General features: G+C 44.4%; 1 protein-coding gene across 6 annotated transcripts; it reads left to right on the forward strand.

The window, feature by feature from the left end:
- On the forward strand, window positions 17,508-33,391 carry MSL3 (male-specific lethal 3 homolog (Drosophila)). Of its 6 annotated transcripts, none has more exons than XM_013985884.2 (14): window positions 17,508-17,741; window positions 18,592-18,727; window positions 19,009-19,091; window positions 19,463-19,558; window positions 19,901-20,001; window positions 20,675-20,760; window positions 21,602-21,724; window positions 22,282-22,442; window positions 23,244-23,402; window positions 25,218-25,480; window positions 26,120-26,229; window positions 28,961-29,060; window positions 29,644-29,728; window positions 32,584-33,384. In XM_013985884.2, exons 1-14 carry the CDS (start codon window positions 17,569-17,571, stop codon window positions 32,681-32,683), a joined length of 1,776 nt encoding a protein of 591 aa, XP_013841338.1. In that variant the 5' UTR covers window positions 17,508-17,568; the 3' UTR covers window positions 32,684-33,384.

A 72,089-nucleotide genomic window follows, 5' to 3' on the forward strand; every position in this document is an offset into this window, starting at 1 on the left:
AAAAATTCAAGTATAGTTGATTTACAATGTTGTTAATTTCTGCAGTACAGCAAAGTAACCTAGTAATATTCTTTTTCTTGTATCATCTTCCATCATGCTCAATAACAAGAGATTGGATATAGTTCCCTGTACTATACAATAGAACCTCATTGCTTATCCATTCTAAATGTCATAGTTTGCATCTGCTAACCCCAAACTCCCTGTCCATGCTACTCTCTTCCCCCGTCACTTGGCAACCACATGTCTATTCTCTACGTCTGTGAGTCTGTTTCTGTTCTGTAGATTGGTTCATTTGTGCCATATTTTAGATTCTACATACAAGTGATATCATATGGTATTTTTCTTTTTCGTTCTGACTTCACTTAGTATGAGACTCTCTACTTGCATCCATGCTGCTGCAAATGGCACGATTTAATAATTCTTTCTATGGCTGAGAAATATTCCATTGTATATATGTACTACATCTTCTTCATCCACTCGTCTGCCGATGGAGATTTAGGTTGTTTCCATGTCCTGGCTACTGTGAATAGTGATGTTATGAACATACAGGTATATGTATCTTTTTGAATTGTGGTTTTGTCTGGGTATCTGCCGGGGAGTGGGATTCCTGGGCCATATAGTAGTTCTATATTTAGTTTTCTGTGGAACCTCCATACTGGTTTTCACAGTGGTTGTACCAAGTTACATTCCCACTAACAGTGTAGGAGGACTCCCTTTACTCCACACCCTCTCCAGCATTTGTTATTTGTAGACTTATTAATGATGGCCATTCGACCAGTGTGAGGTGGTACCTCACTGTAGTTTTGATTTGCATTTCTCTAATAATTAGTGATTATTTGAGCATTAGATCTTACTTATTTTATATGTAGTGGTTTATACCTCTTAATCTCCAACCCTTATTCTTGCCCTTCTCCCCACTGGTAACCACTAGTTTGTTCTCTATGAATCTACTTCTATTTTGTTATATTCATTTGTTTTACTTTTTAGATTCTACGTGTAAGTGACAACATACAGCATTTGTCTTTCTCTGTCTTATTTCACTTAGCCTAGTACCCTCCAGGTCCATCCATGATGGCACGAATGGCGATTTCTTCATCCTTTTTATGGCTGAATAATATTCCATTACACGTTTTTAATTTAAATTGGGATCAAGGAGTTCCCGTCGTGGCGCAGCGGTTAACGAATCCGACTAGGAACCATGAGGTTGCGGGTTCGGTCCCTGCCCTTGCTCAGTGGGTTAACGATCTGGCATTGCCATGAGCTGTGGTGTAGGTTGCAGATGCGGCTCTGATCCTGCGCTGCTGTGGCTCTGGCGTAGGCGGGTGGCTGCAGCTCCGATTAGACTCCTAGCCTGGGAACCTCCATATGCCACGAGAGCGGCCCAAGAAATAGCAAATAAATAAATAAATAAATAAATAAATAAATTGGGATCAAGATGACTTTTGAAGACTAAAGACCCACTGATGCATTTTTTTCATTCAACAAGCAATTCTGGAGCAATTGCAATGTACCAAGAACACTAGGCTCTGAGAACTTTGAAGGCTGAACATCCACTAATTAATTAGTTAACTTAACAAGCATTTTTGGAGAAATTACGATGTACCTGGAAGTGTGGAAGTCCCTGGAGATACAGAGGTATTCTCTAGGAGGTCCCACTGAATAGGAAGTGACAGGCATAAAGAGATCCTTATCCTACAGCACGGGAAGCTCACTGACAGACATGCACATGATGAGACACAGAGGGGCAGCTGGTATCTGGGAAGACTGCACAAGAGGTGATGCCTGAATTAAAGGTTAAAAAATAAATAGAGTTGATTCGGCAAAAGAGGTGTAGAGGCAGAAACACTGCATCATAAGTAAAGGGCCCAGAGGAGCAAACAGAAGAGCATCATTCATCCATTCAACAAATACTGAGTGTTTCCTATGTCACAGACATTGTAACAGGAACAAGGTACAAATAAGTAAAATAGATGTAATTTCTGGTCTCCTGAGAAACTCTGACATGAAGGTTAAGAAGCATGTAAAAAAAGATATATAGAACCTTGTGTCTAAATATTCATTCAACTCCAAAAACGTTCTTATAACATAGTCTGTGTCATTCTATTACTAAAAGTCAATAATGTGTGTATAAATGGCTATCATTGCATAGAAAGTTTCACATTTTTGAATAAGATGTCTCAAATTAATTTATTGTTTGATTGTTCTTACAGTTTGTAAATGAAACTGCATTATAAATGGTGGTTAGATTTACCTTCTAGTCCCCAAAGCCTATCCAACACATAATACACACGATGTAAAGTATTAAGAGTCCTATTTCAAGTATACTGAAACATTATTATATCACGTGTATAGAAAAAAACAGAAAGAACTAAGGCTCTGGAAATATAATGTAAAAGAAGTCATAGACCTGAGTCTTGAAGAAGTTACAGTTTGATAGAAGAGACAACTCAACTAGTATACAAATGAATGGATAATGATAATCTGAGATGAGTGCTCAGAAAAAAATGAAAGGACCATAGAGCTACAATGGAGCACACGGCCCTATCCCTGAGGTCTGGGAAGACCAAGCTGGCAACCAGACAAAAGGATGAAGGAAGAACATTCTGGATAGGATGTTAAAGGAACTGGGACAAGATCAGCATGGGTGGTGTAGGGTAAGAGAGAAGAGTAGCATGAGAAATGCCACGTCCAGACTACACAATGCCTTGTGAGCCATGTCATTTTTATCCAAGAGCATAGGAAAGTTCCTGAGAGATGGAAAGCAATGGCATATCATGGGAGATTTACATATTAAACAACCCATCCCATGTGCACTATGGAAAAAAAAAAGACTGTATAGAGTCCAGGTGGGATACAAGGCATCTAGTTAGGAGGACACTGTGCTGATTCAAGAGATGACAGTGGCTGAGACCAGGGTGGCAGCAGCACAGATGGAATAAGAGATAAATGCATTGGACAGCTATTTAGGTGCTAGAACTTGGTCAGGATTACTGAGAGGACTGAGAGAAAGGGGGTGTCAAGAATGACTCCAAATTTTAAGAGCTATTTAGGAAACAGAATCGACTGAACAATTAGATGAGGAAGGAAAGCGAATGGGTGTATTCAGCTCTATGACATGAATAATAAGATGGACGGTGAATTTGGGCCTGAGATTCACTAAGACACAGCAGGACGTTTAGGAAGAAAGGGGATGACTTCCTCTTGGACTTGTCGCATTTGAGATACGTTGGGTATTCCAGGGCAAGCAGGCAATTCAGAGACAGAAGTCTGGAGTCACGGTTTTACGGTTTACAATTGGCCCCAGCAGTGGGGTCAAGGTGACGCTCTGGGGAAGTGCCGTCATTAAGAACTAGGATTGATGTGATCAATTATACTTTAATAAAAAATAAATAATTTTTTAAAAAGAAAAGAAATAAAAGTGCAAAGAGACAAATAAAACAGAACTCGTGCTGCAAGTCTGAGCATCACTGGGATTAGAGTCCAGCTTCCTGTCAGTCACGTGTTTATATAGCCACAAAATAATTCTTGTCTGTGCAACTTCAGGTTTAATTATAGCCCTCCACAGTGATCAAGAATCTAATTCACTAGTTATTGCCTTCCTCCCAATGTAAACCAAGTATTCAGCAAAGAAAAGCAGAAGAATTATTTTCACATTTTAGCCTTTTTTGCATCCTTCTGCTCCTATGTGAGAATCAGTCTTTCACCATCCCAATTTCTAGCCTCCTACCACAACACACCAACATTTATGTAACAAGATGCACAAGTCAGGACTGTGTGTACCACTCTCAGCAAACTATATATATACAAAGCCAGAATGAGATTAGAATACGCAGTATAGCTAATATTTATTTTTCATTATTAAATATTAATTGGATGCCGATACAATGAAAAATTACATTTGGCACAAGGCTTATGGACTAAACACTTAATTTGTCAAACCCTGTTTAAAAAAATGTGTCTAAAATAATTTGGCTCCCTTCCCATGTTCGCTACACACAAAATAATGGCCTGATCAGCAGGTACTCAGCATGTTCACTCTTACAGTCCCTAGGACTCTCAGTTGCAAGTAAGAGCAACCCATTCAACAATTAAAGAAAAAAAATCACTGCCTTCGATTCAGGGAGCTACCCAGCTATTAGAGAAAAAACCTGCGGAATCTGAGAATTCACGGACCACCACCATCAGGGCCCTTTACACGCTGGGATTTCGACTTCTTTCTACGGCTCTTTATGAGTTCATTTCATACACTGTTATTAAAGATCATCCTCTCCATGAACTGGGCAAGATGTCACCCCAGCTCCAGGGTGACTGCTTCCTTTCCACTTAAGGAGCTCTGGCCCTGTGGCCTAGTATCAAGAATAGGGAATGATTCTCTTTGGCGCTGCACACTGCTGAGACGACTGCCTTTTTGTCCAATTACCTTGGTGGGGAGATGAGATAGTACATTGGGCCGACCCTGGGGCATGTGCCCAGCCTGTGGCCAAAAGAAGACATCTGCTCCCAGAATAAGGAGGAGCTCTGGAAGGTCCTGTGTGGTTGAGAGGGTTAAGGATCTGGCATGGCCACAGCTGTAGCATAGGTTGCACCTGCAGTGCAGGTTCAATCTCTGGCCTGGGAACTTTCACATGCTGCAAGTGTAGCCAAATGCGTGCGTGTGTGTGTGTGTGTAGCAAATCTTGGGAAGCTGATCAAATACAATCATTACCATGTAATCTACAGTGATGCCAAGAATCCAGTCTTCTTAGGTGGCATGAAAAAAGATGTGACAATACCTCAGAATCATCGTTGTCAATGAAAATTCTCATGGGGGAGTATTGTGCACATAGACAGAATAAGATTGGGGGCTGAATCCTGTGTGTTACTGAACATCCCTAAAAGTTTGAACGTTTTTAAAATGTCCTATTTGTAGTGAATTATTCGTCTCTGAAAAATAGAACAGGAAAATCATTTTAATTCATTTTGAGATTAAATTTGCCATTTTAGTTGAGATTTTACTACATGCAATACAAGCGTGATAAAGGATAATTTGGTGCTGTGCTTTTTTTCACGATCCACTGATCACACACTCATATGGTATTCTCTTTAGGAGATTCTGTCTTAAAAACAATGTCAGCGTGACATCTTATAAACTTTACTCGCTGACTGGTGGAAAGGAGAAGTATACCTATAGCCATGATTCCGGGGAAGACTGAAAGCTAGTGACAAATATTTACTGCAGCTCAATTCTCTTTAGCATTCCCTCTTCAAACTCTTTAAAACCAAATTACAGAGACCAAAGAGCCCGCTTTCGAATATGACAAAACCAAAGAAAAGTGTTTTCAGGATTCACTCACTTAAATGATCAAGAAACTACTCAACTGCACAATATGGTTACGAGCACCATTTACAGCCTGTGTGGATGTTCCCCAGTCAAGGTTCACCGATAATTCGCAATACGCAATTAACACAAGTAGTTTTATTGCTTATAATACGAAGTCATTCTATGTGAAATTAGCCAAGGATACACTCATTTTACTCAGAAACATCGTCTGCATCTTGAAGTAAAGCAAATTTGAGATAAATAAGGCCTTCAGTGCTCCCTTTGAAACTGTTACACAAAACTTCAATCAGGCTGTAATAGTTCAGAGGCCTTGGCATTATGAAGTCAAATTAGGAAAATCTGATTTGATACTTTAAACCTTGCATAAAATTATTTTCTGTAAATTTCACTAACTATAAGGAGACTCTTCTAATCTGACACTTGGAACTGATCTGCCTCTTAGTATCATGAAGACTGAAATGATTCTATGACCATAAGCTCAGGGTGCTTTTGTCATGCAAAGGATATTCTCTGTGCTGGCCCTAACTTGATATATCACAGGTGCAGGGAGCCTGGATTATGCGGCAGCATAAAGACATAGACATTTGAAACCACTTTAGCCTTTTGCACGCCTCTTTCAAAGCTTGCAAAACTCATGGGAGTTACCAAGTAAACTGAGAAGGCAGCAGGACATGGGAACAGGAAGCAGAGGAGAAGGTAGGTCTGTGGATGTGCCACCTTGGGCGAGTCCCGTAAGGTCACTGAGCCTTAGTTTTCTTGTTTTTAGGTGAAGATAATAGTACCTACCTTGGAGGATAGTTTATGGGACTAAAGCAAATGACACATACAGAGCCTGGCATGGAGCCACTTCATAAATCGCTGCTATTATTATCTGCTTCTGTTACAAGGAGGAAGCCTCAGCTTTGAACATCGAATCTTAACAAGGTTGAGAACCCAAAGTTAATTTTTTGGACTCGCGGCTAGGGCCAAATGTGATGTCAACAGTGGCTTTACTCCAACTTGCCAGTGGATGTAGAGAATCGCCAGCACCATCTTCCACAGCACTGACTGGCCCAAGGGAAGTGACGTCCAGAGAGAATGTCAAGCAGCCACGTCCCTCGGCTCGGGATTCGTTAGAATCCAACGGTAAGCTGGGTGCTGGCCCATTAATGTTTTTGGTCCCACAACAGGGAAGCCTGACAAGGACCGGCCTGCCTCACTTAACCCCTCAAAACATGAGGCTTAGCCTGTACAGTAAGAGATCGAATTCTTGGCTGCACACACACTGGAGGCCCATTGTCGAACTTTTGGCTCAATGGGTCTAAACTGTAGATTTAAAAAGCTCCTTGGGTGAGCAGAAATCCAAATTCTGTTTTGTGATACTATTTGGGGTTGCTATAGGAATAAGGTTTCCATGTCAATAAGTATCTTCATGCACCTTAATTTCAAATGGTTTCATAATATAGACGTGTAATTGTTTTCAGCTTTTTCGGCTTTGAATTCAAGCTAGACATCACATGTATCAATAGCCTTGTAACTGATAAAGTGACCTTGACTTAGGCTTAGCACCCAAGCTCAGCCTTACGGTTGTGTGGAGAGGAGTGGTTAGAGCATGATGGGCTCTGGTGTCGGCCTGAACTCACACCCCAGCCTTGGGCAGGTCAGTTAGCGACACGGGTCCCCGTTTCTACATCTGCTCGATAAGGATGATCCTCAGAAAGTGGTGGGGCTGATTCAATCCCAGTATGTCAAGCACTTAGCACAGTACCTACCACAGCATAAACACTCCATACACCTTAGCCACTGAGGAAAAAAGAAAAGCACATCTGACACCAGGAGCTGGTCAGGCCCTTCGCAAGTGGACCAGGCTATTCTCTGACTGACCTTAAACAGTGTCACAGAATGTCAGACAAGACCACTTTAGGGACTGTGGTCACTCAGTGACCCACTCTGTAATAATGCCTGAACACAGACAAAACGCAAATACTGTCCAGTCCACAGAGCACACAACGGTCCCTCTCCTGCCAAGTGAGGGACAGCTGCTGCTTTGCCAATTATGGCTTCAGCCTCAGCCTGGTCCCCTCCTAGGGAAGATGTACTCGAATACCCCATCACAGGACCCCATCTTCGTGACAGCATCCAATCAAGAACAAAACCCCACTTCCTTAACCCTTCCCCAAATCACTTAACAGGAACCCAAGTTCTCTAACAAGTCCTCTGTCGCTCCCACACTGAGGGCCCCCCCAGCTCTGCAAGGTGCACCTTCTTCCTGGCTGCAGCAAGCAATAAACCCAACTGGTCCCATTCCAGCCAAAAGAGTATGTTCCTGGTGGTTGTCGGCTGGCAGACATTGAGGGTTTTACTCTGGGGCCCTTTATTCGTAATGCAACAATGTCAAGAGCTGGATTTCACCTTGGAACTATATCCTCCTATCATCTGAAAAACTTGGCATGGGAGCCAAGAAACAAAGCAAGATCCCCACTTGACTTGAGAAGCACCAACATGGATTCAGAATTAAGAAGCACTGCAACTTTTTGTAAAAGAGTCACTGCAACTTTTTAGCACAATATTCCTTAACCACAAAACACATTCTTAGAATGTAGGTCTGCATATCATCTCAGATCAAAATAACAAAATAGAAAAGTATCTAGTTGAGAAGTCAAAATTTTAAGGCTATGCATCATTCTGATTCATAAATGGGCTGTTTGAGAAATTCATTTAAAATTTTGCTAACATAAGGAGTTCCTGTGTGGCGCACTGGAAATGAAGCCTAGTATCCATGAGGATTCGAGTTCGATCCCTGGCCTTGCTCAGGATCCCACCTTGCCATGAGCTGTGGTGTAGGTTGCAGACATGGCTCGGATCCTTGTTGCAGTGACTGCGTGTACGTTTACAGCTACAGCTCCAATTGGACTCCTAACTGGGAACCTCTATATTCTGCGGTTGCGGCCCTTAAAAAAAAAAAAAAAAAAAAGACAATTTTTTTCTAACGTAAGAGATTCCAATTGAAACTGTATCATAAATGGTTATTAGCTTTACCCTTTGTCCCCAAAGCCTATTTAACCCTGAATACATGTGACACACTATTTTTCTTTTTTATTTTATTTTTTTGTCTTTTCAGAGCCCAACCCGCAGCATATGGAGGTTGCCAGGCTAGGGGTCGAATCGGAGCTGTAGCCACCGGCCTACACCAGAGCCACAGCAACACCAGATCTGAGCCGCGTCTGCGACCTACATCACAGCTCATGGCAACGCCGGATCCTTAACCCACTGAGCAAGGCCAGGGATCGAACCTGCAATCTCATGGTTCCTAGTTGGATTCGTTAACCACTGAGCCACGAAGGGAACTCCATGACGCACTATTTCAAACTCACCATCACATATGTCCTCATGTCCAGGTTAAAAAAAAAAAAAATACATTGTCAGTGGGAGGTCCATCTCACCAATAACACCAAAATGAACAGTAAAGATCAAGCTAGGTGCCAAAAACTTACTTCTCTGCAACCGCAGAAGGGGTGTAATCAGGGCAGTTTTGGTTGCATCAGTATTTATTATACCGCATAACATGAAGCCGGATGTTAAGCGGCATGGTTGGTTAATTCAGTGTCAAGGACGCAACAATGTATCAAGGACCCAGGCAAGCGATCCTGCCCAACCTTTTTGCCCTCATCCTCACAGCATGGCGCATGATGGGCTCCGAGGTGCCAGGATGGCTGAGGCATTCACTCGCACAGCCACGCAGACAATAAAACCCAGTGAGCAACGCTACATCCAGCTCCTTCTGGCGGGGAGCAAAGGGGAGCTTCCTCTCTAGAAAGGCTCGCCCCTGCACCTTCCTTCACTGTGAAACATCCTCTCATTGGCCAGGGGTGTATCACATGTCTATGCTGGAAACCAATCACAGCAAGAGGAATGGTTCTCCGCCGGCCCCACAACAGTGCGGTCATCCGGGAACTTTGGAAACAATGTTTACACCGTAGGCAACAGTAGGTTTTAAAAGTTCCCCAGCTGTTACAAATGTATACTCGATGCCAACCAGGATGCATTAGCCTAATCAAGTCTCACCCCACCTGATCTCTGGTGGGAGGTTTGCTCTGAGAATTTGGGAAGGCAAACATCTGAACAAAACCGGGGCTCTGCTAACAACCAACAAGCGGGGCACAGCCAAAGACCACGTGTGAACAAGTAATAGATCTGCCATGTGGACATACCTTGCTGTAGCCAAGAGAAGCGATCTCTGCAGGTCGGTCACCCACTAGATGACCTATAATGAGAAATAGAAAAGATTTCCGTTATAAGAGATTTGATGGCTCTCTTCATCCTCTAATCCCCTGCAAAAACTGGAAAAGGAGGAAAACACGTTATAAACTCCAGCTCCAGGTCAGAATTAATTAACCAGGAGGCCATTAGATGGAGGCGGCTCTAATACCGCTGAGGCCTTTATAAGCGAACAAGTGGAAACCCAAGCCTGTAAATGCCTCAAGGTCACCAAGTTGAAACCTAAGGACAACTAATCCCCAAACAGCTACCTAGGCTTAAAACTACAGCCAATCAATAATTTCCTTAATTTGGTGATGACTTTTGTCAATAAAATTTCCCCCCTGCCCCCCAGCTCCGTTGGCAGAGCACCCATAACCACTTCTGGCCCAATTCTGATCTGTTTTTACTCGAAGAACCCCTATGAACGTTGAATATGCCTCAGTTTCTCTTTGAACAGTTCGGGTGTCAGAGCAGGGAGCCAAAGGAGCCCCCTGCCAGCCCCCAGGCGTCGGTACCTGAGGAGCCCCTGGACCGGCTGCTTGCTCGCTGCCGCTGCAGGTGACGGGCGACTCCCTCGCGGAGCCTGGGGTCCGGCTCCGGCTTCGGCGGGACGCGCTGTCGGACTCGTGAGCATTTCTGCTTCTGGGCCGGGCCTAGACACCGGCCCGAATCGGACGTGTTCCCACTTAGAAACAGACCCGAATCTGGGTCCCACTTGCTGACTGGACGAGGACCGGGACACACCGGGTCCCACTGAGGAAACCGAGGCAGGTCCGCTGAGGAACTGGGTCCGACTTAGAAACCGAACCGGGTCCAGGGAAGAACTGGGTCCGAGTGACAACGTGGACCTGGCCCCGGGACAAACGGGTTCCGACTTAGAACCTGAAGTGGGTCTGGGACGGGCTGGGTCTAGGTTAGACCCTGGACCGGGGCCGGGACCGGACGGGGTTTGCCTTCGAAACCAGAGCGGGTCCAGTGTGAGGCCTCGGGTGAGTGGAATTGTGTTTTAAGGTTATCCTTAGCAAAGATCGTCTTGAATTACAGTGGCCGAGAACTTGGAACCCTCTTAGCTAACCTTATCCAGTTACCAGGTGCCCCAGAGGAAAAGGGGTCTCAGCCAGGCACTCACCACTAAGGGAAGAGAGAAAGTTATCTTTCCTCCACTACAGCTGCCAGTGAACCGGGCGAGACCCACTGGGGCACCGCGCTCGCTCTGAATTCTGCAGACAGCATCCTGGGAAAACTGGCAGACACCTGGCAAAGGGTGGGATTTCCTTCCAAGGTCAGCTCTCCCAGATCTGTGGAGCCTGGGTGAGGGAGGAAGGTCAATTTTCTCATTGTTCTTTCCTTTCCAAATCCACAATGGCAGGAAAACACATTGGTGATGGGTCCTTTCCCTCCCAGGGAGAGCTGTGAAATGTAAATGTTTTCCCTGGTATTTTCTAGGAGCCCAGAACCAGAACATGAAATGCAAACTTCAGGGAGGTAATTCTTTTTTTTTTTTAATTTTATTGGAATATAGTTGACTTACAATGTTGTATTAGTTTCAGTTGTACAGAAAAATGAATCAGTTATACATATACATATATATCCATTCATTTTCAGATTATTTTCCTTATAGGTCGTTACAGAATATTGAGATTCCCCTGGCTATACAGTAGGTCCTTCTTGGTTATCTATTTTATACAGTGTATATATGTTAATCCCAACCTCCTAATTTATCCCCCCCAAATGCTTCCTCTTTGGTAACCATAAGTTTGATTTCAAAATCTTTGATTCTCTTTCTCTTTTCTAAATAGTTTCCTTTGTATCATATTTAAAATTAGATTCCACATATAAGCCATATCATATTTGTCTTTAACGTACTTAGTGTGATAATCTCTAGGTCCCTGCATGTTGCTGCAAATGGCATTAATTCATTCTTTTTTGTTTGTTTTGTTTTTCTAGGGCCACACCCAGGGCATATGGAGGTTCCCAGGTCAGGGGTTGAATCGGAGCTGTAGCCACCAGTCTACACCACAGCCACAGCAACGCCATATCCGAGCCAGGTCTGTGACCTACACCACACCACAGCTCACGGCAACAACGGATTTAAGGATCCGGTGAGCAAGGCCACTGAGCAAGACCAGGGATCAAACCTGCATCCTGATGGATACTAGTCAGATTTGTTTCCGCTGAGCCACAATGGGAACGCCATTCTTTTTTAATGGCTGAGTACCAGGAGGTAATTTTTGTCAGGAGAAAAAAAGAAGGGGTGGCAGCAGCAGCTATTGGGAAATTGGGTAAATGAAAATATCTTCAATTTTTTTAGCTATCTGAGCAGTTAAACTTAACTTATTCTGTCTGCCAGGAACACATTCTTTCATAAAGCATCAAGTTTTCTATTATTCTATCTATCTCATGGCTAAAGATGTACACAAAAGCTGGAAGATCTCTGCATTTGTCTGCATGTTTATGCTTGTGATAGATGTGGAATATTTTTCTACCTTTGGATGGTATTGCCAAAATTAATTTGTAAAGAGCTCAATTTAACAGGCTTAAAAAACAAAAATTTATATAAATCAAGTAGAGGCTCAGAAGTATAGAAACCAACCAAAATGTTTTTCAAGTTCACACAAACTAGGATAATCTGTGGAAGTGAAAGCTGGTTTAAGCATGTTGGTTTAATTAAAGCAGGCATATCTTTGGAGTGTCAGTATTAACTAGAATACCTTTCTTGTAGTAAGGTTAATTAAAGTCAAATAAGCTTATATAATCTCTGTTACATAATTTCACAGCAAGGAAGGTAACTTAAGATGATGGCTAGCTATTCAATGTCTCTTGAAATTTTCATGACTAATCTAAACATAACAAGAAAATGAAAGAGATGTAAGATTAAAGTTTATAAATGCACTTTTCAACAATAATTATAGTCTATGGTATGCTTACTTAAGAATAGTTTCAAAAATCTTTTTGGTACGTTAAAATCTTAAAGTCGTACAAGATAAGTTAAATAGTGGCTATTCATTAAATATCTAAACCATTTCCAAATAAGGTAAAACACTGAACATTAATTGCTGATCATAGGTTTATCCACTTTGGATTTTTTTTTACAGAAGAACGAAAGCTATTGGATTCTTTCAGTAAACATGTTTGTGCCACAATGAAAAATTACTAAGAGGAAGAATATACTTCTGGAAATTGTGAAACATTTATAAATTTGCCAATCCACAGAAGGCTAGTGTAACAGTCCACGCTGCTTACTTCTTAGTTTTCACTAGGAATAAAGGATTCCAAGGATTAAGAATTCTAATAAATACATGTAGTTAAAACTACTTGGAACTAATGGAGGTGAGAGGAAACAACTGTGATCCTGTAAACTGAACCGGGTCCCAAATTCTTCTGGTTTCCTCAAACATCTGGCTACGACTCTCCAAACTCGTGCTTCCAGTTTTCCCCCACCCTTCTGATGAGGCATCCGTGAAAACAACGGCTGCCCTTGAACCTCCTCGGAAGGGGTGATACCAGGTCCTTCTCACTACCCAGATGACAGCCAGATTTTAGGGGACTGAACCTAGGTACGCATTCCCCATTTACAGAGGGCTTCCCCAGACCCCTGGAACTACCCACACACCAGCTGGAGATGTGACATTCAAAGTGACTAGGGAGGGTCCTCCCCGGAAGAGATGGCATCTTGAGGGGGACAGCTCAAGATCTTCATCTCCGGGATGAGATCGCCTCTTCACCTCGGGATTCCTTGTGCCTTCCCGCTACTGGCTTTTTCTCTCTGTCACTGCGTGGGGAGGCAATGCTCCTTAACGCTGACAGTGATCGCTGCTAATGTCATAGCTACACAGCAGAAATCCCTGGACTTTCTTGCTAAGGAGGCTGAGACAACAGAATTGCTTTTGATTACTTGTTGGCTGAACAAGGAGGAGTCTGTGCCATAGCTAATACCCCCTGCAGTACCTGGATCAACACCTCTCATACCGTAGCAAATAGAGGAAATTAACAAACGAGCCGCTTGGCTAAAACAGGTTGATGGCCCTTCAGGTGCATTCTTTGATTTATCTGACACTAACTGGTTTGATCCACGGGGCCCCGGTGAAGGAGTGTACTTTACTCTCTTGGTACCATCTTCCTAAGAGTCATCACGGTCGACCCCCTGGTGTGCTACGTTCTCTCAAGGTCTCAAATGCATGTTCACGGCCATCAGCAGTGCATCAGATGGTCTCACTGAGCTTAGAGAAACAGAAACAAGATAAAACACGAGGTGAGTAGCAAAAATAACTCTTCCAGGGATCACAATGAGACAAGAACCACTTAACTCTTTTGGTGCTTGACAGTAGCACTGATATCAAATTTTGGTCACCCTCCAAAAGGAGGGACTTGATGAATCAATTAAACCAAGAGGCCATTAGACTGAGGTGACTCTAATGCTTTGGCAGCCTAGGTAAGTAAACCAAACCCTAAGCCTGTAAGTTCCTCAAGGTTGTGAAATCAAAATGCTGAGGACAACCAATCACAAACAGCCAGCTGGGCTTCATGCTTTAGCCAATCAGCACTTTCCTTCCTTCTGCCTTCTCGCTATGAAACCCTCTCTCTGAGCTCCTGACCCCGTAGCACACCTAAGCACGTCTGGTTTGGGGCTGCCAGATGCTGGAATCTGCAGGATTCCAGAGAAACAAAAGAAAGCACCCACACTCTTAACATGTTTTGTATGCGTCCCTGTATGGTTCAACCAGAACACTTCCACTCTGGAACAATTTTTGACACTTTCTCCTCCCAGGGAGATTTAAGCACCTGTGTCTAGTCTATTCTCTTCTGGACCAACTTTAAAAGAGCAACCAAGAGGCTTGCACTCGCTTGCATGCCGCTCCGCCCCTCCTGAAATGTGTCCTTGAGGCCAGGGATACCATCTGTATCCTACTTTGTGTGTCTGGCATCCAGCACCCAGGAGGCTCAATAAATATTTGTTTGTTTGTTTTTACTTTTTTTATTACTCAAATGAATTTATCACATCTGTAGTTGTATAATGATCATAACAATATGATTTCATAGGATTTCCATCCCACAGCCCAAGCATATCCCCCCACCCTCCAATAAATATTTGTTGAATGAACAGGGTGCAAGGAGACATGGTCAAGAAATGCCTACTCTTTATAGCAAGCCTCTACTCAGCACTGACTATGCCAGGCACTACACAAAGGCATCTAACCCTAAATAGACTGAGTTCAGTCTCCTGTGACATAAAAACCACTATTATCTTCACTTTATTATTTTATTCTTTTGTCATTTAGGGCCGCACCCACGGCATATGGAGGTTCCCAGGCTAGGGGTCCAGTAGGAACTGTAGCCACTGGCATACACCACAGCCATAGCAACGCGGGATCCAAGCCCATCTGCGACCTACACCACAAGAACGCTGGATCCTTAACCCACTGAGCGAGGCCAGGGATCGAACCTGTATCCTCATGGATCCTAGTCGGGTTCACCAATCGCGAACTCCTATCTTCACTTTAAATGTAAGAAAACTGCATCACTGAGAGACTGATCACTTGTCCAAGGTTACGCACAAACTAAGAAGTGCCAAGTGTGGGAATGGAACCCAGAACCCACTACATTCTTTACCTTTATCCCCAAAAGGAAAAAGATGCTACACCCGCATGAGACATGGAGCCCTCTCTAGTGGGTCCTAACTGGATGAGGGCCGAAAGGGGTGCTGCCGTAGGTGGTATGGGTAGCGTTTAGGACCCTGAAGCCTTTTGCATTCTTGGACTTTTTACAGAGAAAAGGAAAAATGCAAAGCTCAAGGACATTAGGGCTCAGAATGGAGAGAAACAAAAGAAAGCACCCAAAGTTTTGCTCTGAAAGTTTAGAGTCTGTAGAGGCAATCTCCATTCACCAGCAAGAAAAACAAAAGCATTAATTCTTCAGTTATGGCTTAAGCATGACTGGCAATTATTTGTGCCCCAGAGCTCCCCTTGCCATTTATGGGAACACTACCATCAAGATGCCACCCTGAGGAGTTCCCATCGTGGCTCAGAGGTTAACAAATCTGACTAGGAACCATGAGGTTGTGGGTTTGATCCCTGGCCTTGCTCAGTGGGTTAAGGATCCGGCATTGCCGTGAGCTGTGGTGTAGGTTGCAGACTCGGCTCGGATCTGGCGTTGCTGTGGCTCTGGGGTAGGCCGGCGGCTACGGCTCCGATTAGACCCCTAGCCTGGGAACCTCTATATGCCCTGGGAGCGGCCCTAGAAAAGGCAAAACGACACACACACACACACACACAAAATCCCACCTTGACAAACCACAACCGGAAGAGGAATCATGGCTCCGGTTCTGGCAGAGTCTGTATTATCCCAGACTCAGGTCTTCCATGTCTTCTCCTAACCTGTCCCTCCTCTGACAGCCCTTATTCTGGCCAATGGACCTGGCCAGAGGAATTCCTCCTTTCCTTTCCACCTTCGTATCCAATGCATCACTGAGTTTTGTGGATTCTATTTCATAAATCTGTAATCTAGTCAATCAATCGATCAGTTAGTCAATCTTCACTGTGTGCCAGGAGCATGCACTGATGAACTGGGTGAGAGTTCCTCCAGCCCTGCCTTCCCAAGCATCAAGGAGCTGGGCATCTTAAGGAGGGCATTTTGCAAATGAAAAGCCCTCCTCCTGCAGAGCAGTAACTGCAAGGAATGGATAAGTGGAGAGCAGTGAGGGAATCCTGGAGGGGTCTATCTCGTGGCTGTGTCCAAACTGAAGTGTGAAGGATGTGTACCAGGAACCCAGTGAAGGCGGAAGCAAGTGCACATTTCTGGAAGCAGGAACGGAGCCCAGAGTGTGGAGACCTGGCAGTTCACTAGGACCTCAGAGCTGGTCTCCAGTGGGTCCCAATGCACCAACTACATTGCCTTAAGACTGCCCATTCCTCAAAGGAAAACACACCCAGCACCGTCTTTCGTGTCTCTAGAGGTTTGCCCTTCAAGAAGGGTCTTCCAGGGACTTCCCTGGGGGCTTAGCAGCTAAGGATCCAGCTGTTGTCACTGCTGTGGCTCGGGTCACTGCTGTGAGGCAGGTTAGGGCTTGATCCCTGGCCCCAGAACTTACGCCAGCCTTGGCTGCGGGCCAAAAAAAAAAAAAGCGTCTCCCAGCGTTTGTCATTCCTTCATCCCATGTCGCCTGGGCATCCCTTCTGTGTAGGTACCCGCTAGGACAGGCCACACAATACCTCTCAACTGCAGGGAGTTTTCAGTGTATGGCAGAAGATGACCTTAACGGAACCTCACTGCACGTTCTGGGGGCTGAGACACCACGCTGGAAGCTGAGACTTAGGATGTTAAAGACCTGGTAAGGACTCATCAGCCTCGCCGCCCACTTCTCACCCGCTGTCACAGGAGGGCTCCAGGCCTGCCACCTGCTCCTCCTGGCCCAGAGGTGCCCCAGTGCTTTCTTCACCCTACAACCTTCCGCCCCCGCCCAAGACCGCTGCCCATCTAGACCCGACTCCGGCGCTACATCCTCCCCGCTTGGCCCTACTTGGCGGCGCGCGCTCCGCTTAGGTGGCCGACGCGGCGTGGCCAAGGAGCTCCCAGAGGGCGGCCGCCGGCCTCCCCACCGCCAGTGCCCCCTCATAGACGGGCTCTGTCCGGGCATCTCCCGTCCCGGGACCGAAGAGCGCGCGTCCGGCGCGATGACCCCGTGGGCGCGACCCCTTCCTAGGAAGGCTGGAGGGGCCGCTGGGCGGGCGGACCTGGGGCGCGGGCTCCCCACTCGCCGTCTACCCAGAGCCCGGCGGGAACTCGCAGAGGCGCGCCCGGTCGGGAGCGCGCGCGTCCGGCCGCTCCGAGGTCCGGCAGTGGCGCGGGGCGGGCAGAGGCGGGGCGGAGGGCGGGACGGCCGCAGCCTCCGCCAGTCCCCGCTCCGTCCCCACCACCCCCGCCACAGCGCGCCACCTCCCCGCCCCCACCCCCCTCCCCCACCGCGCGCGCTCCGCCCGCCCCGGAGCCTCGCCCTCCGCCACGATGAGCAAATGAGCGCGAGCGAGGGCATGAAATTTAAATTCCACTCAGGGGAGAAAGTGCTGTGCTTCGAGCCTGACCCCACCAAGGCGCGAGTGCTGTACGATGCCAAGGTGCCGCCGCGGAGGGACAGGGAGGACGCGCGGGACGGGGACCCCGGGACGGGAGGCGAACGCGGATGCGGGTGCGGATGGCGCCGCGGCGCGGGGGAAGTGGCGGGGCTGGGGCGCTCCCTGCTAGCGGCTCCTCGGCCTGCGCGGCGCCGCGCGGGCGGCAGGGGGCGCTCGCGGGGCACGGCGCTGGGGAGTCGGGGCTCGGGCGCTTCCGCTTCCGCCTGGTGCCGGTGGCGGTGTGGGCGCCATCGGAAACCTCGCACTTCCGGTGTCCAGAGGCTGTGGCAGGGGCCGCGGCCCCCGTTTGCCCACGCGAGGGCCGCTGTGGGCCGCGCAGCCGGGAGACCGCTCGCACACAGTCTCTGCCTTCGGGTTAAATTTCCCCTTAGGCTGCGCGGTGTAGCGCCCCACGGGCTCCCGTCCCACGCCCTGACCCCCCCCCCCGCCCCGTATCCAAGCGCCACCGCGATGGCCCCCTTCTGGCGACGTCGTTGCCCTGGGACCCAGGCGTATCTGGGCCTGGTCCCTCCCTTAGGCCTTGACCCCTCACCCCGAGGGCAAGGTTGATCCGGTGTCTTCGTCCTTCAGGGCCTTGCGACATTTACATTTTCAGTCTCCGTGTCGCGCCCCGTGCCACTCCACCTAAATCTCGGGGGCTTGGGGGGAAATTGAGCCACATCTGCAGCTCCTCAGGTCTGGATGGCGAGGGGGAGTGGGCCTCGCAGTCTGGGGGTGGGGTCCGGCCCTGGGCCCCGGGCCCCAGGTCCCAGGCCCCAGGTGTGTCTGGGCGGCGCTGCCCTGGAGAGGACATCCCAGGCCTTTCGGGCTCCGCCCCCCGCTGCCCCCGTCTCCGTTAGCTGTGCCTCCTCCCTCCCCGCCTGGAGTCTCCTTAAGGGTGACACGCCCCATCATTCGCCCCAGACGTTCCCCCTGGGGACATCGCTGGGAGGGATGGCCTAATCCGCCAGCCGAACTGGCCCTGGACGCAGCGGAGCCCAGCAGACTACAACTCCCAGAGGTCTCACGGCTGCAGCTCGCTGGTCTGGCCTGGACTCTGGTTAGTGACACATTGGCCGGCCAATGCCTTCAGAAGTGGCACCCTTTCTCACAGTCAGAGACCAATCAGGGGTTGGTTGGAGGGATGTTTCCTATTTTGAGGCATCCACTCAGGAAAAAAAATGGAATTGAAAGGAAAAATGTTTCAGCCCCGCTCTCTGTCTAAAAAAGGAGAGAATGCTTTCTTTTCTTTTAAAAAAAGGTCGATGATCTAGTTTTCCTGATCCAGCTTCCAATATTCTGTATGTTCTGTCGTTTGTGGACAACATTTCCTGGTTTCAGATTGTCGATGTTATTGTTGGGAAAGACGAAAAAGGCAGAAAGATCCCAGAATATCTGATCCATTTTAATGGTTGGAACAGGAGGTGAGTGTACTTGTTAAACCGGACGGAAAGTTGATAATCTCTGCACAGGCACATTGCAAACGTCTTTGTTAAGTTTTAGAAACACTTCATTTCCTGTTGTTGTTGTTTTTTAATCAAACCTTGCCTCCTTGGAAGAATGATGACTTCTAAATCGATTGTATTTTTATTCTCTTTGGGTCATTGTGGAAACCCCGGTTGCTTCTGTGTCTGAATGAGTTCCTTTTTCAGTTTATTTGCATCTTTTGTGTGATTTTAAAATATTTCAATAGTTTTCTCAAATGTGAAGTAATTCTCTGATGTGCTGTTAGCATTTGTTTCGTATCAAACTGAAATACTGAATGTTACATGCTTTTCCTCTTTTGTTTGATTAGCTGGGATAGATGGGCAGCTGAAGATCATGTCCTTCGTGATACCGATGAAAATCGGAGATTACAGCGTAAATTGGCAAGAAAAGCTGTAGCTCGCCTGTAAGAATACCAAAATCCTGCTATCAATGTTCCTCCGTATTTTCTTGCAGTGTTTAGAATTTTTATGATGTGAAAGTTAAAGATTCTGAAATCTGACATAGGCATGGAGTATGAATTTGGCATAGGTAAAGCTTGTTAGTGAATGGTGTTTCTATGGTGTTCTAAATAATTGCTGTGCTTTCAGGAGCTTACTGTGTAGTGTTCTGAAACAGACATTACCACTTAGGTTTTGCAGTGGAATTTGCTTAGGTACTTAAGAATAATTGTTATTAGCTACTCTTTTTTTACCTGCAGACCCATATGGGTCAATGTCAACATTTCAGTTTTGTTTATCTGTTTCAGGAGAAGCACAGGAAGAAAGAGGAAGCGCTGCAGGTTGCCTGGGGTGGACTCTGTCTTGAAAAGCCTCCCCGCGGAAGAAAAAGATGAAAATGATGAAAACTGTGAGTGGCTTGACTCGTTTTTCTCTGGTTAAAAGGATTTTTTTTTTTACCTCGTTCTTTTATACCACAGGATCGAGGGGGAAGATTTATTAGAATTATAGACAGGAAAACTGGGTTTTTTTAATGAAGTTCCTGGGCTAGGGGTCAGAGCAGGACAGGGAAACATTTTCACATTGTATACAACATTTGTTCCTTTTGTTTTTGACAAAGTAGCAGTCGGTAAGTTCCTAATTAGATCTCCTGAGTCATGGGCACTACGGCTGCCTTTTCAGCCTTTGTCTTTAACTCCTCAGAGGTCCATGCTCTTGTTTTCTTACCCCCACCCTTGTTTTGGCCACCCCCATGGCCTGTGGAAGTTCCTGGGCCAGGGATCCAACCCACGCCATGGCAGTGACCCCAGCGTCTGCAGTGACAATGCCAAATTCCTAACTCACTAAATGCTTTAAAGTCATTTACTTGTGTGATTTTTGCATCCATCAAAATCGGTGTTGTATTTTTTCAAAATAAATTTGTTTTCTGAGAGGTGCAGTATTTGTGTTTAGCACTTAAAATACATGCAAGACTGCAGTTTATTATTTCTCTCAGTAGAACACACATGCCATCTTAAAGAATTGTAAATATAAAGGTTAAGAACGTATGTAAAGCAGGTTTGCCTGATATTTTTGGGTTTTAGCAATAAGCAGTTCCTCTGATGACAATAGTGAAGAAAAGGATGAAGAAATAAGTGAAGAGAGTGATATTGAAGAAAAGACGGAAACGGTACACAGGTTTTTTTTAATTTTTTTGTATGTATAAATTTTTTATTGTAAAATCTCTTTGTTTTGGTGTATATTTAGTTGTAGAATTATGCGGTCAAATTTTTAGTTGTGAAGTGTTTTGTAAGTATACATTTTTAAAGACCAAAGATCAAGTTGGATTTCATGTTTAAGAGAAAATAATCCTTATTTATAGTTACGAGCCTTCTGTGGCTCTTTAGACCCTTAAAACTCTTGCCACAAATCATAGTTAACCCTTCCTTTCTAATTGTGAACTTCATTTTTATAGTAGTGATTAATTTTTAATTTTTTTGTTATTTTATATGATTTTTATTTTTTCCAGTGTTTTGTTAATTTTTACTGTACAGCAAAGTAACACAGTCATGTGTATACACACACACACACATATATATATATATATATATATATTCTTTTCCTTACATTATCCTCCATCAGGTTCCATCACAAGTGACTAGTTATAATTCCCTGTGCTCTACAGCAGGATCCCATTGCTTATCCACTCCGTGATTAATTTTTAAATGATGTGTATCAGAGCTTGGCATCTTCTGCCTGCCTGCCTGCCTACCAAGTGAATGTAAATCCCACTGGTAAAGTTAATTCGGGAAGAAACAACCTAAGCATTTGTGGTGTGGTTAGTGCCCTAAAACACGTTAACTTCTGGTCTTGACTGTACTTTTCATTAGAACACGTGGCACCATTGCTGCCATAAATGTCAAGAGGCGAAGCGGGTTTCTTTTATGGTGGGCTGCCCTGTGTTAGTCCTTAATTGGCTATGGACTATGAATCTGTCTTAGGTGGTTAAAAATGGAATTGTGATGTTACAGAAGGAAGACCCAGAGCTGCACGCGAAAAGGGAGATGGAAGAAAGAACAATAACTATAGAAATCCCCGAAGTTCTGAAGAAGAAGCTTGAGGATGATTGTTATTACATCAACAGAAGGAAACGGGTACACGGGGGAGATCCATAACATAGGCATTTGTAAGGGAGCTTCCGTTTAGCCGTATTTTGCAGTCACAGACTCAAACAGTTGAGAACCTCGGAGGAATGAAATTCGTATTTTAAGTTCTGTGCTGAGTCGGGTCTTCAACTTCTCTGACAGTTGTGTTCTAATTAAAGTGTGCACAGTTTTCTCCAGCTCTGGCTGCCCATTGCAGTTTTCTAGGCAGCTTTGCAAGGTCCTGATTTCTGGGCTCCAGCCTAGAGGTTAAGACAAAATTGATCTGTGGTGTTGGGGCGGCAGCTGTGGATATAGTCTTAGAGGCTCCCCAGCTGGCTCTCGTGGATCACTAAGCTGAGAACTGCTTGTATTTATTTAAAAAATTATCACTGTAGTCTCCGTGGGACTATGGTCAGTAGAAGAAAAGAAGCAGAGCTTCAAAGCACATTTCTTCAAAACACTCTGTTGAAACAGAATTGGCTTGATTTTTGAGTTTGAACAATGATGTCAATAATGCCACTGTTTCTTGGAAGGGACACATCAGAAGTTTCTGTTTTCGTTAACAGTTAGTGAAACTCCCCTGCCAAACCAACATCATCACCATTTTGGAATCGTACGTGAAGCATTTTGCTATCAATGCAGCCTTTTCGGCCAATGAGAGGCCTCGTCACCATCACGCTATGCCACATGCCAACATGAATGTGCATTATATCCCAGCAGAAAAGAAGTAAGTGCCGGAGGGAGGATTGGTGTTTCATGGTTCTCTTTGGCTATTAGAGACGTGGCTTCCATTTAGAGCAGGTAACACTGTTGCTGTTTCAGTTACTATGAAATCATTTAGTGTAGCGCTTCATGATTCGCTTAATAACCAATTTGCTGGAATGTCAAAGGACTGTCCCTTTTTTGCAGTGTTCAGTAACTCTTGAGGCGTGCGGCATGGATCCACCGAGGATATGCAGCACCTCAACACTAAGACTAGTTGTTTTCATTGATGGAACTTTGGGGGATCAGTCTTTTCTTTCCTTGAGAAGCATCACAATAGGGGGTGAGAATTGTACAGAAGCTTGTTTACAGATAGGTCTTTATCCCAATCTGAGCAGTTGGCCTCATAACCTGACTTGTGCCCACAGCCCAGCTAGAGTCAGACACGTCGATTGTTCAAGTTAAAAGAGGTGTTAGGAGTTCATCAGGGCCGCCCCCTTGAGCTTCCGGTGGGTGGGGTCTGCCCACCTTCTGCAGCACAGCCTGCTTGGGTTCCTTGTGTGGCCCTGAACGTAGTCATTTGTGCCGTCATTTGTGTCCCATGTACTAAGCTACAATTGCTGGCGTGCTGCGCTTTGTATTCTGGATTTATGTTCCCATTTATACTTTATCGCTAGCATCTACAAACTCTTATTTTTCATATATATAGGTGTAATATATATATATGAAAATTTAAAAGTCTTCCTTATTAAAAATGTGCAACTTCATTGTGACATTTTGGAAAGTTCTATTACATCATTGCATTTCTAATCTCTGCTCCTTCCAGCGTCGACCTTTGTAAGGAAATGGTGGATGGATTAAGAATAACCTTTGATTACACTCTCCCACTGGTTTTGCTCTACCCGTATGAACAAGTTCAGTATAAAAAGGTGACTTCGTCCAAATTTTTTCTTCCGATTAAGGAAAGTACCACGAACACTAACAGGTGAGTTCACCTCCACGTCCGTCATCAGCCATCAGCAGTCAGATAGCTACATCTGTTTTCAAAGATTTCCATTTGATGCTCTGGGGGCCAAGATGTTTGGAGGAGGAAGTAGATTGCAAAGCACCCATACTGGTGCTTTCCTCTTTCCCTGGGTAAGCTAAGGCATCATGCCCTTTCACGTGGCTCTGAAAGGTTGTACCAAGTCAAGAGTCCGGTGTAGAGAAGTTGGATTGTGAGTAGCTATCCCCTTCTTTCCAAAGACAGTGTGGCGGAGAGAGCACGGCCTGAGAAGGCTAGAGGATGTGGGCTTGAATTTGGCTCCCTCACTTACAGGTTGTGTGACTCGGGGCCGTCGCCTTCTGAGCCTCTGGCTTTTGCCTCTGCAATAGAAGGAACATTGGCGGAGTTCCTGTCGTGGTGCAGTGGTTAACGAATCTGACTAGGAACCATGAGGTTGTGGGTTCGGTCCCTGGCCTTGCTCAGTGGGTTAAGGATTCGGCATTGCTGTGAGCGGTGGTGTAGGTCGCAGACGGGGCTCGGATCCTGCATTGCTGTGGCTCTGGCACAGGCTGGCGACTACAGCTCCGATTCGACCCCTAGCCTGGGAACCTCCATATGCTGTGGGAGTGGCCCTAGAAAAGGCAAAGAGACAAGAAAATAAAAAATAAAAAGTACCCTGTAAAAAAAAAAAAAAGAAAAGAAAAAAAGAAAGAACATTGGCTTCCGCAGATAGTTATTAAATGAGGAAGTTTGCGAAGGTCCAGCCACCTTTGGCCTTCAAGGAGGGGTTAGTTTCCTTCCCGCTCTGCTGTGTCACCACTTTCTTCCCTCGGTGACCCAGCATGCCCACATCTCTATTCTTTGGGGGGAACAAAAGTCCCCCCCACCTACCGTCAGCTACTTCCCTATCTGCCTAAGGCCTCTCTTCCCGAGTGAGAGAGTGGTCCCGTCTCGTGATTGCCACTCAGCCCTCTCTTCTTGGGTGTTTAGGGTCTGCCTTTGTGTCCCACCTCCCTCTGCTCCCCAGGGCACTGGCGCCTTCCCATTTGCCGCACCCCGCGTCGGTCACCCTCCCCTTCCCAGGGGGCCTGTCTCCTGGTTCTCGGTCTGCCTCCTGGCCGTCTCTTCTCAGCCCACTTTCCTTCCCCGTTGATTCCGCCCCCCTGGAGAGGCCCATGTGACTCACTGGGGACCTCTGTGGATGTCCCTCTGCCCTGCTCGCAACCTTGAGGTTCCCAGTGTCTGGGGTGGACTGTGTGTTTCTGCAAAGCTTGGGCAGCGTGGGCGGCGTCTCCTGTCCTCTCTCCGTGGTTCCGTGGCGCTGGGACAGTGTGGAATTCTTCCTCTCTCGCCCGGGCTTTCTCAGCCTCGGCTTTCCTGGTGTTTTGACCTGTGTCGCCCTTGGCAGTGGGCCGCCCTGTGCACTCTGGGCTGCTGTGCTGCATGCCGGGCTTCTCCCGCATTGGATGCCCGTCGCGTTTTTCTGGTCGTGACAGTCCGAGCTCTTCGGAGGGTGTCAGTGTCCCTGGCAGAGTGGAATCACTGCCTACTGAGACCCCTAGGAAGGGGCACCACCGTCTTAAATGCCAGTGTGCCTTGAAGAGTCACTGAGAGCATTCAAGCGACAGAGTGTGTGTCCTGTTACTTTTTAAGAAAAATCCCTGTTTTGGCCCATTTGGAAGTGAGTTTCTGGCCCTGCTGGGGCGGAGTGGCCGGTGCGCTTACTGTCTGGAGGAGGACACTGCGGATTCCCTCCAGGTCTGGCAGCAACTCGGCAGGCCAGGCACCTGTCACGTTTTGCGCTTTCTTCCCTAGGAACCAGGAGGAGCTCTCGCCAAGCCCACCTTTGTTGAATCCGTCCACACCACAGTCCACGGAGAGCCAGCCAACCACCGGCGAGCCAGCCACCCCCAAGAGGCGCAAAGCCGAGCCCGAAGCCTTGCAGTCCCTGAGGCGGTCCACGCGCCACTCCGCCAACTGCGACAGGCTGTCTGAGAGCAGCGCCTCTCCTCAGCCCAAGCGCCGGCAGCAGGACACGTCGGCCAGCATGCCCAAGCTCTTCCTCCACCTGGAAAAGAGTAGGTCCCTCCCCCGGGCGGACAGAGCGGACGTCTCCTTCGTGCTTGGGCTGGGCCTGGCCCTGCGCTGCGGGAAGGAGTCCGGCGGCAGGAGGGGCTGGGGAAGCACGGGCCGAGCACGCGGTCCCAGCCAGACTCGCCAGCTCGGCTGCGGGAACTCGACTTGGGAGGGTGGCCTGCCGGAGGCTCCCGAGGCACATGCCCTCATCGGCAGTCAGCTGGGCGAAGGCAGCTCGCCCAGGCCTTCAGCTCAGCGCGGCTCAGGAGGCCGTTGGCAGTGCCTCCCTATGCCCCCATCCCAGCCCTAATCTGTCACATGAGGCAGCCACTCCTCCCTTCTTGTTCCTATGCATTCGCCTCTTCTGGGCCTGAATTCCTCTCCGTGGAATCAGACAGTACGTGGCCTTTGGTCTGTGGCTTCTTTCTCTTGCCATAACGTGTTCCGGGTTCATCACGTTGCAGCATGTATCCCTACTTGACGCCTTTTCTTTCCTTTTTCCCCACCAAATAATAGTCCAGGGACCGTCTTTCATCGGAAGGTCTTACTGTTACAGATGAATACGTTCCCTGTTGTTGGTAATAGTCTGGCAGCAGCCCTGTGATTTACAGGTGAATAACCAACATTGTTTCCTTTTGAAGAGACGCCTGTTCATAGCAGATCTTCCTCGCCTGTTCCTCTAACCCCCAGCAAGGAAGGGAGCACGGTGTTTGCTGGCTTTGAAGGCAGAAGAACTAATGAAATCAATGAGGTAAAGCGTTCGTGTCTGTTGTTCATCCCCAGCGAGTCTTGGCTCCCGCAGTTGCTCAAGTCCCGGGGAGGAAACAGAGTCTCCTTAGAAGAAACATTATGTCGCACTTGCCCTGGATGTTAACAGAAGGGTTCACACGAAGTGTGACATTGTGTTCATTGTGTCTAAGATGAAACAGTGGTCCGGACACCAGCCCTACACTTAACGCTCATCTTTTGTTTCAGAGAAGTAGGAGTGTTTTCATTTTATAGAACAGTTGTCAGCACACTTTTTCTGCAAAAGGCCAGGGGCTAGATATTTTAAAGCTTGTGGGCCACACGGTTGCCATCAAGACGCCCCCCAGCTCCACAGCAGGTGTAGACACTATATGTAAGTGAATGAGTGTGTCGTGTCACAATAGCATGTTATTGATGGATGCTGAAATTTGAATATCAGATAATTTTTGTAAGTTATGAGATAATATTCTGCTTTGGGTATTTTTCCAACCATTTAAAAATATAAAACCCATCCTTAACAGTAATATTTTTAAGGCCAGTTAACTGAAGCGGATAGCGTTTCAGGAGTTCCGGAGATGCCTTCGTTCGCTGGGCTGTCCTGTTAATCTTGCTGAGGGGGTGGAGCTTCCTTGCTTCTGTACACAGACAAAGACGGCTTTGCTACACCGAATGTTTGATGACGGGGTTTCGGCAAACTTTTCTTATAAAAGGTCTGATTGAATATTTTCGGGGTTGTGCACCAGTGTGAAGGCGGTGTGGACAGTTCACAAATGAGCAGGTGTTCTGTGTGCCCCCCCCCCCGATTCATTCATGCACGCTGGTGATCGAATTGCATAGGATTTTCATATGTTGTGAAATATTATTTGATTTTTTGAACTATTTATAAACATAACTTTTAGCACACGCAGGTTGGATTTGGCACAAGGGCTGTTAAGTTGGCTGACCCCTGACAGAAAACCCAGTTTGTGTTACAGTGGTGTTTAACGAAGGTTAGGAAATTTCTGCTACAAGCAGTCACTAATATCCCGTTTTTTGAGACAAGAAGGCCCTGCCCGTGCTATTATTCAAGGGGAGTCCTCTTTCTCAACGTGTGACTATTGAGGCAGGGCCATTCCCACTCTGGTCACTGGCGCAAGGCCACCATCTAGTGGTTGTAGGCACAGCTGCAAGCGCTCGCGAAGAAGTAGGATTTTCCTAGTAAACAGTCGGAATCAGGGGGGCTCTCACAGTGATGCTCGAGACCTTAGTGCTTTCCCCGCTCTGCAAGTGCTTCGGCTGCAGCCTCCTTTTAACCAGGGCTCTGCACACTGACCACCTGAGACTCTCCCAGTGGTCTTTGCTGCCCCGTCGCATCAGGGGGAAGTCTGGACTTGCACATTCCTGGCTGGGATCACAGCCCATGCACACCCCAGCAGAGAATCCCTCCGCTGGAAAACTATTATTTCCTCCCCCCACCCATGCAACTTTGATCAGTAGGAGGTGGTTTACTGCACTGAGGTGCAGAATTGAGTGAGGGAGGTAGACTGGCTAGCTGACTAGCTAAGTGACCTGCTCTTGCCCATACACATATGTGCTTCATGCATCCAGTGATCACAGGTTCCCTTGTGTTCACCTGCAGTTTCCCTGCTGGAACAGTTCCCAAGCTTCAGCTGTGTGCACCATGGGACAAAGTGCTTGGGATAGGATAACGATGCTGAAACTTAGCCCTGCCCAGAGCTTTCTAGAGCACAGAAGGGTGGTTTTAGTGGGGCAGTGGCTGAAGCCTGGACCTTTGGCATGGAGTCATACAGACCCCGGTGGTACTTGTTCACGTCTCCAATTTCAGTTGTTTAAATTGACTCCATCAGCCTTTCTGGGGTGGTTTTGACATCCTTCTGCTTTGTCTTCTAGAAGGTTACCTTTGGCCCTATTGTTGACAGATTAAACCTGACAGATCCCCAAAAGCAAAGCAGTCACTCTGTAGAATAGTCCTATGATTCGCTGAAGTATTTCTATGGAAGTTCATTCAGAGAGTCTTAAAATTCATCTCTTTAACGCAAGCCCCCAATCCGCCCATAGTTCTGAAATTCAAAGTGAAGGAAAAGAGATCAGTTGCCAGGGTCGACGTCTGTTTCACTTGATCCAATGGTCAGGTTAGTTTGCAAAGTGAATCTAACATAGCAGAAAGTCAGAGAATCTTGAAACAATGGTAACGTTACTCAGAACATCTCTGAGTGACTTTTTGCAGCTTCATTCAACAGAATTTCCAATAAAGGAAAGGGCGCAAAATGACCTACAGTTATAGCTAATTTATAGGTAGGAGCTCTAGAAAATTAGGAAATCAGGTATTTCCCTAATCTAATTTTAAGTCTCCCCCTACTTTTATTTTTATAAGCTTGTGTTTATTTTGATACAGTGGCATGTTTTTTCCTCTGCATACAATTTGTCATAATTTTTAGGTGATTAGAAATGTCTCCATGTTGCCAAGGAAGGTGGGTTGGCTTTAGAACTTCCTCATTGGATTTTTCCACATTGGGTTTCCTCTCATTTTCTGGTCCAGCTGTGAGGCAGCTGCTGAGGTGCCAGAGGGATGGGAAGCTTGTGGGGTAGAAATGTGACACGTGACACATGATACCTTCCTATTGGCCTAAGAATGTCAAAGCGTGTGTGTTTCTGCTGGGATTCCAGATATACAGATTTGTTGGCAATGGAGTGTTAGGAGAAATCAACAAAGCGTTCACTTGTGCTTTCCGCAGGTCCTCTCCTGGAAACTTGTACCCGACAGCTACCCCCCAGGTGACCAGCCACCTCCACCCTCTTACATTTACGGGGCGCAACACTTGTTGCGATTGTTTGGTAAGAAATCCTGGTCCCTGCTTTCTTCTTACCCTTTTTTTTTTCTTCTGCCTTTTTTGTCCTTTTTAGGGCTGCAGGTATGGCATATGGAAGTTCCCAGGATAGGGGTCCAATTGGAGCTACAGCTGTCAGCCTATACCACAACCACAGCCACAGCCACTCCAGTTCTGAGCCGAGTCTGCGACCTACACCACAGTTCACGGCAATGCCAGATCCTTAACCCATTGAACGGGACCAGCGATTGAACCTGCATCCTCACGGGTACTAGCTGGGTTCATTACCGCTGAGCCACAGTGGAAACTCCTCTTCTGCATTGGTTTTAACACTCGTAGGCTTATGTACATGTCATGGTAATTTCAGGGTCTAAGAAAAATCGTTAAAAGTTGATCTCTTAAAAAAAACAATGAATTTCATAAAAATTGTAATATTTGTACTTCTCCTCTGTGTTCAGTAAGAGTTTTGGTTTGGTCGGGTACTGTGGATGTTAATTTCAGATCAAATAAGGACACATGGGGACCTGGAGGACAACTTGTGTCCTGCCACTTGTAATGGTTTTACTTTTTTTTTTTTTTTTTTAATGCAGTTAAACTTCCAGAAATCCTTGGAAAGATGTCCTTTTCTGAGAAGAATCTGAAAGCTTTACTGAAGCACTTTGATCTCTTTCTGAGGTATTGTTATTACTTTGTCAAAACTTACCTCTGCCACCTTATGCATGACCTCCCTGAACTTCTTTTGAGCAGACGTGGGAGCTGGCTCTGTGGTATTTAGAATATGGCAGCAGTACTGCCTAAGTTTGAGTGGTTCTAACAGTGGTTGTGACCTGGAGGGTTTTGGCTGTTTCTTTTCGTCGTAGTTTATCTGGTTTCTAAGTACTTGTTGTGTCACTAGAAGAATCCAGGTAGATGGCAATGTAAACAAAATTTATTTTCTGCAGAAGTGATCGAGATGCATCATACTTTCAATTTCAGTTTTTATTCAGGAGCAGCCTAAGTATGAGGCTTTTCTTTGTCGCATGTATGTAAACTAACTTAAATGTATAGGTTGGATTTTGGTGTCTGCTTTGGAGTTAAGACAGATGACCAGTAGTCTGTGCTGATGGTTGGTGAATTCAGAGAAAGGTCTTGTTTCCCTCACCTGACAGAGCCAGTCATTTTATTCGAGGATCATTCGCCCCGAGGCTCTGCCCTCCCCGCACTGGGGGGCTGTGGGCCGCAGCCTCATTTTTGCCTGTGGCCCATCTCCTTACCCAGATGTCTAATGATCCGTTTTTCTCGGCATTGAAGGCTGGTTGTCCCCCTGCCTCACCCAGCTTGTTCTGTCTGCCTGACCTTGTGTGTTCATTCTCTTTAAAGGAGTACCTTCGCCTTGTATTTAGGCCTCAGTCCACAAGAGCTAATCAAGTAGGATTTACCAGGGTGGAGAACACTCCAGCCAGAGAAGGGAGTCTGGGAGTTTTTAAAAGATACTTTCATGTGGACGTTTTGAATAAAGTATCCACAGGTGGCTTAGACGTTAACATTTTAGGAGAAACAAGTTCCAGAAATGCCCTCTTCCCCTCCAGCGTTCCTCTCAAACAAACCCACAACTCTATTAGGCAGTAAAATCTTGTGAGTCAAAAATCAAAGAATGCCAGAGTGAGGAAGTGGCAAGGTAGCAAAGGAGGCCTGCTCATTTCGAGGTATGCCCAATACAAAATAGAAATTAGGGGTTTAGGTGGTAACTTAGAAAAATTTACAAACAAACATAGTACAGTTGGCCCTTGAACAACACAGGTTTGAACTGCCCACATCACTTTTAGGGGATTTAAAAAAAAAATAGTTGGAGTTCCTGTCGTGGCTCAGTGGTTAACGAACCCGACTGGCATCCATGAGGACACAGGTTCAATCCCCGGCCTCGCTCAGTGGGTTAAGGATCCGGCAGCTCCAGTTGGACCCCTAGCCGGAGAACCTCCATATGCCACGGGTGCAGCCTAGAAAGGCAAAAATAAAAATAAAAAATAAATTAAGAGTAGTAAATACTGGAGTTCCCGTTGTGGCGCAGTGGTTAACGAATCCGACTAGGAACCATGAGGTTGCGGGTTCGATCCCTGCCCTTGCTCAGTGGGTCAAGGTTCCGGCGTTGCCGTGAGCTGTGGTGTAGGTCGCAGACACGGCTCGGATCCTGCGTTGCTGTGGCTCTGGCGTAGGTTGGCAGCTCAGCTCCGATTGGACCCCTAGCCTGGGAACCTCCATGTGCCGCGGGAGCGGCCCAAGAAATGGCAAAAAAAAAAAAAAGAGTAGTAAATACTATAGTACTTACACAGTCCGCATGGTTGGTTGATTGGTTCCTGCCAATTAGGAAGGACAGTGGATCCGGAGAGCCCAACTGTAAGTTAAACAAGGATTTTCAACTGCGAAAAGGGTTGGTGCCCCTAACTCCCCCATTGTTCAAGGGTCAGTTGTAATGGATTTTGAAAATGTATCCAAGATATCAGCTAGAGAATCAGTGGATCCATAATTGTTGTAAACTGTATCCAATCAGAGAAGAAAGAGTTGGAATGAATCTGACTCAGTTTTTCCTGAAGAACCTCTCACAGAGGTTTATCCTTGCCTTCTTGAGGAATTCGGGCAGCTGGGAGAAGGCTGGGGAAATAAACACAAAGCTAATTACTTAACTGACTAGTTAATGTGGCCCATGTGAGAGTGTTTTAACCCTTCCTGGTGAAATATTTGATTCTTCAGAGTCAAGATAGTATCTCTTTGTTGCAGATTCTTGAATGACTGGCTCCATTTTAACATCCATCCATAGTTGGGCATGAATGAGTCTTGTCTATTTGTTTTGGTACTGTAAGCTGGAACTGTAGCATCTCCTGGCAGGGCAAATTAGGACACAAAATGCTCTGTCCTAATTAAACCGTTCAGTTGTCATTTAACTTAGCCCATATAAGTCCTGTGAATTTCTCAAGTGACATTTATTGAGTTTATAATTTAAAAAAATTTTGTTTTACGGCTGCACCCACGGCATTTGGAAGTTCCCAGGCCAGGGACTGAATCCCGAGCCACAGCTGCAACCTACATGGCAGCCGTGGCAATGCCAGATCCTTTCACCCACTGCAGCAGCCTGGGGATCGAACCTGAAACCTCCGCAGTGACCCAAGCCACAGCAGTTGGGTTCTTAACCCACTGTGCCATGGCAGGAACTCCTATAATTTATTTCTGATAGTTTGTTTTTAAAGCAGAAAAATGTAGAAATAATCGCTGAGGCCTTTTTGCACTGAAGTGTTTCTATTGTCAAGACTGCCATCTAGTGGAGTTGAGGTTCTGTTTTGATTTGTACACTTGATAGGGGAAGGATTCTGATGACATAGAAATTAACATAGAAGCTAGATATTTGCAATGAAATCAATATTGTGGTTATTATTTTTTTTCTATCAAATACAAAAAAAAGTGAAATGTTAGAGTGGTTGGAAGTTACGATTTTGCTTCCTGGTGTTTAGTCTTTACAGTGCTGCTCATCAGGGCTATTTTTTTTTTTCTTTTTCCAGGTTTTTAGCAGAATACCACGACGACTTCTTCCCAGAGTCTGCCTATGTTGCTGCCTGTGAGGCGCACTATAGCACGAAGAACCCCAGGGCGATTTATTAAGGTTTCGATGGTTCTGGACGAACAGTTTCTCTAGCTTTGTGCTCTCAGTTCCCAGTAAAGAACTAGGGAGTGGGTGGGCCTTCTTTCCAGGCAGAGCAGATGCAACGCCCACCCTGGGGGCTCTGGCAGAGGCAGGCCCATTTATTTGAGTTGCTTACCTACTGTAGTCATTTCTGTTACGGATTACTTCCCAGGTCCCTGAACGGCCTCGGACATCTGAGGCTTGCCACCGAACTCTTTGCCCTTGTCACCTGTGATGGCGGGAAAAGAGTAGCTGTGTTCACAATGAAATGTTCCCGAAAGTGTGGATAGGTTGGGCTGTTTCAGTAGATGTTGGAATTTATTTGTTAGCAGTAACCACCTTTTTTAGTTGTTAGCATTAAACAAATTTGTTTTGCAAACTCTTTTCATTCTTGTGATGAGGCTAAGCAACTCTGTCCAACAAATTTTATTTTGCTTGGAAGCCATGAAGTAATCCTAGCATATCTTAGAGGGAATTGATATTGATGGCAAAAGAACATTTACAGCTATACATTTGCTTATTACAGATCCTTTTCTGTAAAACCTTATTTTTGGTGATCTAAATAAAGCATTGCCTGAATGTTTGAGATTTTACAGCTACACTTGGTTGTGTAATGTTATAATTCCCTTTCTGTAAAATGTTATTTTTGGTGATCTAAAATAAATGATTTGGGAGTTCCCATCATGGCTCAGTGGTTAATGAATCTGACTAGCATCCATGAGGACACAGGTTCAATCCCTGGCCTCGCTCAGTGGGCTAAGGGTCCGGTGTTGCTGTGAGCTGTGGTGTAGGTTGAAAATGCGGCTCGGATCCTGAGTTGCTGTAGCTGTGGTGTAGGCCAGCAGCTGCAGCTCTGATTAGACCCCTAGCCTGGAAACCTCCATATGCTGTGGGTGTGGCCCTAAAAAGCAAAATAAATAACTGGTGCCCGTCTTATTGGAAAGAATCAGGAGAGTTTTCACTCTGGCCTCGTCCTCTTCTCTTTATTATAGAAAAATAGCAAGGTAACCCTGATTCATAACTTTTTATGTTTATTTTGTTTAGGCTTTTAAACAATCTTTTAAAGTCTTTTTTTTTTTTTTTTTTCATTTTTGGCTGCCCTGTGGCATATGGAGTTCCGCTGTCAGGGATCAAACCCAAGCCACAGTCAAGACCTAAACCGCAGCTGCAGCAATGCTGGGATCTTTAACCCACTGTGCCGGGCCGGGGATCAAAGCTGAGACCCAGCACTCTCAAGATGCCACCAATCCCACTGCACCACAGCGGGAACTCCTTTTTGTGCCTTTTTTTTTTTTTTTTTTTTTTTTGTTAAGGCCTTTTGTTTTCCTTTCCTGTTCTGATTTTGTATCCTTGGCATGACTAGAAGGTGGATACTGGAAGGTGGTACAGCTCCTTGCTGTCTTTTAGCTACACTCCGGCCTGGTATGGGGCCAACATACTTATCTTCTTCCATTTTTACCAGCTGATGGCCTCTGAGGTCACCCTTCTAATCTTTGTCTCAGTCTCTGACGTGTCTGCCCCATCCCCTATCCCCCCAGGATGTTTTAGAACATTCCAACTCTTGTTTAAGGGATGCTGGTACCATACAAGCCTTGAACATAGCATCGGCCTGTTCTTGTAGCTCAGCATAGTTAACCTTAACTTCCCAGGATTACTGAACAGGAACGACGAAGGCCACGGGGAGTTTTAAAAGGTCTCTAAATCGTTCCGTCGGAGAGACTTCTGTATACACCAGCCCACGAAAGTCAGAACCTCCGAGTCAAGTAGACGTCATCTTAGAGCACAGAGTTGCTAAGTAAAACTCGGGTTTTGGCTTCTAATCTGGAGTAGCATTTGGGTTCATGCTCGGCTCCTCCATTTGGCTTATGCAATGCTTGTTTAAATCTGGTGCACCTGCAGTGTTCTCTGAATTGCTGAAAAAGTTAAATCAGGAATTATTTATGGCCTGGAAAAGAAAACCTTTCTCTCTTAAAATAATCTTCTTGTTGGAGTTCCCGTGGTGGCGTAGGGGTTAACGAATCCGACCAGGAACCATGAGGTTGCGGGTTCCATCCCTGGCCTTGCTCAGTGGGTTAAGGATCTGGTGTTGCCGTGAGCTGTGGTGTAGGTCACAGACACGGCTCGGATCCCACGTTGCCGTGGCTCTGGTGTAGGCTGGTGGCTACGGCTCTGATTAGACCCCTGGCCTGGGAATCTCTATATGCTGCGAGAGCGGCCCCAGAAAAGACCAAAAAAAAAAAAAAGTGTCTTACTTTAACCAGTTCTTAATTTTAAAAAGTATAATGTAACCATGAGTGGCAACATTTCCCAAAATTAATCTTCTCATTGTCCAAGAAAGAACGGATAATTCTGTTCTTATAACTATTGTGTAGACGTCAGGTGGGTTTGTAATTAAGTTTTTACGAGTTATAAAACATGGCAAGATGGTGTTAAGGGACGTGATATCCATTGGGAAAAGGAGTTTCAGCAGATGAAGAGCATGGACTTCCCGTCATGGCTCAGCGGTTAACAAACTTGACTAGCATCCATGAGGGTGCGGGTTTGATCCCTGGCCTTGATCAGTGGGTTAAGGATCTGGTGTTGCCGTGAGCTGTGGTGTAGGTCACAGACATGGCTCAGATCCCACGTTGCCATGGCTGTGGTGTAGGCCGGCGGCTACAGCTTCTATTAGACCCCTAGCCCGGGAACCTCCATATGCCGTGGGTGTGGCCCTAAAAAGACAAAAATGAAATTAAAAGCAGTAACTCGGGGAGATGGCATTTACACCCCAAGAAGATAAGATTCCTCAATGCACCAGTCAAGTCTTTTTTGTTTTTTCTTTTTCTCTTTTTTAGGAATGCAATGGAGACGCCTTTTTTGAGTTTTTCCTTGTCTTATACTTGAGCCAGATTCTTCCAGATGTTCATTTGGGACGAACCTTTAGATAGTGCATTTTTTTTTTCTTTTTTGCTTTTTAGGGCCACACTCGCGGCATATGGAGGTTCTCAGGCTAGGGGTTGAATCAGGTGTAGCTGCCGGCCTACACCACAGGCACAGCAACGCAGGATCTGAGCTTCGTCTGTGGCCTACACCAAAGCTCATGGCAACGTTGGATCCTTAACCCACTGAGCGAGGCCAGGGATTGAACCTGTGTCCTTAAGGATGCTAGTCAGCTTCATTAACCACTGAGCCACGACAGGAACTCCTAGATAGTGCATTTTTAAGCTGATTGAATTTTGTTGTTTTTATATAGTTTCAGTAAAAACAATGCTATTCTCCACCTCTCTCTTTCCTGGTGGATCTTCATACTTACTTGACTCCCAAGTTCTTCTGCATGGCAAGGCATAAGGAATAAATTATATACTGATACTCTGATATAAACCAAAAAAGGTTAAGCAGGTTAGTGACCGCAAAAGTAATGTGATTTAAGAAAAATGCAAACTCTAGCCAGTTCATCTTTACAGGTCTTGCTGTTTTGGAATTTCTTTGTAACATCAATCTCCATCCTTCCAGAAGGTCATGAAAAATCATAGGTCGTAAAGTGCTCAACTCTGTTTTGCTATTGATTTGTACTTCTCTCATTCAGATTTACAACTTTCAGTGGAATGATTTAGTAAGTCATTTTGGAGATCTGTTTGGCACAAAGTAAATTACACCAGCCTGCATGTCCTATTAACTGTTCAATCTGCACTGTTGTAAAGGTGACTTTTGAGACATTTTCAGGTCATCAGCCTCTATTAGTTGTCCATTATTATCCAGAAAATAATTTCGGGTGAAGTGATTTGTGAACCATATAGAAACATACCTTTTAGAGTCCGAGGATGGGCAGTGCATAAAATTTGAAAACCGAAACACTCCTTGGGAGGGAAAGCCTAGTAAAACTTTCTTTTGATATGTGATAGTCCATATTTATATTCTCTAGCATATAAAGCTTAACCAGTCATAGTAATAAAAGCCTTTTTTAATTTGATGGTCCATGAGAAGTCGCAGTATGGTAGGTGCATTGAAAAATATTTCTAAATCTTGACACACGTCCCTGACCCTGAAATGTGAGTCTGTAGTTTCTCTTATCAAGAGTTAGGATCTAACTTACATAATATTGTAAATAAACTCAGTTTTTAAAAAAGATCTGTTTTGAAGTTCCCATCGTGGCTCAGTGGTTAACGAATCCGACTAGGAACCATGAGGTTGCGGGTTCGATCCCTGGCCTTGCTCAGTGGGTTAAGGACCTGGCGTTGCCGTGAGCTGTGGTGTAGGTCACAGATGTGGCTCAGACCCCGCGTTGCTGTGGCTGTGGCGTAGGCCAGCAGCTACAGCTCCGATTCAACCCCTAGCCTTGTGTAGGACTGACTTTAAGTAGATCTCAGTAAGAGAGCTGCTCTGTTACATACAAAACCCCAACTAGTCTGGCTTTGGCACTTGCTGTGGCCAAGAAAATGTGGTAGAAGTGATTCGTTTCCCTTCTGTCTCTTGGAATCTTGCTGAGATGTGAACAAGCCCAGGTTAACCTGCGGAATGTTCAGTGACTTGTTGGCTAGTTATTCTCATCACTCCGCCAACAACCAGCCACACGCCCAGCATATGAGTGAAACTCTTTTAGACCAGCCAACCCCCAGCAAACTACCAGCCCACCACAAATGCAGAGACAAGCCAGACAAAATCTGCCAAACCCATATACTAGTTTAGCAGAACCACCCAGTCGATCCATATATTATTGATCAACAGTAAATGCTTAGTGTTTTCAGCCACGGCATTTTGGGGTGATTATGCAGGAATAGCTAACATCGCGGTGTGCCTTTGCCATGTGTATCTTTTGCACCCTGTCTATGGAACAACTCAAACTTCGTTGCCTTGGCTGAAATCTAGCATGTTCAGAAGCCATCAGCTAACCAAGGGAATGTGTGCCTGCTCTTGCTCCCGCTCAGGTACCAGGGGAGAAGAGGGATAAGAGACAGCAAAACATCTTTGGGATCTTTGGGACCTGGGTTTTATTTGGTAAGAAATTGAAAGTTTACAGAAAGCTAGAAAGGAGAATATAAAATATGTTTTCACCATAAAAGTAACTATTTTTCTTTTGTAAAGTTTGCTTGCAGCCACTGTTTGAAAAAGACAACATTTTGGATTTGGCTACAATTCTTTTTACCATTACCTGAATCTCAGTCCCCTGCCCTCCTCCCAGAGGCCGTACTACTCTGAGTTTGGTGCAATGGGCACAAATACTGTGCACGTGGAACTTCTTGCTCTTATACTCTTCATCATATTTTAACATATATGCCTGCATTTTACATATACATGTATCCATCCATACACGTGTAAGTAGACATAGGTACATACCTAACTACAGCAATTTGTTTCTACATAGACGCACATTTAGTTTAATTGTTTTCACTGCTGTATAGCAGTCTATTGTGTGGATATAATACCCTGTATTAAGTCCTTTACCATTGTTGGATATTCACATTGCTTCCAAGTCCCCCTTTTACTAACAGCGCTGCAAAGATTGGCACTTGTATGTAGTTCCTTGTATTCAAATGACAGTCTTTCTCTTGGTCATAGTCAGAATTATTGGATAGTCGGGCATGTATTTTTTTCCCACATTTTCTAGAGTCTGATATTACCCCATTAGACAGGGACCTGGCTTTGCAAGAGCTCCTGGGTGTGAAGTTTCAGGGTAGTTGTCTTCGCGAGACAGAGGTATGGCACAGGGAGCTAAAAGAAAAGAAAAACAGGATGAACATTTGAGATGTCTTTGACACCTTCTCCGCATCACCTCATCGCACACTGACCCCCCCCATGCCTTTCCGCAGAATTGGGGGTTGTTAATTATGGGCTCATAGAAATTAGAAATAATTAACTTCACAGGGGTAAAAAGCAGGGTAGGAGGTGACGGTCTGCTCCTTGGTCACTAACTGGTTTCCGGGACAACTATGTAATGACCTTATAGAAAGGAGTTGGTCATCCAATGAATACTTCAAATATTGTGTTGAATGGGGCAAACACACCACATTAGATAATTTCTTTTTTTTATGGTTTTTAATGATTTTAATTTTTTTCCATGATAGCTGGTTTGCAGTGTCCTGTCAATTTTCTCCTGTACAGCAAGGTGACCCAGTCACACATACATATATACATTCTTTTTTCACACATTATCATGCTCCATCCTAAGTGACAAGATATAGTTCCCAGTGCTATACAGCAGGATCTCATTGCTTATCCATTCCAAGGGCAATCGTTTGCATCTATTAACCCCAAATTCCCAGTCCATCCCATTCAATCCCCCTCCCCCTTGGCAACCACAAGTCTGTTCTACAAATCCATGATTTTCTTTTCTGTGGAAAAGTTCATTTGTGCCCTATATTAGATTCCAGATATAAGTATTTGTCTTTCTCTTTCTGACTTACTTCACTTGGTATGAGAGTCTCTAGTTCCATCCATGTTGTTGCAAATGGCATTATTTTGTTCTTTTTTATGGCTGAGTAGTATTCTACATCACATTTTCTTTTCTTTTGCTTTTTTTTTTTTTTTTGGTCTTTTTGTGTTTTCTAGGACTGCACCTGTGGCATATGGACATTCCCAGGCTAGGGGTCCGCTGTAGCCACCGGCCTACACCAGAGCCACAGCAATGCGGGATCCGAGCTGCATCTGTGACCTACACCACAGCTCACAGCAACGCCAGATCCTTAACCCACTGAGCAAGGCCAGGGATCAAACCCGCAACCTCATGGGTCCTAGTCGGATTCATTAACCACTGAATCACGACGGGACCATGTCTTGCCTATTGTGAATAGTGCTACAATGAACATGCAGGTGCATGTGTCTTTTTCAAGGCAAGTTTTGTCTGGATATATGCCCAAGAGTTGGATGGCTGGGTTCACATTAGATCATTTCTGAGGGGTCACAGGTTCATTAGCCAATAAGACACATCAGTCCTTTTGATTTTTTCCATTGAGAGGTCAAGTTTACAAACCTGTGTTTTACCATGCGGAGACATGGATATGGTAAAGCGAAGGTCCAATAATAGTCTTTCTGTAAAGAGGAGAAAATCCTCCTGTTGCTTAAGGAGTAAGTAGCTAAGTGTTTTTAGATTCTACACATCCCCTGTCAAAAGTGAGTCAGTACACAAGAAGTCTATCCTCCCAATAAATGTTCTTCTCAAAAAATTGTGTATATACCCTTTGTCAGCATCGCCCTCACGCTTTCAATGTGTAACCGTATCTGAGAGCCGCCTGAGGTTTTTGATTTATGTCAGGTTACATTACAGATGCTCTGCAATGCGGCGGCTCTTAGTTTAAAATCCTTATAACTGGTGATAAGAATGACTTGTTTGTAGAAGTAATACTCTAGCATGCATTTTGTATGGAAAAATGAGAAATAAAACTTTTGCAAAACTACATCCATGTCAAAACTCCCAAGCCAGACCGATCACAAAATCATGAATCAAATGATAATATTAAATTGTAATGTTCATTAAAATTATAATATTAACAAAGTCAACTCCTGCTGGCTCCCAGAAATCACTCTGGAAGGAACATCTGATGCTGGGTTTTCTGTTAGGTCCTTTAAGATTTTTGGCATCAGGGCTTTGGTTTTGAAGATATCTGGCGTATTTTGTCCCCTAAAGGGAAATCTTATAAAGAGCTTTCAAGCGCTGCCAGTTTTTCGGTGACGATCTGACAGTTGCAAATCCACCGCTCTCTGCTGTGCTGCTGTGCCGCTGTGCCGAGAAGGGGACTTTGCAAACCGCCTTTTCCCGGAGCTTGGCTTGCTTCCTGCTTCTGCCGGCAGAGGGCTCTGCACGGGGCGGGCCCAGGGAGGGAGGCGGGGCCTCATGACCGGCGGGCTTCGCCCACCCCGGATGCGGTGGCGCCTCGCGCGGCGGCCGCCGCTGGTTGCAGCCTCCCCCTTCTTCCCGCGCTTCCAGAAGCAGCCTCGTGGGAGGCGCCGTCTTCCTCAGAAGCACCTTCTCTAAACCCCTGGTCCCAGCAGCATCCGGGTAGCAGCGCTCCCGCCTCCACAGGTATCCACGTCTTATAAACACGTTGAAAGTTCTTGATACGTTTGCCAAATTGCTTTCCAGACGAATTATTGGAATTTACCCCCCCCATTGGTTCCGCGTGAAAGTGCTTCTAGAAAGCCCGCTCCCATGCAATTGTTGTTGTTAATTAACTCTTCATTATCTTTTACCCACAAAGCTGAAAATATGTATTACCTGGTCCTTTACAGATAAAGTTTGCCAAACCTGGTCTAGATTTGCAAATATATTACAATTGTGCCTGCCTGGTTTTTTTTTTTTTTTAATTTAAAAAATTTTTTTATTTTCAGAGTTATTTTCCAGTAGTTGTTGTCAGGCCCATTTTAATTCTTATAATTTCTTCCAGAAGGCATTTTCCTCCTTTTTAATTGATTGTGTTTGTCAAAGGTGACTGCTTTTATGTCTCCCTAAGAATTTTGCTCTTGGATTTATCAATAAGGCTATGTTTTTGTTTTCTAATATATTTCTTTTTATGCTTTAATAGTTTTCTTCTTCTTAAAGTTTAAAATCATCTGCTAAAAATGTTAATATTATTAAACCAACCAATCACCATTTCTTTTAAAAAGTCACATGATACTAACATTTTTCAGCCCCTCAGAGCCAAGTTAAAAACTAAAAGGCACAAACACATCAAAGCACACATTTAAAAGAAGGGGGGAAAAATCATCCATTGTCCCAAGACCATAGCAGGTGCCTTAATCACTTTGGAGCTGCTTCTTCTAATCGCCTATTTGAGACACGAGTGTTTCAAGGGCTGGTTGAAGCCATTTGGTATTTAAATTTGCCTGAGCGCCCTTTTCCACATTGCCTGGGAAATCTGATCCCTTGTTCCATGTTTCTGTGACTCCAAAGGGACTTTCCTTCTCATGTGGGTGTCACCTTCTTCTCCACAGCCTTCCTCTCCTCCTCCACTTTCTCCTTTTTTTCTAGGCGGAGTTATCAGCTTTTTGATCCTTTTATCACGAGTCAATTACCAGTTGCCTCTCATCAGAGGCATTGTAGACTTAAATTCAACAACTCTGGTTTTGGTTTCTGTCCAGTCTGTCTTTCTCCTGACCTGTTTTCTGTTTAATAAGTAGAATGGGGGGGGGGGTGCTTTCCTCAATGATTCTGAAACCCCTGAACCGAGATGATGGATTTAAAAAGAAAATCTTCCTGGAGTTTAGAGTATGATTATATTTTGTGTCTTATTGCTGTTGCCAGATCATTTTGTTCTTTCTTAGATGATTCTCCTTGTCTTACCCAAAGGTTAGGGGAGGCATTTTTTTTTCCTGTCTTTTTAGGGCCACACCCATGGCATAGGGAGGCTCCCAGGCTAGGGGTTGAATTGGAGCTGTAGCTGCTGGCCTACACCACAGCCACAGCAATTTGGGATCTGAGCCACGTGTCCAACCTACACCACAGCTCACGGGGACACCGGATCCTTAACCCACTGAGCAGGGCCAGGTATCGAACCTGCGTCTTCATGGATGCTAGTCAGATTTGTTTGCGCTGAGCCATGATGGGAACTCCCAAGGGGAGGCATTTTTCATCCAACCTGCTCACACTGCCATCTGAACAGAGGGTGTTTCTTGCTTTTAAGATGTCAAAGCAGATGATGGAGTTGGCTTGTTTTAGAATTCTTTTTAAATATCTCAAAGAAAGTTTTGAAATACTAAATGGGACATCAGAACCTTAAGTTGACTGCATTTGTCACTGTGTAAGAACAAACCTTGCTTTAAAACAACAGCATTCCTTCTCCCTGCTCTGTTGGCTACCTAGCCTGAGTCAGGCAGTTCGTTCTGTGCGGTGTTGGCTGTGGCCCCTCCTGCGGCTACACTGAGCTGGGCGCTCCCTTGGGGCTGAAACATCCCAAATGGCTTCGCTCAAGACTGGCACCGGAGCTGGAGTGCCTGCTATGTCAGGGAACTGGTGGGGCCTCTCCAGCAGGGGAAGCAGACTTTCACATGTCAAGAGCAAAGCAGAAGCCACCAGGCATCTTCCACCGTATTCTGCTGTAAGGGCAAGTCACAGGGGCCCTCCATATGCAGAGGGAGAGAAAACAAACTCGGTGTGTGCATGCAGAGAGCAGAATGCAGCACAGCGAGGGGAGGACTCCTTGGCAGCCGTATTTGCAGACAATTTAATGTAAATCCCATGAATTACATTCAGGATAATAACACACGAGATATTGAAATTTTACTTATCTGATATTCGTTGTGCTGTGGGGACAGTGAGGATAAATAATTAAGTGTCTAATGCATCAGCCAGCCAAGGGCTAGATAGTAAATAAGTTTTGTTTTGTTTTATTTGCTTTTTTTTAGGGCTGCACCCACGGCATGTAGAAGTTCCCAGGCTTGGGTCGAATCAGAGCTATAGCTCCTTACCTACACCACAGCCACAGCAACGCCAGATCCAAGCCATATCTGTGACCTACTCCACAGCTCACAGCTGCACCGGATCCTTAACCCACTAAATGAGGCCAAGGATCAAACCCGTGTCCTCATGGATACTAGTCAGATTCGTTTCTGCTGCATCACAGTGGGAACTCTCAGATAGTAAATAATTCAAACTTAGTGGGCCACACAGTTTCTGCTGCAACCACTCAACCTCCACCATTAGAATATGAAAGCAGCCACAGGAGTTCCCTGGTGGCTCAGTGGGTTAAGGATCTAGCATTGTCACTGCTGTGGCATGGGTTTAATCCCTGGCCCAGGAACTTTTATATGCTGCAGGTGCAGCCAAAAAAAAAAAAAAAAGAATTCCTGTCGTAGCTCACTGGTTAACGAATCCGACTAGGAACCATGAGGTTGTGGGTTCAAATCCCTGGCCTTGCTCAGTGGGTTAAGGATCCAGCGTTGCCATGAGCTCTGGTGTAGGTCACAGAGACGGCTTAGATCTGGCGTGGCTGTAGCTGTGGCTGTGGTGTAGACCGGTGGCTATAGCTCTGATTAGACCCCTAGCCTGGGAACCTCCATATGCTGTGGGAGCGGCCCTAGAAAAGGCAAAAAGACAAACAAACAAAAAAAATGAAAGCAGCCCCTGACAATATAGACATGAACAGATAAGGTTGGGTTCCAGTACATGTGTCTTTACAAAATGTAAGCGGTGGGCAGGATTTGTCCTGCAGCCCGGTGTTTTCCTGCCTCTGGTCTAGAGAAATGCCGTGGTGCATTTCCTGCTTTCTGAAGGGATATTTAATTTATCATGTAGGAAGGAGATTTCAGATTCTAATAATAACCACATAAACTATCTGAAACTAAGGTTAATATAATATCGAACACTTAGTGAGCTTGTGCTTGTTATGTTTGTCCCATTAGCATCACCCCATGCTAATGGCATCAAGCAGCATTTGCAGCATCTATTACTTGAGAGCGATGCGGGGCCCCACATCCCTTTCCTTACGTGATCCCCACTGCCTTTTAGATTCTATAAAATCACTTAATGTCCTCCGAGAAAGGATATTTGATAATGTGAAATTCTCTTTGGTCAGCAGAAGGCAAACCGTGGGATAGTTGCTATTTCCAAAACACATTTACTCGCTTCATGTTCCCATGACTCCACATATTTGAGTTCTTGGGCTCTTAATAATGAAGCTAAAGGAAAGTCATGATTTCAAAACCCTCTTGAGCATTTTTTTTTGGTGTGAGTGATTTCTTCTTGACCTCTGCACTTTTCTGTAAACCCTCTGCATCTCATATTTCATTTGTGATACATTCGTGTTTTATGAGGTCACAGATGGTGGTTTTTTTTTTTTTTTTTTCACGTCCACACATGCTCATATGTGGGTGGACATTGTGAAGAGTTTTGCCATCAGTATGCACATAATTTTAAAGGACAAAAGATCCCAGGGAAAATAATTTCCATCCTCAGCACCAAAGATACTTCCTGTCATCTGTTTTTATATATGTGCATTATATAAATCAAACATAGCATTCTTATCTCTGTCATATGGCTTACATTAAATCCAAAGAGAAGTATTTCTTTTTGAAATTAAAATAGGGAAGCTGGGAGTTCCCTGGTGGCTCATCAGGTTAAGGATCCCATGTTTCACTGCTGTGGCTCGGGTGGCTACTGAGGCATGGGTTCGATCCCCAGCCTGGTGCAGTGGGTTAAGGATCCGGTGTTGGTGCAGCTGAGGTGTAGGTCACAGCTGTGGCTCGGATTCCATCGCTGGCCAGGGAACTTCTGTGCACTGCAGGTGTAGCCCAAAACAAAAAAACAAGCAAAAGATGCACACGCACACACACACACACACACACACACACACACACACACACACACACACACACACACACACATATGTGCGCGCGCGTCTGTGACCTACACCACAGCTCATGGCAATGCCGGATCCTTAACCCACTGAGCAAGGCCAGGGATCAAACCCACAACCTCATGGTTCCTGTTGGATTCGTTTCCGCTGCGCCACAACAGGAACTCCTACAACTCTGATGCTACATTGCGGTTTCATTCTTAGTTTATTTTCTTTGTGCAAATGAGACCCCAGGACAGCAAAGCTGAGCTTCCTTTTCTCAGTCTGTAAGAGCTCCCATGGAAATGCTGCTTTCTGTTGTCCTGTTCTCATGTGTCCGGCTGGCCACTTGGGTCAGGCTGTCACCCACCCCCAGGCTGCAGAGGGAGCAGACTTCAGGCCTGGTTCCAGGCCTCTGCCCCCTGGGAGGCACAGCAGAGGTTTGGAGAAGTGTGTGTCTGTGTGTGTGTGTGTCTGTGTGTCTGTGTTGTGTGCACAGAGGGGCCGAGAAGACCCACACGTTCCTGCAGAGCCGCCTTGACTAAGGGTCTGTTGGGTAAGTGTGAAGGGATTCCTCCGCTTCTGCTCTGCATCTCTGCCTTGGCCCTGTTGGATTGAAACAACACTGGGCCTCGGGTGGTGGCTCGGTGCAGATCACACAGCAAGCGCTGTAGGTGGAAAATGCAAACAGCTGCTCCTCCTCCTCCTGCCCCCGAAAGTTCCTTCTCCGCTGCTGCACCCACTGCGAAGCACTCCAGGAACTGTCTCAGAAATGAAATAAAAATAAATCAAATCCATGCCTCACACCTCCATTGGGAAGTGGGTTTCGCCTTCTTCTTTGGCCCTTTCCAATTGCTGCTTGCTTTGTATTCTCTTTCCATTTCAGGATTTTTTTTTTCCTTCAACCCCAAAGCACTCAGCCTGAAGGCCGGCTCCCTCCACCCCCTCCGATGGGATGGGATCAGGCCTCTAGAACCCAGCACAGAGCCTGGGTCTCTGGGAAGGGCTGTTTTTCTTTCCTGCTTCCTTGAAAATCAAGGAAAATCAATCCACGGCGATGCACAGACCTTATTCGGGTTCATCTACCAGTCAGCTGACTGGCACTTGTTTTTTTTATACATATGAAGTTCCCATGCATTGAGTTCCTTTCTCTAAGCTTCCTTCTGAAGCCGTCTCCTTTGATTCTTGTCCTATTTCCTTTTCCACCATCTGTTGAAGTGTCTTCTTTAGAGATAGCGAAATTGAGAAATTGAGATGTTAAATATGCTTGTGAGGCTGCTGACTGATGTTGGTGACACAAGGCTTGAGAAAGGAGTCAAGGATCCACTATAAAACGGAATACCTGGAGTTCTCATTGTGGCGCAGTGGTTAATGAGTCCGACTAGGAACCTTGAGGTTGTGGGTTCGATCCTTGGCCTTGCTCAGTGGGTTGAGGATCCGGCGTTGCTGTGAGCTGTGGTGTAGGTTACAGATGCAGCTCGGATCTGGCGTTGCTGTGGCTATGACTGGCGGCTACAGCTCCTATTTGACCCCTAGCCTGGTAACTTCCTTGTGCCATGGGTGCAGCCCTAAAAAGACAACTCCCCCCCCCAAAAAAAAACAAAAACAAAAACAGAATACCCCATTTCCTGTATTTTCTATAAGGCGCAGAATAGTTTGAAAATGCCAGTAATGAGGTTTTTGAAGACTTAGAAATGACAGGTATTTCATTTCTATTTCCTAGATTACTGTGTAAATTGCCACCTGATAAAGACGTGGGTCTTGGCAGGTGGAAAATGAACACTTTACAACACACCATCCACTTTTCAGCCTAATTGCCTTCATAGAAACATCTAGATACATTCCACGGACACTTTACAGTGTCTGTATACATATATGGGTGTTTTTGGCTGTGCCAGCAGTATGTGGAAGTTCCCAGGCCAGGGATCAAACCCATGCCGCAATAGTGGCCCGAGCCATTGCAGTGACAGTTGGCAATGTGGGATCCTTAACCCACTGTGCCACAAGGGAACTCCCTGCAGTCTATGTTTTTGAGAAATTATTCTTGCAATAGACTGTTCAGTACTTCCAAACTGATTATTTTATCCTTAATGTCTCATTGTCGATGATAATCTTCAGAACGATATTCTTTTCTCAGCGACAGTTACCTGTTTGCCGGATGTGCTTTATCTAAATGAGCCAAATCTAATCTTTGCCACCGCTACCCCACAAAATCAGCTTGCTTTCAAGATATGTGAAAAGACTGATGTGATGCAAATTGTTTTCATTGTCGATGACTGAGTTGTGTATTTCGGTCAAGTCAACCAAAGAGTGTCTGAGCATTTAGTCACCTTCATAGGAAATTCTTTAAGGCAGCATCACACAGGTAATTTCCTAGTAATTAGCGGCAGTCACATGCTTTTTGATGGAGACTGCTAGAATCATGGCTTGGCTTCCAGTCAGCTTGATTAACATCCCACGCTTTTAGGGGCCGTGGTTCCTGTTGAGCTTCATGATGGCAGGGTTGAAAAACAACCCATGCCTGGGCCCCTCTGACCCCAGCCCCATTTTTCATAGTTGACTGTTCTGTAGCTAATTTGTCCACATGGAGTCTGCTCTACATGGCATTAAATTAAGTGGTTTAACTTGAGCAGTCATGGCTACATGGTCCTGTAATTCATTTTGCATTGGTTTAACGAGGAGATCCTTTCCAAATGGACTCCAAAACCAAAACGTAAAAAAAACTGTGTGTGTGTGTGTGTGTGTGTGTGTGTGTGTGTGTGTGTATTTTGTTTTCACCATCCTTTTATTTTTTTTTCATCTTTTAAAAATTGTAGTTGCTTTACAGTGTTGTGCCTTCTTGGTACTTCTTGAACAAGGAGAGAAGAGAAAATTTGTCCAATGAAATATGTATTATCTTTTCTAACAGAAAGGGATGGTATAATGATGTTTCAGCTCAAATGAATGACAAATTCAGTACTTAAAAAATGGCTTAGAGCCATGAAAGTCATGTAGGAAACATATTTATCTTTCGTTGTTTTGTTCTGGGAGATGTTGAACATACACAAAAGTTAACCCAGTAGAATATGGAGGCGCCAGGAATGAACCTCAGCTTCAGCCATTATCGATTCATAGTCTGTTTTATTTGTACTTTTACCCACTTCTTGTACTGCTATCACATTTTTTGAAGTAAATTCCAGATATCATATCATTTAAAAATATCTTGACAAATGAAAGTGTTTTAAAATGTTGGACAAAATAAAGTATAAACAGGTAACAGGTAATAACAGCTCTTATGCCTTCAAGAAATGGAATGAGGTCTGGCATTTAAATGTCAACCTATGACAGAAAACCAGACTTTTACAAAATAATAAATTAGGTATAACTTGAGAGCCAGTCAAATGAAAATGTTCTAGTTGGTCAATAACTGTTTACTTTGTGTATATATATATATATATGCATATGTATATATATGTGTATATATATATTAGGGCCACTCCCATGGCATATGGAGGTTCCCAGGCTAGAGCTGGAGCCACCGGCCTACACCATAGCCACAGCAACGCCAGATCCGAGCCGAATCTACGACCTACACCACAGCTCACGCAACCCTAGATCCTTAACCCACTGAGCGAGGCCAGGGATTGAACCCGCAACCTCATGGTTCCTAGTAGGACTCGTTTCCACTGTGCCATGACGGGAACTTCTGAATCACTTAAATTTTAACCACGGTTGCTCAGAGTAGTGAGTCTGGTTTACTTGTTTTTTTTGTTTGTTTGTTTTTTGTTTTTTGTTTACAAAATTCTTGCAATGAAATTTATTGCTTTGGAAATGGTTTTGAAAGTATTAAAAATGATAGATGCAAACTATTGCCTTTGGAATGGATGAGCAATGAGATCCTGCTGTATAGCACTGGGAACTATGTCTGGTCACTTATGATGGAGCATCATAATGTGAGAAAAAAGAATCTATATATGTATGTGTAACTGGGTCACCATGCTGTACAATAGAAAATTGACAGAACACTATAAACCAGCTATGATGGAAAAAATAAAAGTCATTATACATAAAAAAAAGGAAGTACTAAATATGATTTTGACTGCATGTCGGCTGTTGTACAAAGTGCCGGGTGGAGGCAGAAAGATCATAGTAGGTTATGTCTTGTTCTCAATTCATGATTAGTTTTGGTCGGCTAGATCGGTACACAGAGAAAGCCAGCACAGCAGCAGGCATTTTGGATCTTTGCCTCCTTCTTTGTTCTGCTTTCCTCACATCTCCTGTGGGGGGCGCCCCTCACTTCCTCATTCCCAGTCCTTGTGGCTTGTACAGGAGGTGGGCAGGTCCCTCTCCAGCTCCAAGGTTGAGCACAGGATGCCAACTGGCCAGTCAGCTCCTCGCAGACCCTTGACCACCATGATGATTGGTTGAGGAGGAACACGTGATCAAGGCAGGCCTGTCCAATAAGAGCCCGAGTGGACAGGAGGAAGATGTAAGTGTGGGTAGTTACTCAAAAGGTTAAACACGGAGTTACCACATGACTCAGAAATTCCACTTCTAGGCATCTACCCAGAAGAATTAAAAACCAGGGAGTTCCCTGGTAGTCTAGTGGTTAAGACTCAACGTGTTCACTGCTAGGGCCCGGGTTCAGTCCCTGACCTGGGACCCGAGATCCTACATCAAGCTGCCACATACCATGGCTAAAAACAAAACAATGAAAAAAATGTGTCCACAGCAAAACTTGTGCACAGGTGTTCATAGCCGCATTATTCATAATAGCCCCAACGCGGAAACAATGCAATGGCCATCAGCTGAAAGAGGAACAAATGTGACAGATGTGGTGTATCCATACAGTGGGGTATTGTTTGGCCATAAAAAGGAACAAAGTACTGATACACGCTACGTCATGGATGAACCTCGAAAACGTTACATACTATGTGAAAGAAGCCGGTCACAAAAGAACATATAGGTTATATGACTTCCTTTATATGAAATACCCAAAATAGGCAAATTTGTAGAGACAGAAAGTTAGATTAATGGTTGCCTAGGGTGGGGCGAGGGCCACTGGCAGTGGGGGATGGGCTCGGGGAGGAAAATGCTAACAGCTAATGGGGTTTCTTTATGAGGGTAACGAAATGATTCTAGAATTGGGTAGTGGTAATAGTTGCATAACTTCGTAAATATACTAAACAGTGCTGAATTGTATGCTTTGAATGGGTGAATTTTATGCTATGTGAATATCTTCATCTAAATAAGGAAATGGAAATAAGAATATCTAATCACACCAAAAGAAAGCAAATAGATCTACTTTAACACCAAAAGCTCGAAGAGTTAGGGCAAGCTTATTAAGCATTAAGGCAAAATGGTGTTGTATTTTAACTTCTGTTTTAAAATTAAGCAAAGCAAAGAAGGTATGAGAATTTATTTGCTGTCTTCTGCTCAAGTCAAATTTCAGATTATTCCGCTCAATCCTTTTTATAACAGTTTTCAAAAATATAGCCTGCATTTTGCTGCCTTCGCCACCAGGTGTCAAGCATAATATAACCTTTTCTATTTTGGTCCAGGATAATTACTGCATGGCTTGATCATATTAGGTACTCAATGAGCATTTGTTAACTGATTGGCTAAAGGAATGTTTGTTCTTACTCTAATGTTTTCTCAAGAAAACGTATATTTTAGGTATGTAGAATTCTCTTTCCCTTTAAAATGAATGAATTCAGGATGTTGTATTTTGTATTTGACTACAGTTTCTTCTTGTATTTATAGGCTTAGTTTTCTTTTTTATTATTTATTTGTTCAGATTGGAATTGAAATAATGTTCAAACATTTTTTTTTGTCTTTTTTCTTGGGCCGCACCCGTGGCATATGGAGGTTCCCAGGCTAGAGGTCGAATCGGAGCTGTAGCCACCAGCCTACACCAGAGCCACAGCAACGCGGGATCCGAGCTGCGTCTGCAACCTTCACCACTTCTCAGGGCAACGCCAGATCCTTAACCCACTGAGTGAGGCCAGGGACCAAACCTGCAACCTTATGGTTCGTGGTGGGATTCCTTAACCACTGAGCCACGACGGAAACTCCCTGTTCAAACATTGTAACAGTTAATATGTCCTTTAGTCTCGCTCTTTTTTTTTTTTTTTTTTGGTTGCACCCATGAGATGTGGAAGTTCCTGGGCCAGGGTTCGAACACGTGCCACAGCAGCGACCTAGGCCATTACAGGGACACCACCAGATGCTTAACCCGCTGAGGCACAAGAGGATGCCTCATTTAGTTTCTTTTAATTTGTAGGTTTCCTTCTTCCCTCCCTATCCTTTTTTTAAAAATCCTCTTGCAATTTATTTTTTGAAGACATTAGTTTTTTGTTTTGTAAAATTGCCCGGTCTGAATCTTGCTATTGTGTTTATATGGTATTGTTTAATACTTTCCCTAGGGCCCTCTAGTTTCCATGCATTAGTAGATGGGACCAGAGGCCTTTTTTTTTTTTTTTTTTTTTTTGCCATATCTTGGGCCGCTCCTGCGGCATATGGAGGTTCCCAGGCTAGGGGTCGAATCGGAGCCGTAGCTGCCAGCCTACGCCAGAGCCACAACAACGCAGGATCCGAGCCCCGTCTGCGACCTACACCACAGCTCACGGCAACGCCGGAACCCTGACCCACTGAGCATGGGCAGGGATTGAACCCGCAACCTCATGGTTCCTATTCGGATTCGTTAACCACTGAGCCATGACAGAAACTCCGGGACCAGAGGCTTAATCAGATTCAGGTTTTTTTGACTGGACTACTTTTTTAAAAATTACTCAATGAATTTTATTATATTTATAGTTGTACAACAATCATCACAACCAAATTTTACAGCATTTCCATCCCAAAGCCTCAGTGCATCCCCCCACCCCCGAGTCTGTCTCATTTGGAAACCATAAGTTTTTCAAAGTCTGTAAATCAGTATCTGTTCTGCAAAGAAGTTCATTCTGTCCTTTTTTCAGATTCCACATGTAAGTGATAGCATTTGATGTTGGTGTCTCATTGTATGGCTGACTTCACTTAGCGTGATAATTTCTAGGTCCATCCATGTTGCTAAAAATGCCAGTATTTCTTTCCTTTTAATGACTGAGTACTATTCCATTGTATATATGTACCACATCTTCTTGATCCACTCCTCTGTTGATGGACATTTAGGTTGTTTCCATGTTTGGCTATTGCAAAGAGTGCTGCCGTGAACATTGGAGTACATGTGTCTTTTTGAGTCATGGTTTTCTCTGGATAGATGCCCAGGAGTGGGATTGCTGGATCCAATGGTAGTTCCATGTTTAGTTTTCTGAGGAATCTCCATACTGTTTTCCACAGTGCTTGCACCAATTTACATTCCCACCAACAGTGTCATAGGGTTCCTTTTTCTCTACACCCTCTCCAGCACTTATTGTTTATAGACTTTTGGATGATGGCCATTCTGGCTGGTGTAAGGTGGTACCTCATTGTGGTTTTGATTTGCATTTCTCTAATCATGAGTGATGTTGAACATCTTTTCATGTGTTTCTTTTTTTTTTTTCAGGCTTGCTAATTTTTTATTTTCTAGAAGAGAAATAACTCCTATAAACTCAACAGATGAACACCTGAAGTTCTATAAGGGAGTGGTTCCCTAGAGTGGTTTTCCCAGTTTATTTTTTTATTTTTATTTTTTTTTAATTTTTTAAAATTTTCCCACTGTACAGCAAGGGGATCAGGTTATCCTTACATGTATACATTACAATTACATTTTTTCCCCCACCCTTTCTTCTGTTGCAACATGAGTATCTAGACATAGTTCTCAATGCTATTCAGCAGGATCTCCTTGTAAATCTATTCTAAGTTGTGTCTGATAAGCCCAAGCTCCCGATCCCTCCCACTCCCTCCCCCTCCCATCAGGCAGCCACAGGTCTCTTCTCCAAGTCCATGATTTTCTTTTCTGAGGAGATGTTCATTTGTGCTGGATATTAGATTCCAGTTATAAGTGATATCATATGGTATTTGTCTTTGTCTTTCTGGCTCATTTCACTCAGTGTGAGATTCTCTAGTTCCATCCATGTTGCTGCAAATGGCATTATGTCATTCTTTTTTATGGCTGAGTAGTATTCCATTGTGTATATATACCACCTCTTCCGAATCCAATCATCTGTTGATGGACATTTGGATTGTTTCCATGTCCTGGCTATTGTGAATAGTGCTGCAATGAACATGCGGGTGCATGTGTCTCTTTTAAGCAGAGTTTTGTCCGGATAGATGCCCAAGAGTGGGATTGCGGGGTCATATGGAAGTTCTATGTATAGATTTCTAAGGTATCTCCAAACTGTTCTCCATAGTGGCTGTACCAGTTGACATTCCCACCAACAGTGCAGGAGGGTTCCCTTTTCTCTACAGCCCCTCCAGCACTTGTTATTTGTGGATTTATTAATGATGGCCATTCTGACTGGTGTGAGGTGGTATCTCATGGTAGTTTTGAATTGCATTTCTCTTATAGTCAGTGATGTTGAGCATTTTTTCATGTGTGTGTTGGCCATCTGTATATCTTCTTTGGAGAAATGTCTATTCAGGTCTTTTGCCCATTTTTCCATTGATTGATTGGCTTTTTTGCTGTTGGGTTGTATAAATTGTTTATATATTCTAGAGATTAAGCCTTGTCGGTTGCATCATTTGAAACTATTTTCTCCCATTCTATAAGTTGTCTTTTTGTTTTCTTTTGGGTTTCCTTTGCTGTGCAAAAGCTTTTCAGTTTGATGAGGTCCCATGGGTTTATTTTTGCTCTAATTTCTATTGCTTTGGGAGACTGCCCTGAGAAAATATTCATGATGTTGATGTCAGAGAGTGTTTTGCCTATGTTTTCTTCTAGGAGTTTGATGGTGTCCTGTCGTATATTGAAGTCTTTGAGCCATTTGGAGTTTATTTTTGTGCATGGTGTGAGGGTGTGTTCTAGTTTCATTGCTTTGCATGCTGCTGTCCAGGTTTCCCAGCAACGCTTACTGAATAGACTTTCTTTTTCCCATTTTATGTTCTTTTTTTTTTTTTCAATTGTCGACTGAATAGATTCAGACCTGCTTTTGCTTTTGGACTGCTCCAGGGTTCTCCTAATAATTGTTACCACTAGGACAGCAGAGGCTTAGCTCAGTAAGATCTCATCGTCTAGTCTGAGCCCCATGAAAACAGGGAATTTTTTTCTGTGTGTCTTTTTGCCTTTTCTAGGGCCGCTCCCGTGGCATATGGAGGTTCCCAGGCTAGGGGTCCAATTGGAGCTGTAGCCACTGGCCTACACCACAGGCATAGCAACACGTGGGGATCCAGGTCTCGTCTGCAACTTACACCTCATCTTACGACAATGCTGGATCCCTAACCCACTGAGCAAGGCCAGGGATCGAACCTACAACCTCATGGTTCCTAGTTGGATTAGTTAACCACTGAGCCACGATGGAAACTCCCCCATTTTATGTTCTTGCCTCCCTTTTCAAAGATTAATTGACCATAGGTGTCAGGGTTTATTTCCGGATTCTCTATTCTGTTCCATTGATCTGTCTGTCTGTTTTGGTACCAATACCACACTGTGTTGATGACTGTGGCTTTGTAGTATTTCTTGAAGTCTGGGAGAGTTATGCCTCCTGCTTGGTTTTTGTTTCTCAGGATTGCTTTGGCGATTCTGGGTCTTTTGTGGTTCCATATAAATGTTTGGATTGTTTGTTCTAGTTCTGTGAAAAATGTCAGGGGTCATTTGATAGGGATTGCATGGAATCTGTAGATTGCTTTGGGTAGTATGGCCATTTTTACAATATTGATTTTCCCAATCCAGGAACATGGAATATCTTTCCATTTCTTTACATCTTCTTTGATTTCTTTGATGAAAGTTTTATAGTTCTCGGCATATAGGTCCTTTACCTCCTTGGTCAGGTGTATTCTGAGGTATTTGATTTTGTGAGGTATCATGTGTTTCTCAGACATCTGTATGTCTTCTTTGGAGAATTGTCTGTTTAGATCTTCTGCCCATTTTTTGATGGGGTTGTTTGTTTTTTTGGTATTGAGCGGTAGGAGGTGTTTCTAAATTTTGGAGATAACTCCCTTGTCAGTTGCTTCATTTGCAAATATTTTCCCCCATTCTGTGGGCTGTCTTTTCATTTTGTTTAGGGTTTCCTTTGCTGTGCAGAAACTTTGAAGTTTGAGTAGGTCCCATTTGTTTTTGTTTTTATTTTCATTACTCTGAGAGGTGAATCTGAGAAGATGTTGCTGTTGTTTATGTCAGAGAGTGTTTGGCCTATGTTTTCCTCTAAGAGTTTGATAGTGTCTTGTCTTATATCTAGATCTTTCATCCATTTGGAGTTTATATTTGTGTGTGGTGTTAGGGAGTGTTCTCATTTCATTCTTTTCCATGTGGCTGTCCAGTTTTCCCAGCACCACTTATTGAACAGGCTGTCTTTTCTCCATTGTATATTCTTGCCTCTTTTGTCATAGATGAGTTGGCTGTAGGTGCATGGGTTTAATTCTGGGCTTTCTATCTTGTTCCGTTGATCTGTATTTCTGTCTTTGTGCCAGCACCATGCGGTTTTGATGACTGTGGCTTTGTAGTATAGTCTGAAGTCAGGGAGCCTGATTGACCAGACTGCTTCAGAGCTGCTGTTGTTACTTAAGTGGCACTGGATCTGGTTGTCTCTCTTGTGATGTCAGCAGCCATTGATGATTATAGCATAGACCCATTAATTCATTTGGGGTTGCAAAATGGTGTTCATGGTAGCCAGCCTCTAAGCTGGCCCACATCACTCCCTGCCTCCTCATCTGCAGGCCCTCATATGATGGCCTTCTGTACCATACTGAGGTTGGTATAGATGACCCGTAGAATATCAGGGGGGAGTGACAGTATGTCACTTGTGAGGTCATAAAAGGCAGTGTAGCTTCTGCCCCTCTTTTCTTGGGCCCCTTGCTGTGAGCCAAGCCAGCAGTCATGTCATGAGGACCATGTGGAAAGGAACTGAGGCCTCCTGACAGTAGGGCCATGACTGAGCTTGGAAGTCAAGTCTTCTAAGGCATCTTGATGGCAGCTCCTGAAAGATCCTGAGTCAGAACTCCTAGCTCAGCCCCTCCTGAATTTTTCTTCATAGAAATTATGTTATTTTAAGCTTCCCTATCCTGGGGTAATTTGTTACTAAGCAAAGATAACTAATCCAATGTTATCCTGATCCTTTCATTTACTCTTCATTTATCAGCTGGGATACTTCTATCAAGAGAAACTGTCCTTCGACTATTTGATTACTCTGTGGTACTACTGGCATAGAAAATTATAGTTATTCTCTTAACTCAGAATTATAATCATACCATAGATATGCTTTTGTATACACTCACACATACATATTATACATATTTTGTAGATAGTTGGTGAAAAGATAGGTTGATAGATAAATTTAAAGAATTTAGAGCATTTTTACAGGTTGTCCTGAACATCCTGTGATACTGGTTGTGTACTATTCCACTGAGTTGATTGAACCATCCCACTTTGTTGGAAGTTTGATTTGTTTCTGGTGTTATTGCACATAGCCTATCAATTGGAGATACTTTTGCATAAGGCTTTTCATGACTTTAAGATTCTTTGGTTAGATTAGATTCCTAAAAATATAATTGCTGAACCCCAGGTTATGGCGTTTTAAAGACGTGATACATTTTTTCCGAATTACTTGCCACAAAGAAAATAGAATTTCTCCTGGCACCAGCCAATTCGGTGTGGCCTTTTCTTCACATTCTTGGCAGGGATCTGTGCTGTTTATTCCTTCATTATTCGTACAACAAACATTTCTAAAGTGCCTACTATGTGCCAGGCACTGTTCATAAAACAAAAAGCTCAGTTTATTTATTTATTGTTTTGGTCCAATGGCACCTCTCAAATTTTATTTGAAATGTTTTGTATCTGATTTTGAAATATCTCTTGATACGTCTTCTTTTTCTGCCCTCTGAGTCTGGCAGGTGTTTATCTGCTGCCCACCCCCCTCCCCCATCAGCCTTAGGGTCTACATCTCTGACCCTCTGTCTCCATCCCTTTCCTATTTCACTTCTTTTATTCCCTGTAGGCTGTGAAGCCAGATAACCACCCTTGTTAGGACAGTGAATTAAATGAGGTGACTTTGATTCATCGACTGCCACTTTCGATTCTTGTAAATGGAAATGTAAATCCATTTTTAGGCCATATTTTATTTCGCTTGATTTATTATTTCTCACAAGAATAGCTTTCCCTGAGAGTCCTGGAGCAAAGCAACCTTGTAAAAATGCAACAAGATGTTTTCTAAGAAAGAATCTTTTGTAACCAAGACTGTCACCCCCTGAACTAAAGAGACATGGACCAGCTTCTCCCTCTGTAACACTTAGGGTGATAAATTGGGAGCAGAGATTAGATTTCCTTTAATATCGGTATCTCAGAGATTGCATCTTGCAGGGAGTCAATTCCAATGTCAGTTACACTGGTCAATTCCAGACCACATCGCCAGGTGGATTTGTTTCTTTTCGGGGGCTGTCATCTGCGTGGTTTTTGTGTTCACTTTAGATGAGAATGATCCCCTCCTCCATCCTAAGGGTGAGGCAGAAAAGTTACAAAGCCAGAAAAGTAGAAAAAAGAAAGTATCCATTGCCTTCAGCCCTACCACGGTGACAAGAGTAGCACCAGTATTTCAGCCTACATCTGTCATGTGGGTATTCCCCTGTCTTTCTGCAGGTCATTGATCAAGATTTGGGATTAACTGGATGCTACGTAATATGCGATAAGGAGTGCATCCTATAGGGAAAGAGCAGAGTTATAAACCAGGGTTGGCAAGAGACAAGAGGCGCCCCCTGCTCCCAATAGAAAGGAGTCCGGCTTTTTGCTGCGTATGCATCAGAGGTCCATGTCCTTGCTTCTTGTGTGTTGTCCTCCGTATAAGAGAGCCTGAGAGCCACCCTGTCAGAGGTGGAATAATGCAAAGGTTGTCTAGATTTGGGTGCCAGATGTGGGCAGGACTTTTCCAGAAATGCCAACTACCTAGGACTCAAGGCCTTTGGAATCCATAGGAACTCATGGCCCCTTCTGTCTCAGGAAGAGAACCAGTGGACCTACGGGGAGTTGTGTTCAAGTGAGGCCCCTTTCACAGGGAGAAGTAGGAGCATCTTCCATACATAAAGCAGGATCCCAGCCTGGTTTCCGTCCAGGCAATCCAGGTGGGGGTGGGGATGGGCTCCTGGGTCACTCTTGTACCCTGGTTTCTTTTTCTTTTTATTTACTTATTTTTTTAGCATCGCACCCACAGTGTATGGAGGTTCCCAGGCTAGGGGTCGAATCAGAGTGCAGCTGTCAGCATACACCACAGCCACAGAAACGCCAGATTCGAGCTGCATCTGCGACCTACACCACAGCTCACGGCAATGCTGGATCCTTAACCCACTGAGCGAGGCCAGGAATCGAACCTGCAACCTCATAGTTCCTAGTTGGATTCATTCTGCAGCTCCATGATGGGAACTCCCCTGGTTTCCTTTTTAACTGGTTGTGTGTGTGTGTATATGTGCACGCCTATTGTCTCTCTCTCTTTCTCTTTCTGACACATACATACAAATACACATGCATACACAGTCTGCTCACTTCCCAAAATGAATTCTTTTCTTTTTTTTTTTTTTGGTCATGCCTGTGGCATGCAGAAGTTTCCAGGCCAGGGATTGAGTCCACACCACAGTAGTGACTGGAGCCACAGCAGTGACAGTGCCACCTCCTTAACCCACTGTGTCACCAGGGAAATCCCCTAAAATGAATTCTAATTCACTTTTAGACACAGAGTTTTTCATGCTACCACCATGGCTCTAAAGGATCTTTTCAGTCCTTTATTTTTTAAAAAATTTTATTATAGTTGACTTACATTGTTCTATCAATTTTTGCTATACAGCAAAGTGACCCAATCACACTCACACACACACACACACACACACACACACATACACACGTACACACATGCTCTCTCTTTTTCTCATATTATCTTCCGTCATGTTCTATCACAAGTGATTGGATAGAGTTCCCTGTGTTAGCCAGCAGGGCCTTGTTGCCTATCCATTCTAAATGTCATAGTCTGCATCCGTTAACCCTAAACTCCCAGTCCATCCCACTCCCTCCTGCCTCCCCCTTGGCAACCACAAGGGGGTTCTTCATGTCTGTGAGTCTGTTTCTCTTCTATAGAAAGGTTCATCTGTGCCATATTTTAGATTCCACATATAAGTGATATCATATAATATTTGTCTTTCTGACTTAATTCACTTAGTATGACAGTCTCTAGTGCCATCCGTGTTGCTGCACATGGCATTATGTCATTCTTTTTTATGGCTGAGTAGTATTCTATTGTGTATATATACCACATTTTCCTAATCCAATCATCTGCCAATGGACATTTGGGTTGTTTCCATGCCTTGGCTATTGTGAATAGTGCTGCAGTGAACATAGGGCTGCATGTATCTTTCTCAGTGATAGTGTTGTCCAGATATATGCCCAGGAGTGGGATTGCTGGGTCATATGGTAGTTCTGTATTTGGTTTTCTGAGGAACCTCCATGCTGGTTTCCATAGTGGTTGTACCAATTTATATTCCCACCAACAGTGTAGGAGGGTTCCTTTTTCTCCACACCCTCTCCAGCCTTTGTTATTTGTAGACTTATTAGTGATGGCCATTCTGACTGGTGTGAGGTGGTACCTCACTGCAGTTTTCATTTGCATTTCTCTAACAATTAGTGCTGTTGAGCATTTTTTTTCATGTGCCTGTTGGCCATCCTTGTGTCTTCTTTGGAGAATTAGGTTTCCTGTCCATTTTTCAGTTGAGTTGTGTGTTTTCTGTTGTTCAGTAATCTGGGATGATTTTCAGTAAGCATGTGGGAGGATGTGTGTAGGTGATAGACAAGTATATCATTTTGTATAAGGGACTTGAGCATCCTTGGATTTTGGTAGCTGAGGAAGGTCCTAGAGCCAATCCCCTGTGGATACCGAGGGGCAACCTTATATAAAATGGGTCAGCGTGGGCGAGAGCTGGAGCTCTCATTCCCAAATATCCTGTCATCCCAAAGGGCTTTTGAGGGACCCTCACTGACCCTGAAGGTGCCCTGGAACATAATCTGAAGCTTCACCTCTTTCCCAGGGGAGTTCAGTGAGACTCACAGCAGCTGAGCTGCTCACAGTTGCTCAGCGATTCAACAACACTTAGATCCACGCCTGGGTATCTGGACCCCGGTAGCCTCCTCCCCCATTTATGCCTACCTGGGTCCAAATAGTCACAGCCAAATCCAGTTTTGAATCCTCTAAACATGATTGGAAGATAGGTGAAACTAATGATTATTTAATATCAAAAGTGAATGAAAGAATGAATGGGAAAGACATTCAAACACTAGAGGAGGTTTGGGGTTTCTTTGCAAGGTCTCCTTTGGGTATGAAGCTCAGGCCACCAGGCCTGCCTCATCCTCCCTGGGATGGATCCATTTGTCCCTGAGAGGATCACTCCTGAAGATCCTGAGAATGATAAGAGGCTAGAGAGAAAGATACCTCAGCTAGGGAAAGGAGGAAAATTCTAGAAGGTGAGTGTGACTCACACACATCCCTCCGTGTCATCCTTCTGTCAGTGTCATTTCTGCTCTGGGCTTCTACATCTTCGACACCTGGAGGCTTCTAAGGAGAAAGTGAGGTGCGAGCTTCAGAAAATAGAGGTTGAAATCCTAGCTCTGCTGGATAACCTTGGGCAATTTATGTCATCCCCGGAAGTTGCAGTTTTTCCTTCTTGATGGTAGAAAACAATGAAGCCTCTCATCTCACGTCATTGCTTTGAAGAGCGTGTGCAATTCTATTTGAAACATCACTGAGCAGTCCCTCTTCTTGGATGTACGTCTCAGGGAAATTCTCACACTCACACACCTGCGGAACGTTTTCAGAGGTGCTCAGCATGACATTTACAGTAGTGGAGTGTTGGAAATGCCAGCACTGGTGAGAGTGGGGGAGTGGGGAGCTACATAATGCAGCTACTTGCAGAAGAGCAAAGGGATTGCAGTAGTCCCTTGGTTTCTCTTAGCAAGGCAGAGTCTATTCTGTCCTAGCACACCCCTCTTGGCATTCCAAGAGCGAGTCATGATTTTTCATGACCGAGCATTCAAGCTCAAGGTCTGTGGCCCTTCTTTTTCCCAGTTTCCCATTAGTCAACTGTGGTGAAAGTATACTCTGGAATATCTCTTAGCCCTGAGAAGGATCATACTGGATTGGTGCATAGCAACGTGGGTAGATCATGAAAAGAGTGCTGTGTGAAAAGAAAAAGGCAGAGAGTGCTGTGGGTTTAGAGCCCAGTGCCACAATGCCATGCATGTAACATCAAATACATGTACACAGACACCCCCCTAAATACTCTACAAGGTCATATGCAAATAAAAGCTACACATCAAATATATGAGAATAGAGGAGTGGGGGAATGAGGATAGAGAATAAATAAAAGCAGGCCTTGTAGAGTCTAATGATGAAAAATGTGCCATAAACTGGGGAGTTTGATTAATTCAACCCTCTGCATCTGAAACCCAAAATAAAATTGCTTAGCAGTGAGCCCATCACGTAGCAGGCCTGGTAATAGCTGACTCTGGAGGCGGATTTCCCACTCTCAGCATGAGTGACATTTGGGACTGGATCATTCTTTGTCTTGGGCGGGCTGGCTTTGCACTGGAGGAAATTGAGCAGCATTCCCGGCCTCCAGCAGGAGATGCCCAAGCATCCCTTCCTCAGGGGTGTCAATCCAGAATAGCTCCAGACGTTGCCCAAGACCCAAGGGGTGTGCAGTCACCTCTGATGGAGAACCACTTAGAGAGTGGTGGTAGGGAAACTGAGGGTGGGCTGCCAGCATCGTCTCACTTCGGTGTGCTAGGTGAAGTTAGAGTTAAAAAGTCTGTTTTTGGTTTTTTTTTGTTTCATTTTTTAATATATCTTATTGAAGAATAGTTGTTTTATTACATTGTTGTGTTAGTTTCTGGTATATAGCAAAGTGATTCAGATAGATAGATAGATAGATAGATAGATAGATAGATAGATAGATAGATAGATAGATAGATATAATTGTTGGTATTTGCTAATCACAAACTCCCCCTTCATCCCCCTCCACATCTGGCAATCACAAGTGTGTTCTTTATGTCTGTAAATCTGTTTCTGTTTTGTACTTAAGTTCACTTGTGTCATATTTTAGATTACACATATAAGTGAGATATGGTTTTTGTCTTTTTCTTTTTGACTTACTTCACTTAGTATGGTAATCTCTAGGTCCATCCATGTTGCCGCAAATGGCATTATTTCATTCTTTTTTATGGCTGAGTAGTATTCTATTGCATATACGTTGTCATTGTTCTTGGCAATCAGAATTTAGGCTGCGCTTGGAGATTAAGAAAAATACAGAGATGGCTAATTATTAGGATTGTGTCTTTTATTAGGATTGTGAGCAAAGGCTAGTGCAGAAGTGTGGGAAGCAGAACTTTCGAAAAGATTATAGATCCAATTTGCTAAACCAGCACAGGCAGCTTCAAGGCCATCCCTTGGTGAGAAGACCACTAGCAACAAAGTCGTCGGAGCTTTTATCTAGGACATAATGCAGCTACTTGCAGAAGAGCAAAGGGATTGCAGTAGTCCCTTGTTTTATCTTAGCAAGGCAGAGTCTATTCTGTCCTAGCACACCCCTCTTGGCATTCCAAGAGCGAGTCATGATTTTTCATGACCAAGCATTCAAGCTCAAGGTCTGTGGCCCTTCTTTTTCCCACCCACAATATGGACCACATCTTCTTTATCCATTCACCTGTCCATGGACATTAGGTTGTTTCTATGCCTTGGCTATTGTAAATATTGCTGCCGTGAACATTGGAGGTGCATGAACGTTTTGAAGTATAGTTTTGTCTGGATATATGCCCAGGAGTGGGGTTGGTGGTCATATGGTAGTTCTATTTACAGTTTTTCAAGGAACCTCCATACCCTTCTCCATAGTGGTTGCACCAATTTTCATTCCCACCAATAGTCTAGGAGGATTCCCTTTTCCGCACACTCCCTGCAGCATTCATTATGTCTAGAAAAGTCTCTATCTGGTATGAGAAAGTTATGTTTAGGCAGAGGAGCAAGAAGGAAACAGGAAGAACAAAGTTTGAATAACATCTGGATCTTTGTACCACTCATAGAGTTCCCTTTCGAGGGCACTCACCATCAAAAGGTACAGGCATGTTTTACTTTTAACAGAGTTAAGAAGAAGCACTTCGTCATTATTAAGATGTGTGTGTGTCTGTATTGCCTTTGGAATGGATGAGCAATGAGATCCTGCTGTGTAGCCCTGGGAACCATGTCTAGTCACTTATGATGGAGCATGACAATGTGAGGAAAAAGAATGTATACATGTATGTGTGATGGGGTCACCATGCTGTACAGGAGAAAAAAATATATAATGTTTGGGGGAAATAAAAAAAATAGAAATGAAACACAAAAAATAAAAATAAAAAAATAAAATCGGAAAAACGATGTGTGTGTGTGTGTGTGTGTGCATATATACACATTCACATGCATGGTTCTTCCTTCATTGCATCCTTCATGAGAAGATAGCATCCTAAATAGTCTTGCTTCTTCCACTGGTGGTTCTGACTATGGTGAAATATTATACTTTTCTTTTTGAGTCATCTACTAAACCATACTTTGTCCATAATCTGACAGAGCGAAAGATTACCGATTCTTCTGGAGAACTGTGGGAACTTTCTATCATATGGTAGGTGTTCCGTACATACTGACTAGCCCACATTGCCCGTGATTGGGTCTGCTCTGTGGTATACATTTTAATGCGTCCTTGTGTAGCTTGCACACTGTCACTTGTAATTTATGTCCCCTTGGAAGGTGGGTCTTCAGTTTAAATATATTATTAGCATCCCTTGAAAACATCTGTTTTGTAAACACCTAATCAGTTCTGGCTCCACGACATGGTTATGATCAAATTGGCCGATGTTAGAAGAGGTGGCGAGAAGAGGAATAAGGATGCTGCCGCTTTCTGAAACTCTGGCTGGTGTTAATTGAAAATGAAGGCACTTTTATTCCCCCTGTCATTTTGATGTATCTCTGAATTTTTGTAAACGGATTTTCTTTTAAGCTTCAGAGATTACGAGCTATGGAATATTCCACCTCAGCTGCTGTAATTGATTAGCCACATCTTCCATTTTAGCAGTGCAGTGGCTGGGGTAAAAAATAATAGATGAGAGTTCCAGCCTTCTAAATTGAACTTCAGTCTGTTGCATTTCAGCCTAGCACAAAAGAGTTGCCTTAGAGCGTCTGGGTTTCTCTTTGACATCAGTGTTTTCAAGTGGGACGCATACTTAATTCTGCAGAAACTGTTCTTTCCAGTTCAGTCTATAAAGATGTGCTACTTGAGTTGGCTATAAACTAAGGTTAGTTCCTCCACTCAGAGAGCTGAGTAGGAGACCAAAACCTCGTTGCTTTCAGGCCACAGGTTCACTCGGGGTCAATGCATGCTTCTAAAGGAAAATACTTTCCTCAGATAACAGAAAAACTTGTCATTTTCCCAATCCAGTCCTTTATTTATGAAAATATATTAGAATCCCATAAATTTGGGTATGTGTGTGTGTGTAGAATTACAGCATTTTAAAGAAAATGTCAGCGTTCCCCTTATGGCTTGGTGGGTTGAGGACCCAGTACTGGCTCTATGAGGATGTGGGTTCAATCCCTGGCCTCGCTCAATTAAGGATCCAAGGTTGCCACAGGCTGTGGCGTAGGTTGCACATGCAGCCTGGATCCTGCACTGCTGTGGTTGTGGCGCAGGCCACAGCTGCAGCTCGGATTCAACCCCTGGCCCATGCCAACTTCCCTGTGCTGCTGGTGTGGCCATAAAAAGACAAAGGAAGGGAGGGAGGGAAATTCCCATTTCGATATATACCTCAAAACTCCAAACTGAGAAAAAGATTTCAGTGTATCAAAATTCCAATTTGAGCCGCCTGCCCAAAGTTTTATGCAAGGTAGGAATTTCTTCAGCTACATTTACGAAATAGGAAAAACTGATTTGTAAATTGGGGCTAATGGAAACCTGCTCATCTTTGAGTTCTTTCAACTGTTCTCAGATATAAGCTTTCTCATCAACAGATTATCCCTTGTGGTCATTTCTCAACCTCCACCCAGAAGGGTCGGTGATGGTGGAGTGATGGCCCCGTACCTGGGTCTGAGGTTGGCCCAATACCTGGACCAAAGTTTTGTATCTGCAGCACGGAACGTGGGATGCTGGGAGCCAGGTGGCCTATTAAGGTCCAAGCCAATGGGGAAGCAGCTGAGGGTCAAACTCCTTGAAGTTCCCCTCAAACAGCAGGGCCAGCATTTAGAGGTGGACAAGGCAGAGGTCAAGACTTCACAGTTCACTTTCCAGGAGGGATAAAATCAGAGGGTTGGGGTGAGGCAGAATGGAGAAACCGTTGCCGGCTCTCAAAATTGCCCCCCGATCTCAGTTCGTAGACATACCCCATAGTTGTAGGGAGAGGGGACTGAGTCTAGGAGTCTTTTTTAAGGACCAAGGATCACCCATGTGTAGCTTGAAAAATAGGAGGCTTGCAAGCTCCCATTGCCCGACGGGATTGCTGGAGAGGCTAAGGGGACCACGGGTCACCTGGACACAGAGCCCCATAGCAGACTACTGAGAGCCACGTAGCTGTCATGTTGGAGCACAGACATAAAATGCCATGACTCATGGAGCCAATGATGAGTCGAGGTGAGCCACAAAGCATGACTGCTGTTTGCTCTTCCTTATGTGACCTCATGCCTGGACACCCTGCATGCCAGCATGGCCCACAGAAGCATAGCGCAAACCATTCAGTTGTTTTCCTTCCATCCTGCCTCTTTTATGGAGGGTAAACCTCAGCAAAAAATGTGTTAGAACAATTGCTGTAATTTCTTAGGCTATTGTCATAGGTGGAGCCTTTGAAAACAAACTTACTTTCTAAGATCTTGACTATCTTATAAAGATTCTAGAAAATTTCTTTTGCGTAGGGAAAGCCAGGAAGCACCAATGTATATGACCCACAAGGAGGAAATTTCTATGGAGGCATAATATATAGGCAGTAAAATGCAAAGATCTTCAGTACACAGTTTAGGCAGTTGAGGAAAACATCCGTACCCATCGCCTCAGTCAACATGTGGAAACTTTCCATCTCCCCAGGAAGTTCCCTCCTGTCCCTTTTTAGTGAAATTCTACCCCCAACTCTTCCACTGCCAACCCCGGGCCACCACTCTGAATTTTTCCCTGTAGAAGTCTTGTGGGTTTTGGAAACCGATGTAATAGAACCATACACTGTGTACTCTTTCTTCATCTGACTTCATTGACTCTACTCATGTCGTTGTATTATCAGTACTTCCTTTTTATTGCTGAGTAACACGTCACAGTTTTAAAACTGTATTTTATTGAAATATAGTTGATTTATCGTGTTCTGTTAATTTCTGCTATACAATTGACTCAGTTATATATATATATATTTTTTTTTCATATTCTTTTCCGTAATGGTTTATCACAGGAGTGAATAGAGTTCCCTGTGCTCTACGATAGGACCTTGTTGTTTATGTTGTATATACAAATTTGTATGTGCGAATCCCAAACTCCTAATTTATCCCTCCCCCACTCCTTCTCCCCCTTGGCAACCAAAAGTCTATGAGCCTGCTTCTATCTTGTAGATAGGTTCATGTGTATCATTTTTTAGATACTCCGTAAAAGTGATATCATTTGGTTTTTTATCTTTGTCTTTCTGACTTCACTTAGTGTGAGAATCTCTAGGTCCACCCACATTGTTGCAAAAGGCATTATTTCATTCTTTTTTATGGCTGAGTAATAGTCCACTGTAGACAGGTACCACGGTCTTCCTTATCTGTTCCTCTGTTGATGGACATTTAGGTTGTTTCTGTGCCTTGGATATTTAAGTAGTGATGCTATGAACATTGGGGTGCATGTATTTTTTTAAGTTAACCATTTTATTTTTCATTTATTTATTTTTTGGCTGTCCCCGTGACATGTGGAAGTTCCTGGGCCAGGGATCAAACCCGTGCCACAGCAGTGACCCAAGCTGCTACAGTGACAACGTTGGATCCTTAACCTGCTGCACCACAAGAGAACTCCTAGTTGTCTTTTTATTATTTATTTGTAGCAGTTCTTTTTATAATCTGGATTTGTATAGTTTGTCATGGATTAGGTATTGCAAGTCTGACAGTAGTCTGTAGTTTGCCTTTTCATTTTCTCTATGGTGTCTTTTGAAGTTTGTAATTTTGTTGAACTGCAGTTTATCACTTTTTGTTTTATGGTTAATGCCTTTTGGGTCCTGTTTAAAGAAATCTTCGCTTACGTCAAGGTCAAGAAGATATTTTTCTATGATTTCCTTAGGAAATGTTATGGGTTTTGCTTTTACATTTAGGCTTATGAGCCTATGAAGGTATTTCTCACCTCCTTCTCGTATACAAATGTGTCAGGGACATGAAAAACAATTTATGTGACAAAACATCTCTTTGTGAAAATAATGGCATGCAAAACATATGTCCTAAAAATAACTTGTTCATAGTAGCCTATTAAATTGTAATCATGTATTAGTAAGCAAGTGATTTAGAAAATCATCTGCCTTTCATTATCTTGAGAGAGCTTGCTAATTAATGTAAAATTCGCTTTGTTATAATATGGGAAGGATTATCTAGCTGAATTCGGTTTTGCTAACAAAAGAATGAGCAGGTTTTTACCAACATTTCTTGTACACAGATGCATTTCACAATCTGAAATCATTTCTTATCAATGGCATATTGTCTCGAGTAATAGTTACAGTTTTGGAACTCTCTTTCCTCGGCTTCTATGCGGAACAATTCATCAGCCCTTTTCTTTTCTGAGTGGCACATGGTGAGCGCTCCAAGAGGTGCTGAGAATGGGCTCTGTTTCCAAGCAGAAATTCCAGAAAAGCTCTGTTTGCAGATGAAATCCCTCTCTCCCTTCCTCTTTCCATTCATTAAAGATTTGAAACACTTCTTTTTTAAAATTATTTATTATTTATTATTATTATTTAGGGCTGCACCTGCGGCACATGGAGATTCCCAGGCTAGGGCTCCAGTTGGAGCTGTAGCTGCCGGCCTGCACCGCAGCCACAGCCACGCCATATCCAAGCCGTGTCTGCATCCTACACCACAGCTCACGGCAACACTGGATCCTTAACCCACTGAGCGAGGCCAGGGATCGAACCCCCATCCTCATGGATGTAGTTGGGTTTGTTAAGCACTGAGCAATGACAGGAACTCCCTGAAACACTTCTGATGTAGCCAGGGTAGTATACGGAATTAGCGGAGCCCCAAGAATACTTCGTGATCCTTAAAATTAATTTTCTTATTAATTTTTACCTACTTGAAATTTGTGAATAGATAACTATGTCAGTCTCTCTAACTCTAGAGAAACAGAACCAATAGGATATAAGTGTATGTACCTGTTATGTGTATGTACATTATACATACATACTTATAAACGTACATTGGAGAGATTTATTTTAAGGAATTGTCCCATGTGATGGCAGGGCCTGGCCAGTCTGAAATACCTATGGCAGGCTGGCAGGCTGGCGACTCGGATAGAAGTTGCATTGGAGTCTTAAAGTCTAAATGTGTAGGGTAGACCAGCAAGCTAGAAACTCAGGCAAGACTTCTCTGTTACAGTCTTAAGGCAGGATGCCTTCTTCTCCAGGAAACCCCAGTTGTTGCTTTTAAGGCCTTCAACTGATTGGATATGGCCCACCCACATTATGGAGAGTAAATTCCCTTTACTTAAAGACAACTGATCACAGGTGTTAATCACATCTACAAAATATCTTCACTAGACTAGTGTTTGACCAACCAACTACACATAGCCTCAACAAGTTGACACTTGAAATTTAGTCAAGACAATAATATTTAGTAGATTCTTGACTCGTAAGTCATTGGGAACCAAAATATTTTCTAAATAAGCCCAATTTCCCAAAAGCCTGAGTACCCAGGTGGTTGATTTATGGTGCTGTAGTTGTCATAGAGGACTGCCTGCATTCAAGGCTCTATTTAGGGGAAATATCTATTCCTGCTCACTTGAAAGCAAACAGTGTCTATCACAGACATAAAGTTGTGGCTTCCTTTCTTTTTCTTTTTTTCTTTTTTTTTTTTTTTTGTCTTTTTGCCATTTCTTGGGCCGCTCCCGCGGCATATGGGAGGTTCCCAGGCTAGGGGTCGAATCGGAGCTGTAACCACCAGTCTATGCCAGAGCCACAGCAACGCGGGATCCGAGCCGCGTCTGCAACCTACACCACAGGTCATGGCAACGCCGGATCGTTAACCCACTGAGCAAGGGCAGGGACCGAACCCGCAACCTCATGGTTCCTAGTCGGATTCGTTAACCACTGCGCCACGACGGGAAGTCCCTGGCTTCCTTTCTATAGAGATGACAAAAGGGAAGTAGAGTTTTTTCTTAGATTCAGGCAGCAAATATGCCCAGCAGCAGATAAACCAAGCCTTCCTTTTCCTTGTGGAAGTAAAGCGGAGTTGTTGGACTGTCTGATGGAAAACCAGACTCCTGCCTTCTGTCTTGGCACTTGAGTTCCTTCTTGCCTTGCTTCTCTCCCCGAGCCCCAGGGCACCTCAAATTCCACCTTGTCTGTGAAACCACCAAAGCTTCATCTTACAAGAATTCTCCAGAGATAGTATCTTCCCCATGGGATCCCTGGTGACCGCCAAGGCTCCCTCTGGTTTTTTTAATCCCCTGTGGGACTTGATCCAATCCCATGGTTTCAGTTCCTGTCTGTATACTCATGACTTACACATGCATCATTCCAGCCCAGACTTTTTGCCGGCCCTGTAGTCTGGAGTCTGTAATATCATATTGCCATTTGATTGCCTAAAGGGCATCTAAGGACTCTGGTACCCGATTCCAGTAGGTGCAGAGAGATTTTCCCTATACCACCAAGCAATGTTCAGACCCCAGCTGGGTGTCCTACAGTTGAACTCAATTCTTATGTCATCTACCTGGAGATAGCATTAGGTCCCATGGGCCCTCTCCGCTTACTACAGACCGGCCAGTCTCAAGTGCAGGCTGTCACCTATGCTTATGACCCAGTCGCTGACCTCCGGTTCAACTAATTTCCTAAAGTGCTTTGCAGAACTCAGAGAAACATTTGACTTCTTAGCTTACCAGTTTATTATAAAAGAATGTAACCCAGGAATAGCCAGATGAAGAGATGCAGAGGGCAGCGTATGGGGAAGGGGGCCGGAGCTTCCACACCCTCTACGAGTGTCCAGCGCTCCCATCACGTCCACATGTTGACCAAGCCAGAAGGTCTTCCAACCCAGTCCTTTTGGATTTTTATGGAGGATTCATTACATTGGCGTGATTGATCAAATCACTGGACATCGGCAGTTGATTCAGTCTGCAGCTCCTCTCCCCTCTCAGGAATGTAGGGTGTCAGTGGGTAGGGCTGAAAGTTCCGGGGCCCTCGAATCCCAAGGTTACTCCTTTGCCAGCCAGTCGCCCTCCTTATGCACTTTCTAAAAGTTGCCTCATTAACAGCACAAAAGACACCTTGATAGCTCTCAACACTTAAGAAATCCCAAGGGTTTTAGGAGCTTTGTGCCTGAAATGAGGACAAAGACCAAATATATCTATCTCTTATTATAAATCACAATATAACAGCATCCCGACCTTAACGCGTCTAAAAGAAAACTATTGAAGTTGCTCTGCAAAGCCCCTCGCACGCAAGTCTTCCTTAGCCTGGCAAACAGCACCATACACCAGCCACCTGGTTACTCAGGCAAATATGTAGGCATGATCTCGAATGCCTTTCTCCCCTCCACACAGTTAAAATTCATCACGAAGTCCTGCCAGTGTTGCCTCTAGAACACATCCTCATTTGCCCAAGCGTGTCCATCTCCGCTAATATCACCGTTGCGGAACCCAAGTTCATGTGCCCGACTCACAGTGAGGCCAAACCTATCGAAATGCTGGAGTTCGGAGCCGAGCCAGACAAGGAGAAAGGGGCGGCTCAGGCTCAAAACACTTGAACTCCCAAAGGGGTTTCAGGGAAGCATTTTTAAAGACGAGGTGAGGCGGGGGCTTGTAGATGTGTGATCAGCTGGCGCACAGGTCGCGTGTTGGTTGGTGGTGAGGTGGCAGAGCAGGGTCGCAGGGGTTAATGTTACCAATCCTCAGGCGCCAGTAGCTCATGGCTGTCAAGTCCTTACGTTCTTCCATTTGGTGGGGGTTTTAGCATCTGTAAAACACCAGTTCTCCTGGCCCAGCTGCGATTTTTTGTCATTAGATGTTCACATGCTTTCAATCATTAATTCTTTTTTTTTTTTTTTTTTTACTGTGAACCGTAATTCATTTATTCCAAATTTTTTAGCTATTTTGCAATATTCTCCACTGCATGTTATCTTAACACTCATCTGGCAAAGTACATACATATTTACCGAACAGAAAAGCTTAGGATTTTTAAATAAACATACTTCAGTGCATTGTGGTATAAGGAAGTCTTAGTGTCAAGTACATTCTATGCAGGAGCTGCTGAATTGACCCACACCAAAAAAAGCATCAGAACATAATCCTGGAGAGTTGATCCATGATTGCTCAGCCTTTTCTTATGGTGGGATGTGAAAGGGTTAAAGATTGCATTCCTCTGACCTGACCCAGCTTTTTCTGATGCAGTGAATCTTCTCTATCTTGTGATACTGTCAGTCATTAATTCTTAAGCCAGGCTTTTGTGACTCAGGGAAATTCTGGGGGACCATAGGTTTTCTACCAAGAACAGGCACGCAGAGGACATGCGGGGCGGGGGGGGTGCGGCTCTGTCTCAGAAAGTCCCCATGGGGTCCTGCTCAGTTACATCACTCTGGTCCTGGCCACTATCACGTCCCCTGTGGACCGCTGAAATACTTCTCTCACTCTTCCTCCTGCTTCTGTATTTGCCCTCACAATCCACTGTTCAGTTCTATGTTATTTTAATAACTATAATATGTGACTTTACTAGATAATAAGGCTCTGAAAAGACTATAGTGTTCACTCAAGTCTTTATAGAGTTAAAAGAAAAAGTATTAAGAATCTTCATGAGCCAAGTATATTCAAAACCTCATCATTAAATTTCAGGAAGGGATTCTGGGCTCTCATG

The sequence above is a fragment of the Sus scrofa genome, chromosome X (assembly GCF_000003025.6).
Source record: "Sus scrofa isolate TJ Tabasco breed Duroc chromosome X, Sscrofa11.1, whole genome shotgun sequence".
Classification (NCBI taxonomy): domain Eukaryota; kingdom Metazoa; phylum Chordata; class Mammalia; order Artiodactyla; family Suidae; genus Sus; species Sus scrofa.

Coding starts and splice junctions, on each gene's coding strand:
- MSL3 (XM_013985884.2), top strand. CDS start 17,569: ATGAGCGCGAGCGAGGGCATGAAATTTAAATTCCACTCAGGGGAGAAA. Junction 20,761..21,601: donor TTGAAGAAAAGACGGAAACG/GTACACAGGTTT, acceptor GTGATGTTACAG/AAGGAAGACCCAGAGCTGCA. Junction 29,729..32,583: donor CACTTTGATCTCTTTCTGAG/GTATTGTTATTA, acceptor TTCTTTTTCCAG/GTTTTTAGCAGAATACCACG.